This window comes from Gorilla gorilla, chromosome 23 (genome assembly GCF_029281585.2).
Source record: "Gorilla gorilla gorilla isolate KB3781 chromosome 23, NHGRI_mGorGor1-v2.1_pri, whole genome shotgun sequence".
Classification (NCBI taxonomy): domain Eukaryota; kingdom Metazoa; phylum Chordata; class Mammalia; order Primates; family Hominidae; genus Gorilla; species Gorilla gorilla.
In genome coordinates this window covers 9,235,336-9,307,424 of record NC_086018.1, presented here as the reverse complement: position 1 = coordinate 9,307,424, position 72,089 = coordinate 9,235,336, and positions in this window count along the sequence as shown.

The window sequence follows — 72,089 nt, the reverse complement described above, 5'->3', positions numbered from 1 at the left end:
TTCCATTCCATTCCATTCCATTCCATTCCATTCTATTCCTTTCTTTTCCATTCCGTTCCATTTCATTCCATTCCGTTCTACTCAGGTAGATTCAATTCCATTCCATTCCATTGCATTTTGTTCTTCTCGGGTGGATTCCATTCCATTCCATTCCAATCCATTCCATTCCGTTCCATTCCATACCATTCCATTCCATTCCATTCCATTCCTTTCTACTCGGGTAGATTCCATTCCATTCCATTCCATTCCATTCCATTCCTTTCCGTTCCATTCTCTTATGGTGGATTAATTTCCATTCTATTCCATTCCGTTCCATCCCGTTCCGTTGCATTCCGTTCCGTTCCACCCGTGTTCATTCTATTCCGTTCTATTCCACTCCATTCCATTGCATTCCATTCCATTCCATTCCATTCCGTGTCCGTTCCATTCTACTATGTTCTTATAGGGTGGATTCCATTCCATTCCATACCATTCCGTTCCGTTCCATTCCATTCCATTCCATTCGATTCCATTCCATTAAATTCCATTCCATTCCATTCCATTCCAATCCATTCCATACCGTTCTACTCGGGTAGATTCCATTCCATTCCATTCCATTCTATTCCATTCCGTTCCGTTCCGTTCTGCTCCGTTCGGTATCTTTCCATTCCATTCCATTCCATTCCATTCCATTCCATTCCATTCCATTCCGTTCCATTCCATTCCTTTCTGTAATACTCCAGTACATTCCATTCCATTCCATTCCTTTCCATTCCATTCCATTCCATTGCATTCCGTTGTACTCGGGTAGATTCAATTCATTCCATTCCATTCCATTCCATTCCATTTCATTCCATTCCACTCCATTCCATTCCGTTCTACTCGGGTAGATTCCATTCCATTCCATTCCATTCTATTCCATTCCGTTCCGTTCCATTCTGCTCCGTTCGGTATCTTTCCATTCCATTCCATTCCATTCCATTCCATTCCATTCCATTCCATTCCGTTCCATTCCATTCCTTTCTGTAATACTCCAGTACATTCCATTCCATTCCATTCCTTTCCATTCCATTCTATTCCATTCCATTCCGTTGTACTCGGGTAGATTCAATTCATTCCATTCCATTCCATTCCATTCCGTTCCATTCCATTCCATTCCATTCCGTTCTACTCGGGTAGATTCCATTCCATTTCATTCCATTCCATTCCATTCCATTCCATTACATTCCATTGCATTCCATTCCATTCAATTCCATTCCACAAGGGTTGATTTCCTTCCATTCGATTCTGTTCCATTCCATATCACTCCGATTGATTCCATTCCATTCCTTTCCATTCCATTCCATTTGATTCCATTCCATTCCAATCCAATCTGGTTGCTTCCATTCCATTCCATGCCGTTCCATTCCATTCCATTCCATTCCATTCCATTCCATTCCACTACATTCCACTGGGTTTGATTCCATTCCATTCCATTCCATTTCATTCCATTCCAGTTGATTCCATTCCATTCCATTCCACTACATTCCACTGGGTTTGATTCCATTCCATTCCATTCCATTTCATTCCATTTCACTCCATTCCATTCCTTTCCAGTCAGGTTGATTCCACTGCATTCCATTCCATTCCACTCGGGTTGATTCCATTCCTTTCCATTTCATTCCAATTCATTCCATTCCATTCTATTCCATTACAGTTGATTCCATTCCGTTCCATTCCATTCCATTCCATTCCACTGCACTAGAGTTGATTTCATTCCATTCGATTCCATTCCATTCTGTTCAGGTTGAATCCATTCCATTCTTTTCCATTCCACTAGGGTTGATTTCATTCCATTCGAATCCATTCCATTCTATTCAGGTTGAATCCATTCCATTCCATTCCATTCCATTCCACTCGGGTGGATTCCATTCCATTGCATTCCATTCTATTCCACTGGGGTTGAATCTATTACATTACATTCCATTCCATTCATTTCCATTCTTTCATTCCATTCCATTCCATTTCACTCAGGTTGATTCTATTCCTTTCCATTTCATTCCATTTCACTCCATTCCACTCATCTCCACTCAACTCCGCTCCACTCCACTCCACCCTCCACTCGGTTTGATTCCATTCCATTATATTCCACTCCATTCATTTCCATTCCATTCCACTTGGGTTGATTCCATTCCATTCCATTCCATCCCATTCCATTCCATTCCATTCCATTCCGTTCCATTCCGTTCCTTTCCATTCCCTTCCATTCCACTCCTTTCCATTCCATTCGAGTTGATACCATGACATTCCATTCCATTCCATTCCATTCCATTCCATTCCATTCCACTCCATTCCACTCGGGTTGATTCCATTCCATTCCATTCCATTGCATTCCAATCCACTCCATTCCATTACACTCAGGTTGATTCCTTTCGATTCCATTCCATTTCATTACACTACATTCTGTTCCATTCCTTTCCTCTCGGGTTGATTACATTAACTGTATTCATTCAATTCCATTCCACTCCATTCCATTCCATTCCATTCCATTCCATTCCATTCCATTCCATTCCACTCCATTACATTCCATTCCATTCCACTCGGGTTGATTGAATTCCATTCCATGCAATTCCTTTCCATTCCATTCTATTTTATTTGATTCCATTTCTTTCCATTCCTTTCCATTTTCCATTCCATTGCATTCCAGTTGATTCCATTCCAATGCATTCCATTCCATTCCATTCCATTCCAATCCATTCCATTATATTCCGCTCGGTTTGATTCCATTCCATTCCATTCCTTTGTATTCCATTACATTCCATTCCATTCCCTTCCAGTCGGGTTGATTGCATTCCATTCCATTCTTTTCCACTCCATTCTATTCCATTCCATTCCATTCCATTCCATTCCATTCCATTCCATTCCATTCCATTCCATCCCATTCCATTCCATTCCATTCCATTCCGTTCTACTCGGGTTGATTCCATTCTATTCCATTCCATTCCATTCCATTCCATTCCATTCCATTCCATTGCATTCCATTTCGTTCTACTCGGGTAGTTTCAAACCCATTCCATTCCTTTCCATTCCCTTCCATTCCACTCCTTTCCATTCCATTCGAGTTGATACCATGACATTTCATTCCATTCCATTCCATTCCATTCCATTCCATTCCATTCCATTCCATTCCATTCCATTCCATTCTACTTCATTCCACTCGGGTTGATTCCATTCCATTCCATTCCATTGCATTCCAATCCAATCCATTCCATTACTCTCAGGTTGATTCCTTTCGACTCCATTCTATTTCATTACACTACATTCTGTTTCATTCCTTTCCTCTCGGGTTGATTGCATTAACTATATTGATTCCATTCCATTCCATTCCGTTCCATTCCATTCCATTCCATTCCACTCCATTCCATTCCATTCCATTCCATTCCATTCCGTTTCATTCCGTTCCGTTCCATTTCATTCCATTCGGTTCTTCTCGGGTGGATTCCATTCCATTCCATTCCATTCCATTCCGTTTTACTCGGGTAGATTCCATTCCATTCCATTCCATTCCATTCCATTCCATTCCATGCCATTCTTCTCGGGTGGATTCAATTCCATTCTATTCCATTCCGTTTCGACCCGTTCCGTTCCATTCCGTTCTGTTCTACTCGGGTTGATTCAATTCCGTTCTATTCCACTCCATTCCTTTGCAATCCATTCCATTCCATTCCATTCCATTCCATTCCATTCCATTCCATTCCATTCCATTCCACTCCGTTCTACTTGGGTAGTTTCAAATCCATTCCATTCCATTCCATTCCTTTCCATTCGATTCGATTCCATTCCATTCCATTCTATTCCATTCCATTCTATTCCATTCCATTCCATTCCATTACATTGCATTCCATTCCGTTCTACTCGGGTTGTTTCAAATCCATTCCATTCCTTTCCATTCCTTTCCATTCCATTACATTCTCTTCCATTCTGTTCCATTCCATTCCGTTCTTCCCGGGTGGATTCCCTTCCATTCCAATCCTTTCCATTCCATTCCACTCCACTGCATTCCTTTCCATTCCATTCCATGCCATTCCATTCCATTCCATTCCATTCCATTCCATTCTGTTCCGTTCTACTCGGGTAGATTCCATTCCATTCCATTCCATTTCATTCTGTTCCATTGCATTCCATTCCGCTCCATTCCATTCCGTTCCATTCCATTCCATTCCATTCCATTCCATTCCATTCCATTCCATTCCATGCCATTCCATTCCATTCTATTCTATTCCATTGCACTCTTTCCATTCCATTCCATTCCATTCCATTCCATTCCATTCCATTCTCCTCGGGTGGATTCAATTCCATTCTATTCCATTCCGTTCCGACCCGTTCCGTTCCATTCCATTCTGTTCTACTCGGGTTGATTCAATTCCGTTCTATTCCACTCCATTCCTTTGCAATCCATTCCATTCCATTCCATTCCATTCCATTCCATTCCATTCCATTCCACTCCACTCCATTCCATTCCATTCCATTCCATTCCACTCCACTCCGTTCTACTCGTGTAGTTTCAAATCCATTCCATTCCATTCCATTCCTTTCCATTCGATTCGATTCCATTCCATTCCATTCTATTCCATTCCATTCCATTCCATTACATTGCATTCCATTCCGTTCTATTCGGGTTGTTTCAAATCCATTCCATTCCTTTCCATTCCTTTCCATTCCATTCCATTCTCTTCCATTCTGTTCCATTCCATTCCGTTCTTCCCGGGTGGATTCCATTCCATTCCAATCCTTTCCATTCCATTCCACTCCACAGCATTCCTTTCCATTCCATTCCATGATATTCCATTCCATTCCATTCCATTCCATTCCATTCCATACTGTTCCGTTCTCCTCGGGTAGATTCCGTTCCATTCCATTCCATTTCATTCTGTTCCATTCCATTCCATTCCATTCCGTTCCACTCGGGTAGATTCCATTCCATTCCTTTCCACTCCATTCCATTCCATTCAATTCAATTCCATTCCAATCCATTCCATTCCGTTCCATTCCATTCCATTCCATTCCTTTCCATTCTATTCCTTTCTTTTCCATTCCGTTCCATTTCATTCCATTCCATTCTACTCAGGTAGATTCAATTCCATTCCATTCCATTGCATTTTGTTCTTCTCGGGTGGATTCCGTTCCATTCCATTCCAATCCATTCCATTCCGTTCCATTCCACACCATTCCATTCCATTCCATTCCCTTCCTTTCTACTCGGGTAGATTCCATTCCATTCCATTCCATTCCATTCCATTCCATTCCATTCCATTCCATTCCATTCCATTCCATTCCACTCCATTCCATTCCGTTCTACTCGGGTAGATTCCATTCCATTCCATTCCATTCCATTCCATTCCATTCCATTCCACTCCATTCCATTCCGTTCTACTCGGGTAGATTCCATTCCATTCCATTCCATTCTATTCCATTCCGTTCCGTTCCGTTCCGCTCCGTTCGGTATCGTTCCATTCCATTCCATTCCGTTCCATTCCATTCCATTCCATTCCATTCCGTTCCATTCCATTCCTTTCTGTAATACTCCGGTAGATTCCATTCCATTCCATTCCATTCCATTCCATTCCATTCCATTACATTCCATTACATTCCATTCCGTTGTACTCGGGTACATTCAATTCATTCCATTCCATTCCATTCCATTCCATTCCGTTCCATTCCATTCCATTCCATTCCATTCCATTCCATTCCATTCCGTTCTACTCGGGTAGATTCCATTCCATTTCATTCCATTCCATTCCATTCCATTCCATTCCATTACATTATATTGCATTCCATTCCATTCGATTCCATTCCACAAGTGTTGATTTCCTTCCATTCGATTCTGTTCCATTCCATATCACTCCGATTGATTCCATTCCATTCCTTTCCATTCCATTCCATTTGATTCCATTCCATTCCAATCCAATCTGGTTGCTTCCATTCCATTCCATGCCGTTCCATTTCATTCCATTCCTTCTATTTCCATTCCAATTGATTCCATTCCATTCCATTCCATTCCATTCCATTCCACTACATTCCACTGGGTTTGATTCCATTCCATTCCATTCCATTTCATTCCATTTCACTCCATTCCATTCCTTTCCAGTCAGGTTGATTCCATTGCATTCCATTCCATTCCACTCGGGTTGATTCCATTCCTTTCCATTTCATTCCAATTCATTCCATTCCATTCTATTCCATTACAGTTGATTGCATTCCATTCCATTCCATTCCATTCCATTCCATTCCATTCCACTGCACTTGAGTTGATTTCATTCCATTCGATTCCATTCCATTCTGTTCAGGTTGAATCCATTCCATTCCATTCCATTCCACTAGGGTTGATTTCATTTCATTCGATTCCATTCCATTCTATTCAGGTTGAATCCATTCCATTCCATTCCATTCCACTCGGGTTGATTCCATTCCATTGCATTCCATTCTATTCCACTGGGGTTGAATCTATTACATTACATTACATTACATTCATTTCCATTCTTTCATTCCATCCCATTCCATTTCACTCAGGTTGATTCTATTCCTTTCCATTTCATTCTATGTCACTCCATTCCACTCATCTCCGCTCCTCTCCACTCCACCCTCCACTCGGTTTGAATCCATTCCATTATATTCCACTCCATTCATTTCCATTCCATTCCACTTGGGTTCATTCCATTCCATTCCATTCCATTCCATTCCATTCCATTCCATTCCATTCCATTCCATTCCATTCCATTCCGTTCCGTTCCATTCCGTTCCTTTCCATTCCCTTCCATTCCACTCCTTTCAATTCCATTTGAGTTGATACCATGACATTTCATTCCATTCCATTCCATTCCATTCCATTCCACGCCATTCCACTTGGCTTGATTCCATTCCATTCCATTCCATTGCATTCCAATCCAATCCATTCCATTACACTCAGGTTGATTGCTTTCGATTCCATTCCATTTCATTACACTACATTCTGTTCCATTCCTTTCCTCTCGGGTTGATTCCATTAACTGTATTCATTCAATTTCATTCCATTCCATTCCATTCCATTGCATTCCATTCCATTCCATTCCACTCCATTGCATTCCATTCCATTAGACTAGGGTTGATTGCATTCCATTCCATGCAATACCTTTCCATTCCATTCTATTTTATTTGATTCCATTTCTTCCCATTCCATTCCATTTTCCATTGAATTGCATTCCAGTTGATTCCATTCCAATGCATTCCATTCCATTCCATTCCATTCCAATCCATTCCATTATATTCCGCTCGGTTTGATTCCATTCCATTCCATTCCTTTGTATTCCATTACATTCCATTCCATTCCCTTCCAGTCGGGTTGACTGCATTCCATTCCATTCTTTTCCACTCCATTCTATTCCATTCCATTCCATTCCATTCCATTCCATTCCATTCCATTCCATTCCATTCCATTCCATTCCATTCCTTTCTACTCGGGTATTTTCCATTCCATTCCATGCCATTCCATTCCATTCCATTCCATTCCATTCCATTCCATTCCATTCCATTCCATTCCATTCCATTCTGTTCCGTTCTACTCAGGTAGATTCCATTCCATTCGTTTCCACTTCATTCTGTTCCATTGCATTCCATTCCATTCCATTCCATTCCGTTCCACTCGGGTAGATTCCATTCCATTCCATTCCACTCCATTCCATTCCGTTCCATTCCATTTCATTCCATTCCATTCCATTCCGTTTTTCTCGGGTGGATTCCATTCCATTCCTTTCCATTCCATTCCATTCCATTCCATTCCATTGCATTCCATTCCATTCCATTCCACTCCATTGCATTCCATTCCATTCCACTAGGGTTGATTGCATTCCATTCCATGCAATACCTTTCCATTCCATTCTATTTTATTTGATTCCATTTCTTCCCATTCCATTCCATTTTCCATTGAATTGCATTCCAGTTGATTCCATTCCAATGCATTCCATTCCATTCCATTCCATTCCAATCCATTCCATTATATTCCGCTCGGTTTGATTCCATTCCATTCCATTCCTTTGTATTCCATTACATTCCATTCCATTCCCTTCCAGTCGGGTTGACTGCATTCCATTCCATTCTTTTCCACTCCATTCTATTCCGTTCCGTTCCATTCCATTCCATTCCATTCCATTCCATTCCATTCCATTCCATTCCATTCCATTCCATTCCATTCCATTCCATTCCATTCCTTTCTACTCGGGTAGTTTCCATTCCATTCCATGCCATTCCATTCCATTCCATTCCATTCCATTCCATTCCATTCCATTCCATTCCATTCCATTCTGTTCCGTTCTACTCAGGTAGATTCCATTCCATTCCTTTCCATTTCATTCTGTTCCATTCCATTCCATTCCATTCCATTCCATTCCGTTCCACTCGGGTAGATTCCATTCCATTCCATTCCACTCCATTCCGTTTTTCTCGGGTGGATTCCATTCCATTCCTTTCCATTCCATTCCATTCCATTCCATTCCATTCCATTCCATTCCATTCCATTCCATTCCGTTCCACTCGGGTAGATTCCATTCCATTCCATTCCATTCCATTCCATTCCATTCCATTCCATTCAATTCCATTCCAATCCATTTCATTCCGTTCCATTCCATTCCATTCCATTCCGTTCAATTCCATTCCGTTCTTCTCGGGTGGATTCCATTCCATTCCATTCCATTCCATTCCATTCCGTTCCATTCCATTCCGTTCCATTCCATTCCACTCCATTCCATTCCATTTCATTCCGTTCCTTTCTACTCGGGTAGATTCCATTCCATTCCATTCCACTCCATTCCATTCCATTCCATTCCGTTCCTTTCTACTCGGGTAGATTCCATTCCATTCCATTCCATTCCATTCCATTCCATTCCATTTTATTCCATCCATTCCATTCCGTTCAATTCCAATTAATTCTATTCCATTCCATTCCATTCCATTTCATTCCATTCCATTCCATTCCATTCCATTCCATTCCGTTCTTCTAGGGTGGATTCCATTCCATTCCATTAAATTCCATTACGTTCCATTCCATTCCTTTCCATTCCATTCCGTTCCATTCTGTTCTACTTGTGTAGATTCCATTCCGTTCCATTCCATTCCATATCATTCCATTCCATTCCATTCCATACCATTCCATTCCATTCCATTCCATTCCATTCCATTTCATTCTTTCTACATGGGTAGATTCCTTTCCACTCCATTCCATTCCATACCATTCCATTCCATTCCATTCCATTCCATTCCATTCCTTTTCACTCCATTCCATTCCATTCTGTTCTACTCGGGTAGATTCCATTCCATTCCATTCCGTTCCGTTGCATTCCGTTGCGTTCCGTTCCGTTCCGTTCCGTTCCATTCCATTCCATTCCATTCCATTCCATTCCATTCCTTTCTGTTCCGTTCCATTCCCTTCTTCTCAGTTGGATTCCATTCCATTCCATTCCATTCCATTCCATTCCATTCCATTCCATTCCATTCCATTCCATTCCATTCTATTCCTTTCTTTTCCATTCCGTTCCATTTCATTCCATTCCGTTCTACTCAGGTAGATTCAATTACATTCCATTCCATTGCATTTTGTTCTTCTCGAGTGGATTCCATTCCATTCCATTCGAATCCATTCCATTCCGTTCCATTCCATACCATTCCATTCCATTCTATACCATTCCTTTCTACTCGGGTAGATTCCATTCCATTCCATTCCATTCCATTATATTCCATTCCATTCCATTCCATTCCATTCCATTCCATTCCATTCTCTTATGGTGGATTAAGTTCCATTCTATTCCATTCCGTTCCATGCCGTTCCGTTCCATTCCGTTCCGTTCCACTCGTGTTCATGCTATTCCGTTCTATTCCACTCCATTCCATTGCATTCCATTCCATTCCTTTCCATTCCGTGTCCGTTCCATTCTATTCTGTTCTTATAGGGTGGATTCCATTCCATTCAATACCATTCCATTCCAGTCCATTCCATTCCATTCCATTCCATTCCATTCCTTTCCATTACATTACATTACATTACATACCTTTCCAATCCGTTCTACTCGGGTAGATTCCATTCCATTCCATTCCATTCCATTCCATTCCATTCCATTCCATTCCATTCCATTCCATTCCATTCCACTCCATTCCATTCCGTTCTACTCGGGGAGATTCCATTCCATTCCATTCCATTCTATTCCATTCCGTTCCGTTCCGCTCCATTCGGTATCGTTCCATTCCATTCCATTCCATTCCATTCCATTCCATTCCATTCCATTCCATTCCATTCCGTTCCATTCCATTCCTTTCTGTTATACTCCGCTAGATTCCATTCCATTCCATTCCATTCCTTTCCATTCCATTCCATTCCATTCCATTCCATTCCATTCCATTCCGTTCCGTTCCGTTCCATTCCATTCCATTCCATTCCACTCCATTCCTTTCCATTCCATTCCATTCCATTCCATTCCATTCCATTCCATTCCATTCCATTCCATTCCGTTGTACTCGGGTACATTCAATTCATTCCATTCCATTCCATTCCATTCCGTTCCATTCCATTCCATTCCATTCCATTCCGTTCTACTCGGGTAGATTCCATTCCATTTCATTCCATTCCATTCCATTCCATTCCATTCCATTCCATTCCATTCCATTGCATTCCATTCCATTCGATTCCATTCCACAAGTGTTGATTTCCTTCCATTCGATTCTGTTCCATTCCATATCACTCCGATTGATTCCATTCCATTCGTTTCCATTCCATTCCATTTGATTCCATTCCATTCCAATCCAATCTGGTTGCTTCCATTCCATTCCATGCCGTTCCATTTCATTCCATTACATTTCATTCCATTCCAGTTGATTCCATTCCATTCCATTCCATTCCATTCCATTCCACTAAATTCCACTGGGTTTGATTCCATTCCATTCCATTCCATTTCATTCCATTTCACTCCATTCCATTCCTTTCCAGTCAAGTTGATTCCATTGCATTCCATTCCATTCCACTCAGGTTGATTCCATTCCTTTCCATTTCATTCCAATTCATTCCATTCCATTCTATTCCATTACAGTTGATTCCATTCCGTTCCATTCCATTCCATTCCATTCCATTCCACTGCACTAGAGTTGATTTCATTCCATTCGATTCCATTCCATTCTGTTCAGGTTGAATCCATTCCATTCCTTTCCATTCCACTAGGGTTGATTTCATTCCATTCGATTCCATTCCATTCTATTCAGGTTGAATCCAATCCATTCCATTCCATTCCACTCGGGTTGATTCCATTCCGTTGCATTCCATTCTATTCCACTGGGGTTGAATCTATTACATTCCCCTCCATTCCATTCATTTCCATTCTTTCATTCCATTCCATTCCATTTCACTCAGGTTGATTCTATTCCTTGCCATTTCATTCCATTTCATTCCATTCCACTCATCTCCACTCAACTCAGCTCCACTCCACTTCACCCTCCACTCGGTTTGATTCCATTCCATTATATTCCACTCCATTCATTTCCATTCCATTCCACTTGTGTTGATTCCATTCCATTCCATTCCATTCCATTCCATTCCATTCCATTCCATTCCATTCCATTCCGTTCCATTCCGTTCCTTTCCATTCCCTTCCATTGCACTCCTTTCCATTCCTTTCGAGTTGATACCATGACATTTCATTCCATTCCATTCAATTCCATTCCATTCCATTCCATTCCATTCCATTCTACTCCATTCCACTCGGGTTGATTCCATTCCATTCCACTCCATTGCATTCCAATCCACTCCATTCCATTACACTCAGGTTGATTCCTTTCGATTCCATTCCATTTCATTACACTACATTCTGTTCCATTCCTTTCCTCTCGGGTTGATTCCATTAACTGTATTCATTCCATTTCATTCCATTCCATTCCATTCCATTCCACTCCATTCCATTCCATTCCACTCCTTTCCATTGCATTCCATTCCACTCGGGTTGATTGCATTCCATTCCATGCAATTCCTTTCCATTCCATTCTATTTTATTTGATTCCATTTCTTTCCATTCCATTCCATTTTCCATTCCATTGCATTCCAGTTGATTCCATTCCAATGAATTCCATTCCATTCCATTTCATTCCAATCCATTCCGTTATATTACGCTCGGTTTGATTCCATTCCATTCCATTCCTTTGTATTCCATTCCATTCCATTCCATTCCCTTCCAGTCGGGTTGATTGCATTCCATTCCATTCTTTTCCACTCCATTCTATTCCATTCCATTCCATTCCTTTCCATTCCATTCCATTCCATTCCATTCCTTTCTACTCGGGTAGATTCCATTCCATTCCATGCAATTCCATTCCATTCCATTCCGTTCCATTCTTTTCCATTGTACTCGTGTAGATTCCATTCCATTCCTTTCCATTTCATTCTGTTCCATTGCATTCCATTCCATTCCATTCCATTCCGTTCCACTCGGGTAGATTCCATTCCATTCCATTCCACTCCATTCCATTCCATTCCATTCCATTTCATTCCATTCCATTCCATTCCGTTTTTCTCGGGTGGATTCCATTCCATTCCTTTCCATTCCATTCCATTCCATTCCATTCCATTCCATTCCATTCCATTCCATTGCATTCCATTCCGTTCCACTCCGGCAGATTCCATTCCATTCCATTCCATTCCATTCCATTCCATTCCATTCCATTCCACTCCATTCCATTCCATTCCATTCCATTCCATTCCATTACATTACATTCCATTCCGTTTCTTTCCATTCCGTTCTTCCCGTGTGGATTCCATTCCATTCCATTTCATTCCGTCCCATACCATTCCATTCCGTTCCATTCCATTCCATTCCATTCCATTCTTTTCCATTGTACTCGGGAAGATTCCATTCCATTCCTTTCCATTTCATTCTGTTCCATTGCATTCCATTCCATTCCATTCCATTCGGTTCCACTCGGGTAGATTCCATTCCATTCCATTCCACTCCATTCCATTCCATTCCATTCCATCTCATTCCATTCCATTCCATTCCGTTTTTCTCGGGTGGATTCCATTCCATTCCTTTCCATTCCATTCCATTCCATTCCATTCCATTCCATTCCATTCCATTCCATTGCATTCCATTCCGTTCCACGCCGGTAGATTCCATTCCATTCCATTCCATTCCATTCCATTCCATTCCATTCCATTCCATTCCATTCCATTCCACTCCATTCCATTCCATTCCATTCCATTCCGTTCCATTCCGTTCCGTTCCATTTCATTCCACTCGGTTCATCTCGGGTGGATTCCATTCCATTCCATTCCATTCCATTCCATTCCATTCCGTTTTATTCGGGTAGATTCCATTCCATTCCATTCCATTCCATTCCATTCCATTCCATTCCATTCCATTCCATTCCATTCCATTCCATTCCATTCAATTCCATTCCATTCCATTCCGTTCTACACCGGTATATTCCATTCCATTCCATTCCACTCCATTCCATTCCATTCCATTCCGTTCTACTCGGGTAGATTCCATTCCATTCCATTCCATTCCATTCCATTCCATTCCATTCCATTCCATTACATTCCGTTTCTTTCCATTCCGTTCTTCCCGTGTGGATTCCATTCCATTCCATTTCATTCCGTCCCATACCATTCCATTCCGTTCCATTCCTTTCCATTCCATTCCATTCCATTCCATTCCATTCCATTCCATTCCATTACATTACATTCCGTTCTACTCGGGTAGATTCCATTCCATTCCATTCCATTCCATTCCATTCCAGTCCATTCCATTCCATTCTTCTCGTTTGATTCCATTCCATTCCATTCCATTACGTTCAATTCCATTCCATTCCATTCCATTCCTTTCCATTCCGTTCCATTCCATTAAATTCCCTTCCATTCCATTCTACTCAGGTAGATTCCATTCCATTCCATTCCATTCCATTCCATTCCATTCCATTCCATTCCATACCATTCCATTCCATTACATTCCCTTCCATTCCATTCTATTCCATTCTGTTCCGTTCCATTCCATTCCATTCCATTCTCCTTGGGTGAATTCAATTCCATTCTGTTCTATTCCGGTCCATTCCGTTCCATTCCGGTCCATTCCGTTCCATACCATTCCGTTCCGTTCTACTCGGGTTGATTCAATTCCGTTCTATTCCACTACATCTAATTCCACTCCATTCCATTCCATTCCATTCCATTCCGTTCCATTCCATTCAATTCCGTTCCATTCCATTCCATTGTATTCCATTGCATTCCATTCCATTCCATTCCATTCCATTCCATTCCATTCCATTCAATTCCATTCCATTCCATTCCATACAATTCGATTCCCTTCCATTTTTCTCGGGTGGATTCCATTCCATTCCAATCGTTTCCATTCCATTCCATTCCATTCCCTTCTACTCGGGTAGATTCCGTTCCATTCCATTCCATTCAATTCCATTCCATTCCATTCCATTCTCCTTGGATGGATTCAATTCCTTTCTATTGCATTCCGTTCCGTTCCCTTACGTTCCATTCCGTTCCATTCTGCTCGGGTTGATTCAATTCCGTTCTATTGCACTCCATTCCTTTCCAGTACATTTCGTTCTTTTCGGGTTGATTCCATTCCACTCCATTCCATTCCTTTCCATTCCGTTCCATTCCATACCATTCCATTCCATTCCGTTCTACTCGGGTAGATTGAACTCATTCCATTCCATTCCAATCCATTCCATTCCACTACATTCCATTCCGTTCCATTCCATTCCATTCCATTCCATTCCATTCCATTCCATTCCGTTCTACTCGAGTAGATTCCCTTCCATTGCATTCCATTCCATTCCATTCTATTCCATTCCATTCCATTCCATTTAATTCCATTCCATACCATTCCATTCAATTCCATTCCATTCCATTCCGTTCTACACGGTTTGATTCCATTCCATTCCATTCCACTCAATTCCATTCCATTCCATTCCATTCCATTCCGTTCCATTCCGTTCTTCTCGGGTGCATTCCATTCAATTCCGTTCCATTGCATTCCATTCCATTCCATTCCTTTCCATTCCATTCCCTTTTACTCGGGTAGATTCCATTCCCTTCCTTTCCATTCCATTCCATTCCATTCCGTTCCATTACATTCCGTTCTTCTCGGGTGGATTCCACTGCATTCCATTCCATCCCATTCCGTTCCATTCCATTCCATTCCATTCCGTTCTACTCGGGTAGGTTCCTCTCGATACCATTCCATTCCATTCCATTCCATTCCATTCCATTCCATACCTTTCCATTCCATTCCATTCTTCTCGGTTCGATTCGATTCCATTCCATTCCATTCCATGCCATTCCATTCCATTCCATTCCATTCCATTCCATTCCTTTCTACTCGGGTAGATTCCATTCCATTCCATTCCGTTCTCCTGGGGTGGATTCAATACCATTCTATTCCGTTCCGTTGCATCCCTTTCCGTTCCGTTCTACTCGAGTTGATTCAATTCCGTTCTATTTCACTCCATTCCATTCCATTCCATTCCATTCCATTCCATTCCATTCCATTCCGTTCTTCTCGTATGGATTCCATTCCATTCTGTTCCATTCTATTCCATTGCATTCCATTCCTTTCCATTCCATTCTGTTCTACACGGGTACATTCCATTCCATTCCATTCCATTCCATTTCATTCCATTCCATTCTTTTCCGTTCCCTTCCGTTTCATTCCATTCCGTTCTTCTGATGTGGATTCCATTCCATTCCATTCCATTCCGTTCCAATCCATTCCATTCCATTACATTACATTACATTACACTCCACTCTACTAGGGTAGATACCATTGCATTCCTTTCCATTCCATTCCATTCCATTCCATTCCATTCCATTCCATTCCATTCCATTCCGTTCCATTCAATTTTTCTCTTTTGGATTCCACTCTATTCCTTTCTATTCCGTTCCATTCCATTCCATTCCATTCCATTCCGTTACGTTCCATTCCATTCTATTCCATTCCATTCCATTCCATTCCATTCCATTCCATTCCACTCAGGTAGATTCCATTCCATTCCATTGCATTCAATACCGTTCCATTCCATTCCATTCCATTCAATACCATTCCATTCCATTCCATTCCATTCCATTCCATTCCATTCCATTCCATTCCATTCCATTCTATTATATTCCGTTCCGTTCCATTCCATTCCATTCCATTCCATTCTCCTTGGGTGGATTCAATTCCATTCTATTCTATTCCGGTCCATTCCGTTCCATTCAATTCCATTCCGTTCTACTCGGGTTGATTCAGTTCCGTTCTATTGCACTCCATTCCATTCCATTCTATTCCATTCCATTCCATTCCGTTCCGTTCCATTCCATTCCGTTCTTTTCGTGTTGATTCCTTTCCATTCCATTCCATTCCATTCCATTCCGTTCCATTCCATTGCATTCCATTCCATTCCTTTCTACTCGGTGGATTGAAGTCATTCCATTCCATTCCAATCCATTCCACTCCATTCCATTCCATTGCATTCCATTCCATTCCATTCCATTCCATTCCATTCCATTCCGTTCAATTCCATTCCATTCCGTCCTACTCAGGTAGATTCCAGTTCATTCCATTCCATTCCATTCCCTTCCGTTCCATTCCATTCCATTCCGTTCTATTCCATTCCGTTCCATTCCATTCCATTCTTTTCGGGTGGATTCCATTCCATTCCATTCCAATCCAATCCATACCATTCCATTCCGTTCCATTCCATTCCATTCCGTTCTACTCGGGTAGATTCCATTCCATTCCATTCCATTCCATTCCATTCCATTCCATTCCATTCCATTCTCCTTGGGTGGATTCAATTCCATTCTATTCTATCCCGGTCCATTCCATTCCATTCCATTCCGTTCCGTTCTAATCGGGTTGATTCAATTCCGTTCTATCCCACTCCGTCTAATTCAATTCCATTCCATTCCATTCCGTTCTACTCGGGTAGATTCCATTCCATTCCATTCCATTCCATTCCATTCCATTCCATTCCATTCCATTCCATTCCATTCTCCTTGGGTGGATTCAATTCCATTCTATTCTATCCCGGTCCATTCCATTCCATTCCATTCCGTTCCGTTCTAATCGGGTTGATTCAATTCCGTTCTATCCTACTCCGTCTAATTCCATTCCATTCCATTCCATTCCATTCCGTTCCATTCCATTCCGTTCCGTTCCGTTCCATTCCATTCCATTCCTTTCCATTCCATTCCATTCCATTCCATACAATTCCATTCCATTCCATTCTTCTCGGGTGGATTCCATTCCATTCCGATCGATTCCATTCTCTTCAATTCCATTCCGTTCAACTCGGGTAGATTCCGTTCCACTCCATTCCATTCCGTTCCATTCGATTCCGTTCCATTTCTTTCCATTCCGTTCTACTCGAGTAGATTCCATTCCATTCCTTTCCATTCCGTTCCGTTCCATTCCGTTCCATTGCATTCCATTACATTACATTACTTTCCGTTCTACTCGGGTAAATTCCAGTCAATTCCATTCCATTCCATTGCATTCCATTACATTCCATTCTTCTTGTTTGGATTCCATTCCACTCCATTCCATTCCATTCCATTCCGTTCCATTCCATTCCATTCCATTCCATTCCATTCCATTCCATTCCATTCCATTCCGTTCCATTCCATTCCATTCCATTCCTTTGTACTCGGGTAGATTCCATTCCTTACCATTCCGTTCCATACCATTCCATTCTATTCCATTCCGTTGCATTCCATTCCATTCCATTCCGTTCCATTCCATTCCATTCCATTCTCTTGGTGGATTCAATTCCATTCTAGTCCATTCCGGTCCATTCCGTTCCATTCCATTCCATTCCATTCCTTTGTACTCGGGTAGATTCCATTCCATTCCATTCCGTTCCATACCATTCAATTCTATTCCATTCCATTGCATTCCATTCCATTCCATTCCGTTCCATTCCATTCCATTCCATTCTCTTGGTGGATTCAATTCCATTCTAGTCCATTCCGGTCCATTCCGTTCCGTTCCATTCCATTCCATTGCATTCCATTCCATTCCATTCCATTCCATTCCATTCTGTTCGTCTCGGGTGGATTCCTTTCCATTCCATTCCATTCCATTCCATTCCATTGCATTCCGTTCTACACGGGTAGATTCCATTCCATTCCATTCCATTTCATTCCAATCCATTCCATTCCATTCCATTCTCCTTGGGTGGATTCAATTCCATTCTATTCCATTGTGTTCCGTTCCGTTACTTTCCATTCCATTCCGTTCTGCAGGGGTTGATTCAATTCCGTTCTATTCCACTCCATTCCATTCCATTCCATTCCATTCCATTCCATTCCGTTCCGTTCCGTTCCGTTCCGTTCCGTTCCGTTCCATTTCATGCCATTCCATTCCCTTCTACTCTGTTATATTCGATTCCATACCATTCCTTTCCTTTCGGTTCCATGGTGTTACGTTCCGTTCCGTTCCATTCCATTCCATTCTATTCCATTCTATTCCATTCCATTTTATTCCTTTCCTTTCCATTCCATTCCATTTCATTCCATTCCGTTCTACTCGGGTAGATTCCATTCCTTTCCATTCCATTGCATTTCTTTCAATTCCTTTCTATTCCATTCCATTCCATTCTGTTCTATTCCATTCCGTTCTTCTCGGGGGATTCCGTTCCATTCCCATCCATTCCGATCCATTACACTCCATTCAATTCCATTCCATTCCATTCCATTCCATTCCATTCCATTCCATTCCATTCCGTTCTACTCAGGTAGATTCCATTCCATTCCATTCCATTCCTTTCCATTCCATTGCGTTCCATTCCATTCCGTTCCATTCTATTCCGTTCTTCTCGGGTGGATTCCATTCCATTCCATTTCAATCCATTCCATTCCCTTCCATTCCATTCCTTTCCATTCCATTCCATTCCATTCCATTCCATTCCAATCCATTCCATTCCGTTCCATCCCGTTCTTCTCAGGTGGATTCCATTCCATTCTGTTCCATTGCATTCCATTCCATTCCATTCCTTTCCATTCCATTCCCTTCTTCTCGGGTAGATTCCATTCCCTTCCTTTCCATTCCATTCAATTCCATTCCGTTCTATTACATTCCGTTCTTCTCGGGTGGATTCCACTGCATTGCATTCCATCCCATTCCGTTCCATTCCATTCCATTCCATTCCGTTCTACTCGGGTAGATTCCTCTCGATACCATTCCATTCCATTCCATTCCATTCCATTCCATTCCATTCCATACCTTTCCATTCCATTCCGTTCTTCTCGGTTCGATTCGATTCGATTCGATTCGATTCCATTCCATTCCATTCCATTCCATTCCATTCCATTCCATTCCATTCCATTCCTTTCTACTCGAGTAGATTCCATTCCATTCCATTCCATTCTCCTCGGGTGGATTCCATACCATTCTATTCCGTTCCGTTGCATCCCGTTCCGTTCCATTCCGTTCCGTTCTACTCGAGTTGATTCAATTCCATTCTATTCCACTCCATTCCATTCCATTCCATTCCATTCCATTCCATTCCATTCCATTCCATTCCATTCCATTCCGTTCGTCTCGTATGGATTCCATTCCATTCTGTTCCATTCTATTCCATTCCATTCCATTCCTTTCCATTCCATTCCGTTCTATCTGGGTAGATTCCATTCCATTCCATTCCATTCCATTCCGTTCCATTCCATTCCATTCCATTCCATTTCATTCCATTCCATTCTTTTCCGTTCCATTCCGTTTCATTCCATTCCGTTCTTCTCGTGTGGATTCCATTCCATTCCATTCCATTCCATTACATTACATTCCATTACATTACACTCCATTCTACTCGGGTAGATACCATTGCATTCCTTTCCATTCCATTCCATTCCATTCCATTCCATTCCATTCCATTCCATTCCATTCCATTCTTCTCTTTTGGATTCCACTCCATTCCTTTCTATTCCGTTCCATTCCATTCCATTCCATTCCATTCCGTTCCGTTCCACTCCATGCTATTCCATTCCATTCCATTCCATTCCATTCCATTCTAGTCAGGTAGATTCCATTGCATTCCATTGCATTCAATACCGTTCCATTCCATTCCATTCCATTCAATACCATTCCATTCCATTCCATTCTATTCCATTCGATTCGATTCCATTCCATTCTATTATATTCCGTTCCGTTCCATTCCATTCCATTCCATTCCATTCTCCTTGGGTGGATTCAAATCCATTCTATTCTCTTCCGGTCCTTTCCGTTCCATTCCATTCCATTCCGTTCTACTCGGGTTGATTCCGTTCCGCTCTATTCCACTCCATCTAATTCCACTCCATTCCATTCCATTCCATTCCATTCCATTCCATTCCATTCCATTCCATTCCATTCCATACAATTCCATTCCATTCTATTCTTCTCGGTTGGATTTCATTCCATTCCAATTGATTCCATTCCATTCCATTCCATTCGTTTCTACTCGGGTAGATTCCGTTCCGTTGCATTCCATTCCAATCCATTCCATTCCATTCTCCTTGGGTGGATTCAATTCCATTCTATTCCATTCCGTTCCGTTCCGTTACGTTCCATTCCGTTCCGTTCTCCTCGAGTTGATTCCATTCTGTTCTATTGCACTCCATTCCATTCCATTCTATTCCATTCCATTCCATTCCATTCCATTCCGTTCCGTTCCATTCCATTCCATTCTTTTCGTGTTGATTCCATTCCATTCCATTCCATTCCATTCCATTCCATTCCGTTCCATTCCATTGCATTCCATTCCATTCCGTTCTACTCGGGTAGATTGAAGTCATTCCATTCCATTCCAATCCATTCCACTCCATTCCATTCCATTCCTTTCCATTCCATTCCATTCCATTCCGTTCCATTCCATTCCATTCCGTTCTACTCAGGTTGATTCCATTTCATTCCATTCCATTCCATTCCCTTCCGTTCCATTCCGTTCTATTCCATTCCGTTCCATTCCATTCCATTCTTCTCGGGAGGATTCCATTCCATTCCATTCCAATCCACTCCATACCATTCCATTCCGTTCCATTCCATTCCATTCCGTTCTACTCGGGTAGATTCCATTCCATTCCATTCCATTCCATTCCATTCCATTCCATTCCATTCCATTCCATTCCATTCCATTCCATTACATTCCATTCTCCTTGGGTGGATTCAATTCCATTCTATTCTATTCCTGTCCATTCCGTTCCATTCCATTCCGTTCCGTTCTACTCAGGTTGATTCAATTCCGTTCTTTTCCACTCCGTCTAATTCCATTCCATTCCATTCCATTCCATTCCATTCCATTCCATTCCGTTCCATACCATTCCATTCCATTCCATTCCATTCCATTCCATTCCATTCCATACAATTCCATTCCATTCCATTCTTCTCGGGTGGATTCTCTTCCATTCCGATCGATTCCATTCTATTCCATTCCATTCCGTTCAACTCGGGTAGATTCCGTTCCATTCCATTCCATTCCATTCCTTTCCGTTCCATTTCTTTCCATTCCATTCTACTCGAGTAGATTCCATTCCATTCCTTTCCATTCCGTTCCGTTCCATTCCGTTCCATTCCATTCCATTCCATTTCATTCCGTTCTACTGGGGTAGATTAAATTCCATTCCATTCCACTCCATTCCATTCCACTCCATTGCCTTCCATTCCATTCCATTCTTCTCTTGTGGATTCCATTCCATTCCGTTCCATTCCATTCCAATCCATTCCATTCCATTCCATTCCATTCGATTCCGTTCCATTCCATTCCGTTCTGCTCGTGTGGATTCCCTTCTATTCCAATCCATTCCATTCCATTCCATTCCGTTCCATTGCATTCCAATACATTACATTACTTTCCGTTCTACTCGGGTAAATTCCAGTACATTCCATTCCATTCCATTGCATTCCATTCCATTCCATTCTTCTTGTTTGGATTCCATTCCACTCCATTCCATTCCATTCCATTCCGTTCCATTCCATTCCATTCCATTCCATTCCATTCCATTCCATTCCATTCCATTCCGTTCCATTCCATTCCATTCCATTCCTTTGTACTCGGGTAGATTCCATTCCATTCCATTCCGTTCCATACCATTCCATTCTATTCCATTCCGTTGCATTCCATTCCATTCCATTCCGTTCCATTCCATTCCATTCCATTCTCTTGGTGGATTCAATTCCATTCTAGTCCATTCCGGTCCATTCCGTTCCATTCCATTCCATTCCATTCCTTTGTACTCGGGTAGATTCCATTCCATTCCATTCCGTTCCATACCATTCAATTCTATTCCATTCCATTGCATTCCATTCCATTCCATTCCGTTCCATTCCATTCCATTCCATTCTCTTGGTGGATTCAATTCCATTCTAGTCCATTCCGGTCCATTCCGTTCCGTTCCATTCCATTCCATTGCATTCCATTCCATTCCATTCCATTCCATTCCATTCTGTTCGTCTCGGGTGGATTCCTTTCCATTCCTTTCCATTCCATTCCATTCCATTGCATTCCGTTCTACACGGGTAGATTCCATTCCATTCCATTCCATTTCATTCCAATCCATTCCATTCCATTCCATTCTCCTTGGGTGGATTCAATTCCATTCTATTCCATTGTGTTCCGTTCCGTTACTTTCCATTCCATTCCGTTCTGCAGGGGTTGATTCAATTCCGTTCTATTCCACTCCATTCCATTCCATTCCATTCCATTCCATTCCATTCCATTCCGTTCCGTTCCGTTCCGTTCCGTTCCGTTCCGTTCCATTTCATGCCATTCCATTCCCTTCTACTCTGTTATATTCGATTCCATACCATTCCTTTCCTTTCGGTTCCATGGTGTTACGTTCCGTTCCGTTCCATTCCATTCCATTCTATTCCATTCTATTCCATTCCATTTTATTCCTTTCCTTTCCATTCCATTCCATTTCATTCCATTCCGTTCTACTCGGGTAGATTCCATTCCTTTCCATTCCATTGCATTTCTTTCCATTCCTTTCCATTCCATTCCATTCCATTCTGTTCTATTCCATTCCGTTCTTCTCGGGGGATTCCGTTCCATTCCCATCCATTCCGATCCATTACACTCCATTCAATTCCATTCCATTCCATTCCATTCCATTCCATTCCATTCCATTCCATTCCGTTCTAATCAGGTAGATTCCATTCCATTCCATTCCATTCCTTTCCATTCCTTTGCGTTCCATTCCATTCCGTTCCATTCTATTCCGTTCTTCTCGGGTGGATTCCATTCCATTCCATTTCAATCCATTCCATTCCCTTCCATTCCATTCCTTTCCATTCCATTCCATTCCATTCCATTCCAATCCATTCCATTCCGTTCCATCCCGTTCTTCTCAGGTGGATTCCATTCCATTCTGTTCCATTGCATTCCATTCCATTCCATTCCTTTCCATTCCATTCCCTTCTTCTCGGGTAGATTCCATTCCCTTCCTTTCCATTCCATTCAATTCCATTCCGTTCTATTACATTCCGTTCTTCTCGGGTGGATTCCACTGCATTGCATTCCATCCCATTCCGTTCCATTCCATTCCATTCCATTCCGTTCTACTCGGGTAGATTCCTCTCGATACCATTCCATTCCATTACATTCCATTCCATTCCATTCCATTCCATACCTTTCCATTCCATTCCGTTCTTCTCGGTTCGATTCGATTCGATTCGATTCGATTCCATTCCATTCCATTCCATTCCATTCCATTCCATTCCATTCCATTCCATTCTCCTCGGGTGGATTCCATACCATTCTATTCCGTTCCGTTGCATCCCGTTCCGTTCCATTCCGTTCCGTTCTACTCGAGTTGATTCAATTCCATTCTATTCCACTCAATTCCATTCCATTCCATTCCATTCCATTCCATTCCATTCCATTCCATTCCGTTCGTCTCGTATGGATTCCATTCCATTCTGTTCCATTCTATTCCATTCCATTCCATTCCTTTCCATTCCATTCCGTTCTATCTGGGTAGATTCCATTCCATTCCATTCCATTCCATTCCGTTCCATTCCATTCCATTCCATTCCATTTCATTCCATTCCATTCTTTTCCGTTCCATTCCGTTTCATTCCATTCCGTTCTTCTCGTGTGGATTCCATTCCATTCCATTCCATTCCATTCCATTCCATTACATTCCATTACATTACACTCCATTCTACTCGGGTAGATACCATTGCATTCCTTTCCATTCCATTCCATTCCATTCCATTCCATTCCATTCCATTCCATTCCATTCCATTCCATTCCATTCTTCTCTTTTGGATTCCACTCCATTCCTTTCTATTCCGTTCCATTCCATTCCATTCCATTCCATTCCGTTCCGTTCCACTCCATGCTATTCCATTCCATTTCATTCCATTCCATTCCATTCTAGTCAGGTAGATTCCATTGCATTCCATTGCATTCAATACCGTTCCATTCCATTCCATTCCATTCAATACCATTCCATTCCATTCCATTCTATTCCATTCGATTCGATTCCATTCCATTCTATTATATTCCGTTCCGTTCCATTCCATTCCATTCCATTCCATTCTCCTTGGGTGGATTCAAATCCATTCTATTCTCTTCCGGTCCTTTCCGTTCCATTCCATTCCATTCCGTTCTACTCGGGTTGATTCCGTTCCGCTCTATTCCACTCCATCTAATTCCACTCCATTCCATTCCATTCCATTCCATTCCATTCCATTCCATTCCGTTCCATTCCATTCCATTCCCTTCTACTCTGTTAGATTCGATTCCATACCATTCCTTTCCTTTCGGTTCCGTGGCGTTACGTTCCGTTCCGTTCCGTTCCATTCCATTCTATTCCATTCTATTCCATTCCATTTTATTCCTTTCCTTTCCATTCCATTCCATTTCATTCCATTCCTTTCTACTAGGGTAAATTCCATTCCTTTCCATTCCACTGCATTTCTTTCCATTCCTTTCCATTCCATTCCATTCCATTCTGTTCAATTCCATTCCGTTCTTCTCGGGGGATTCCGTTCCATTCCCATCCATTCCGATCCATTCCACTCCATTCCATTCCATTCCATTCCATTCCATTCCATTCCTTTCCATTCCATTCCATTCCATTCCATTCCATTCCGTTCTACTCAGGTAGATTCCATTCCATTCCATTCCATTCCTTTCCATTCCATTGCGTTCCATTCCATTCCGTTCCATTCCATTCCATTCTTCTCGGGTGGATTCCATTCCATTCCATTCCAATCCATTGCATTCCCTTCCATTCCATTCCTTTCCATTCCATGCCATTCCATTCCATACCATTCCGTTCTTCTTGGGTGGATTCCATTCCATTCCATTCCAATCCATTGCATTCCCTTCCATTCCATTCCTTTCCATTCCATTCCATTCCATTCCATTCCATTCCATTCCATTCCATTCCATTCCATTCCATTCCATCAACTCGGGTTGATTCCAATCCATTCCATTCCTTTCTATTCCACTCCATTGCATTCCATTATGCTCGGGTTGATTCCATTCGACTCCATTCCATTACATTACACTGCTTTCCGTCCCTTTAATTTCCTCTCGGGTTGATTCCCTTCCATTCTACTCATTCCATTCCATTCCATTCCATTCCATTGCATTCCATTTCTTTCCATTCTACTCATTCCATTCCATTCCATTCCATTCCATTGCATTCCATTTCTTTCCATTACTTTCCATTCCATTCCGTTCCATTCCACTGCATTACATTCCAATGTGGTTGATTCCATTCCATTCCATTCCATTCCATTCCATTCCATTCCATTCCATTCCTTTCCATTCCATTCCACTCGGTATAATTCCATTCCATTCCATGCAATTCCATTCCATTCCATTCCATTTTATTTGATTCCATTTCTTTCCATTCCCTTCCACTTTCCCATTCCATTCCATTCCTTTCCAGTTGATTCCATTCCATTGCATCGCATTCCATTCCATTCCATTCCATTCCACTCCATTCCATTATATTCTCTTGGGTTGATTCCATTCCATTCCATTTCTTTCCATTCCTTTCCATTCCATACCGTTCCATTCCATTCCACTCCATTCCATTATATTCACTTCGGTTGATTCCATTCCATACCATTCCTTTCCATTCCATTCCATTCCATTCCATACCGTTCCACTCCATTCCATTCCATTCCACTCGGGTTGATTCAAATCCATTCCATTCTTTTCCCCTCCTTTCTATTCTATTCCATTCCATTCCATTCCACTCTACTCCATTCCATTCCGTTGTCTTCCATTCCATTCCACACTGGTTGATTCCATTGCATTCCATTCCATTCCATTCAATTTTATTCCATTCCGTTCCATTCTGGTTGATTCCATTCCATTTTATTCCATTCCATTCCATTCCATTCCGTTCCATTCCATTCCATTCCATTCCATTCCATTCCATTCCATTGCATTCCATTCCATTCCATTGCATTCCATTCTACTCGGGTTGTATCCATTCTTTTCCATTCCATTCCACTCCATTCCATTCCATTCCATTCTATTCCATTCCATTCCATTCCATTCCTTTCCATTCCATTCCATTCTCCTTGGGTGGATTCAATTCCATTCTATTCTATTCTGGTCCATTCCGTTCCATTCCGTTCCGTTCCGTTCTACTAGGGTTGATTCAATTCCGTTCTATTCCACTCCGTCTAATTCCATTCCATTCCATTCCATTCCATTCCATTCCATTCTATTCCATTCCGTTCCATTCCATTCCATACAATTCCATTCCATTCCATTCTTCTCGGGTGGATTCCATTCCATTCCGATCGATTCCATTCTATTCCGTTCCATTCTGTTCAACTCGGGTACATTCCGTTCCATTCCATTCCATTCCATTCCATTCCATTCCGTTCCATTTCTTTCCATTCCATTCCATTCCATTTCATTTCATTCCGTTCTACTGAGGTAGATTAAATTCCATTCCATTCCACTCCATTCCATTCCACTCCATTGCCTTCCATTCCATTCCATTCCTCTCTTGTGGATTCCATTCCATTCCGTTCCATTCCATTCCAATCCATTCAATTCCATTCCATTCCATTCGATTCTGTTCCATTCCATTCCGTTCTTCTCGGGTGGATTCCCTTCTATTCCAATCCATTCCATTCCATTCCATTCCGTTCCATTGCATTCCATTACATTACATTACTTTCCGTTCTACTCGGGTAAATTCCAGTACATTCCATTCCATTCCATTGCATTCCATTCCATTCCATTCTTCTTGTTTGGATTCCATTCCACTCCATTCCATTCCATTCCATTCCGTTCCGTTCCAATTCATTCCATTCCATTCCATTCCATTCCATTCCATTCCGTTCCATTCCATTCCATTCCATTACTTTGTACTCGGGTAGATTCCATTCCATTCCATTCCGTTCCATACCATTCCATTCTATTCCATTCCATTGCATTCCATTCCATTCCATTCCGTTCCATACCATTCCATTCTATTCCATTCCATTGCATTCCATTCCATTCCATTCCGTTCCATTCCATTCCATTCCATTCTCTTGGTGGATTCAATTCCATTCAAGTCCATTCCGGTCCATTCCGTTCCGGTCCATTCCGTTCCATTGCATTCCATTCCATTCCATTCCATTCCATTCTGTTCTTCTCGGGTGGATTCCTTTCCATTCCTTTTCATTCCATTCCATTCCATTCCATTACATTCCATTGCATTCCGTGCTACACGGGTAGATTCCATTCCATTCCATTCCATTCCAATCCATTCCATTCCATTCCATTCCATTCTATTCCATTCTCCTTGGGTGGATTCAATTCCATTCTATTCCATTGCGTTCCGTTCCGTTACTTTCCATTCCATTCCGTTCTGCAGGGGTTGATTCAATTCCGTTCTATTCCACTTCTTTCCATTCCATTCCATTCCATTCTATTCCATTCCATTCCATTCCATTCCATTCCATTCCATTCCATTCCATTCCATTCCATTCCATTCCATTCCCTTCTACTCTGTTAGATTCGATTCCATACCATTCCTTTCCTTTCGGTTCCGTGGCGTTATGTTCCGTTCCGTTCCGTTCCATTCCATTCTATTCCATTCTATTCCATTCCATTTTATTCCTTTCCTTTCCATTCCATTCCATTTCATTCCATTCCGTTCTACTCGGGTAGATTCCATTCCTTTCCATTCCATTGCATTTCTTTCCATTCCTTTCCATTCCATTCCATTCCATTCTGTTCAATTCCATTCCGTTCTTCTCGGGGGATTCCGTTCCATTCCCATCCATTCCGATCCATTCCACTCCATTCCATTCCATTCCATTCCATTCCTTTCCATTCCATTGCGTTCCATTCCATTCCGTTCCATTCCATTCCGTTCTTCTCGGGTGGATTCCATTCCATTCCATTCCAATCCATTCCATTCCCTTCCATTCCATTCCTTTCCATTCCATTCCATTCCATTGCATTCCATTCCATTCCATTCCATTCCATTGCATTCCATTCCATTCCATTCCTTTCCATTCCACTCGGGTTGATTCCAATCCATTCCATTCCATTCCATTCCACTCCATTCCATTCCATTATGCTAGTGTTGATTCCATTCCATTGCATTCCATTACATTACACTACTTTTCGTTCCTTTCATTTCCTCTCGTGTTGATTCCCTTCCATTCTACTCATTTAATTCCATTCCATTCCATTCCATTGCATTCCATTTGTTTCCATTCTGCTCATTCCATTCCATTCCATTCCATTCCATTGCATTCCATTTCTTTCCATTACTTTCCATTCCATTCCGTTCCATTCCACTGCATTACATTCCAATGAGGTTGATTCCATTCCATTCCATTCAATTCCATTCCTTTCCATTCCATTCAACTCGGTATAATTCCATTCCATTCCATGCAATTCCATTCCATTCCATTCCATTTTATTTGATTCCATTTCTTTCCATTCCATTCCACTTTCCCATTCCATTCCATTCCTTTCCTGTTGATTCCATTCCATTGCATCGCATTCCATTCCATTCCATTCCACTCCCCTCCATTCCATTATATTCTCTTGGATTGATTCCATTCCATTCCATTCCTTTGCATTCCATTCCATTCCATACCGTTCCATTCCATTCCACTCGGGTTGATTCAAATCCATTCCATTCTTTTCCACTCCATTCTATTCTATTCCATTCCACTCCATTGCCCTCTACTCCATTCCATTCCGTTGTCTTCCATTCAATTCCACACGGGTTGATTCCGTTCCATTCTATTCCATTCCATTCCATTCCATTCCATTCCATTCCATTCCATTCCATTCCATTCCATTCCATTCCATTCCATTGCATTCCATTCCATTCCATTGCATTCCATTCTACTCGGGTTGTATCCATTCTGTTCCATTCCATTCCATTGCATTCCATTCCATTCCATTCCATTCCATTGCATTCCATTCCATTCCATTCCATTCCATTCCATTCCATTCCATTGCTTTCCATTCCATTCTAGTCCATTCCATTCCATTCCATTCCATTGCTTTCCATTCCATTCTAGTCCATTCCATTCCATTCCGTTCCATTCCATTCCATTCCATTCCATTCCATTCCATTCCATTCCTTTCAAATGCATTCAAATTTATTCCATTCCATTCCATTCCATTCCTTTCTAATGCATTCTAATTTATTCAATTCCTTTCAAATGCATTCGAATTTATTCCATTCCATTCCATTCCATTCCATTCCATTCCATTCCATTCCATTCCACTCGTCTTGACTCCATTCTAATCCATTCAATTCATTCCATTCCACTCGGGTTGATTCCATTCCATTCCATTCCATTCCATTCCATTCCATTCCATTCCATTCCATTCCATTCCATTCCATTCCATTGAATTCCATTCCATTCCATTCCATTCCATTCCATTCCATTCCATTCCGTTCTTCACAGGTGGATTCCATTCCATTTCATTCCATTCCATTCCATTGCATTCCATTCCATTCCATTCCATTCCATTCCATTCCACTCGGTTGGATTCAATTCCATTCTATTCCATTCCATTCCGTTCCGTTTCGTTCCATTCTGTTCCGTTCTACTCGGGTTGATTAAATTCCGTTCTATTCCACTCCATTTCATTTCATTCCGTTCCATTCCGTTCCGTTCGGTTCCATTACATTCCGTTCTTCTTGGGTTAATTCCATTCCATTCCGTTCCATTCCATTCCATTCCATTCCATTCCGTTCTACTCGGGTAGATTCAATTCATTTCATTCCATTCCATTCCATTATATTCCATTCCATTCCATTCCATTCCATTCTGTTCCATTCCATTCCGTTCTTCTCGAGTGGATTCCATTCCATTCCTTTCCATTCCATTCCATTCCATTCCAATCGATTCCATTCCATTTCATTGCATTCAGTTCCATTCCGTTCTTCTTTGGAGGATTCCATTCCATTGCATTCCATTCCATTCCGTTCCATTCCGTTCCATTCCATTCCATTCCATTCCATTCCATTCCATTCCATTCCGTTCTACTCGGGTAGATTCCATTCCAGTCCCCTGCGTTCCGTTCTGTTCCATAGCTTTCCGTTCCGTTCCATTCCTTTCCATTCCATTCCATTCCATTGCATTCCATTACATTCCATTCCATTCCTTTCTTCTCTGGTGGATTCCATTCCATTCTATTCCATTCCATTCCTTTCCATTCCATTCCATTCCATTCTACTCCATTCCTTTCCATTCCATTCCATTTCATTCCATTCCATTCTACTCGGGAAGATTCAATTCCATTCCATTCTTCCATTCATTTCCATTCCATTCCACTCGGGTTCATTCCATTCCATTCCATTCCATTCCATTCCGTTCCATTGCATTCCATTCCATTCCATTCCATTCCATTCCATTCCATTCCATTCCATCCCATTCCATTCCATTCTCCATGGGTGGGTTCTATTCCATTCTTTTCCATTCCGTTCCGTCCCATTCCGTTCCATTCTGTTCCGCTCTACTCGGGTAGATTGAATTCCGTTCTATTCCACTCCATTCCATTGCATTCCACTCCTTTCCATTCCAATCCATTCCGTTCCGTTCCGTTCCATTCCGTTCTTACAGGGTGGATTCTACTCCATTTCCTACCATTCCATTCCGTTCTTTTCCATTCTATTCCATTCCATTCCATTCCATTCCGTTCTACTCGGGTAGATTCAGTTCATTCCAATCCATTCCATTTCACTAAATTTCATTCCACTCTCGTCGGTTGGATTGGATTCCATTCTATTCCATTCAATTCCGTTCCGTTCTGTTCCATTTCATTCCGTTCTACTCGGGTTCATTCAATTCTATACTATTCCACTCCACTCCATTCCATTCCATTCAATTCCATTTCGTTGCACTCCTTTCCGTTCTTCTCGTGTGGATTCCACTCCTTTCCATTCCATTCTATTCCGTTCCGTTCCATTCCGTTCCATTCCATTCCATTCCATTCCGTTTTTCTCGGGTAGATTCCATTCCATTCCATTCCATTCCATTCCATTCCATTCCATTCCATTCCATTCCATTCCATTCCGTTCTTCTCAGTTGGATTCCATTCCATTCCGTTCCGTTGCATTCCATTCCATTCCATTCCTTTCTAATCCATTCCGTTCTACTCGTGTAGATTCCATTCCTTTCCATTCCATTCCATTCCATTCCATTCCATTCCGTACTACTCAGGTAGATTTCATTGCATTCCATTCCATTCCATTCCATTCCATTCCATTCCGTTCTACTCGGGTAGATTCCATTCCATTCCATTCCATTCCGTTCCATTCCATTCCATTCCATTGCATTCCATTCCATTCCGTTCCATTCCATTCCGTTCTTCACAGGTGGATTCCATTCCATTCCATTCCATTCCATTCCATTCCATTCCATTCCATTCCATTCCATTCCATTGCACTCCTTTCCGTTCCTCTCGGGTGGATTCCATTCCTATCCATTCCATTCCATTAGGTTCCGTTCCATTCCGTTCCTTTCAATTCCATTCCATTCCGTTCTTCTCGGGTGGATTCCATTCCATTCCATTTCATTTCATTCCATTCCATTCCATTCCGTTCCGTTCTTCTCAGTTGGATTCCATTCCATTCCGTTCCGTTGCATTCCATTCCATTCCATTCCTTTCTAATCCATTCCGTTCTACTCGTGTAGATTCCATTCCTTTCCATTCCATTCCATTCCATTCCATTCCATTCCGTACTACTCAGGTAGATTTCATTGCATTCCATTCCATTCCATTCCATTCCATTCCATTCCATTCCATTCCGTTCTACTCGGGTAGATTCCATTCCATTCCATTCCATTCCGTTCCATTCCATTCCATTCCATTGCATTCCATTCCATTCCGTTCCATTCCATTCCGTTCTTCACAGGTGGATTCCATTCCATTCCATTCCATTCCATTCCATTCCATTCCATTCCATTCCATTCCATTCTGTTCTACTCGGGTAGATTCCATTCCATTCCATTCCATTCCGTTCCATTCCATTCCATTCCATTGCATTCCATTCCATTCCGTTCCATTCCATTCCGTTCTTCTCAGGTGGATTCCATTCCATTCCATTCCATACCATTCCTTTCCATTCCATTCCATTCCATTCCGTTCTACTCTGGTAGATTCAATTCCATTCCATTCATTCCTTTCCATTCCATTCGTTTCCATTCCATTCCATTCCATTCCATTCCATTCCTTTCCATTCTTTTCCATTCCATTCCTTTCTTCTCGGGAAGATTCCTTTCCATTCCGTTCCATTCCACTCCATTCCATTCCATTCCATTCCATTCCAATCCATTCCATTCCATTCAATTAAATACCATTCCATTCCGTTCTACTCGGGTAGATTCCATTCCATTCCATTCCATTCCATTCCATTCCATTCCATTCCATTCCATTCTCCTCGGGTGGATTCAATTCCTTCCTATTTAGATCCGTTCCGACCCGTTCCATTCCATTCCATTCCGTTCTACTCGGGTTGATTCAATTCCGTTCTATTCCACTCCATTCCATTCCGTTCCATTCCATTATATTCCGTTGTTATAGGGTGGATTCCATTGCATTCCATGCCATTCCATTCCGTTCCTTTCCATTCCTTTCCATTCCATTCCATTCCACTCCATTCCATTCCGTTCTACTCAGGCAGATTCAATTTCATTCCATTCCATTCCATTCCCTTCCGTTCTGTTCCGTTCCGTTCCATTCCATTCCATTCCATTCCATTCCATTCCATTCCATTCTCCTCGGGTGGATTCCATTCCATTCCATTCCATTCCATTCCATTCCATTCCATTCCATTCTCCTCGGTTTATTCAAATCCATTCTATTCCATTTCGTTCCGACCTGTTCCGTTCCATTCCGTTCTGTTCTACTCGGGTTGATTCAATTCCGTTCTATTCCACTCCATTCCGTTGCATTCCATTCCATTCCATTCCACTTTGTTCCGTTCCATTCCATTCCGTTGTTATAGTGTGGATTACATTCCATTCCATGCCATTCCATTCCGTTTCTTTCCTTTCCATTCCATTCCATTCCATTCCACTCCATTCAATTCCTTTCTACTCAGGTAGATTCAATTTCATTCCATTCCATTCCGTTCTGTTCTTTTCCGTTCCGTTCCATTCCATTCCATTCCATTCCACTCCATTCCATTCCCTTCTACTCAGGTAGATTCCATTCCATTCCATTCCATTCCATTCCATTCCATTCCGTTCTACTTGGGTAGATTCCATTCCATTCCATTCCATTCCATTCCGTTCCATTCCATTCCATTCCTTTGCATTCCATTCCATTCCGTTCCATTCCATTCCGTTCTTCTCGGGTGGATTCCATTCCATTCCATTCCATTCCATTCCATTCCATTCCATTCCATTCCATTCCATTCCATTCCGTTCCATTCCATTCCATTCCATTCCGTTCTACTCGGGTAGATTCCATTCCATTTCATTCCATTCCGTTCCATTCCATTCCATTCCATTGCATTCCATTCCATTCCGTTCCATTCCATTCCATTCCATTCCATTCCATTCCATTCCAATCCTTTCCTTTCTTCTTGGGTGGATTCCATTGCATTCCATTCCATCCCATTCCATTCCACTCCATTCCATTCCATTCCATTCCGTTCCTTTCTACTCGGGTAGATTCCATTCCATTCCATTCCATTCCATTCCTTTCTATTCTATTCCACTCCATTCCATTCCGTTCTACTCGGGTAGATTCCATTCCATTCCATTCCATTCTATTCCATTCCGTTCCATTCCGTTCCGCTCCGTTCGGTATCGTTCCATTCCATTCCATTCCATTCCATTCTATTCCATTCCATTCCATTCCATTCCATTCCATTCCATTCCATTCCATTCCGTTCTACTCGGGTAGATTCCATTCCATTCCATTCCATTCCATTCCATTCCATTCCATTCCATTCCATTCCACTCCATTCCATTCCGTTCTACTCGGGTAGATTCCATTCCATTCCATTCCATTCTATTCCATTCCATTCCGTTCCGTTCCGCTCCGTTCGGTATCGTTCCATTCCATTCCATTCCATTCAATTCCATTCCATTCCATTCCGTTCCGTTCCATTCCATTCCACTCCATTCCATTCCATTCCATTCCGTTCCTTTCTACTCGGTTAGATTCCATTCCATTCCATTCCACTCCATTCCATTCCATTCCATTCCGTTCCTTTCTACTCGGGTAGATTCCATTCCATTCCATTCCATTCCATCCCGTTCCATTCCATTCCATTCCATTCCATTCCATCCATTCCATTCCATTCCATTCCAATTAAATCCATTCCATTCCATTCCATTCCATTCCATTCCATTTCATTCCATTCCATTCCGTTCTTCTAGGGTGGATTCCATTCCATTCCATTTAATTCCATTCGGTTCCATTCCATTCCTTTCTATTCCATTCCATTCCATTCCGTTCTACTTGTGTAGATTCCATTCCGTTCCATTCCTTTCCATATCATTCCATTCCATTCCATTCCATACCATTCCATTCCATTCCATTCCATTCCATTCCATTCCATTCCATTCCATTCTTTCTACATGGGTAGATTCCTTTCCACTCCATTCCATTCCATACCATTCCATTCCATTGCATTCCATTCCATTCCATTCCATTCCTTTGCATTCCATTCCATTCCATTCTGTTCTACTCGGGGAGATTCCATTCCATTCCATTCCGTTCCGTTCCATTCCGTTGCATTCCGTTCCATTCTGTTCCGTTACATTCCATTCCATTCCATTCCATTCCATTCCATTCCATTCCATTCCATTCCTTTCCGTTCCATTCCATTCCCTTCTTCTCGGATGTATTCCATTCCATTCCATTCCATTCCATTCCATTCCATTCCATTCCATTCCATTCCATTCCATACCATTCCATTCCATTCCATTCCATTCCATTCCATTCGTTTGCATTCCATTCCATTCCATTCTGTTCTACTCGGTTAGATTCAATTCCATTCCATTCCGTTCCATTCCGTTCCGTTGCGTTCCGTTCGGTTCCATTCCGTTCCATTCCATTCCATTCCATTCCTTTCCGTTCCTTTCCATTCCCTTCTTCTCGGTTGGATTCCTTTCCATTCCATTCCTTTCCATTCCATTCCATTCTATTCCTTTCTTTTCCATTCCGTTCCATTTCATTCCATTCCGTTCTACTCAGGTAGATTCAATTCCATTCCATTCCATTACATTTTGTTCTTCTCGGGTGGATTCCATTGCATTCCATTCCAATCCATTCCATTCCGTTCCATTCCATACCATTCCATTCCAATCCATTCCATTCCTTTCTACTCGGGTAGATTCCATTCCATTCCATTCCATTCCATTCCATTCCATTCCTTTCCGTTCCATTCTCTTATGGTGGATTAAATTCCATTCTATTCCATTCCGTTCCATCCCGTTCCGTTCCATTCCGCTCCGTTCCACTCGTGTTCATTCTATTCCATCCTATTCCACTCCATTCCATTGTATTCCATTCCATTTCAATCCATTCCGTGTCCGTTCCATTCTATTCTGTTCTTATAGGGTGGATTCCATTCCATTCCATACCATTCCATTCCATTCCATTCCATTCCATTGCATTCCATTCCATTCCATTCCATTCCATTCTATTCTATTCCATTCCATTCCATTCCATTCCACTCCATTCCATTCCGTTCTACTCGGGTAGATTCCATTCCATTCCATTCAATTCCATTCCATTCCATTCCATTCCATTCCACTCCATTCCATTCCGTTCTACTCGGGTAGATTCCATTCCATTCCATTCCATTCTATTCCATTCCGTTCCGTTCCGTTTCGCTCCGTTCGGTATCATTCCATTCCATTCCATTCCATTCAATTCCATTCCATTCCGTTCCATTCCGTTCCATTCCATTCCTTTCTGTAATACTCCGGTAGATATTCCATTCCATTCCATTCCATTCGATTCCATTCCATTCCATTCCATTCCATTCCATTCCATTCCATTCCATTCCATTCCATTCCATTCCATTCCATTCCATTGTACTCGGGTAGATTCAATTCATTCCATTCCAATCCATTCCATTCCGTTCTGTTCCATTCCATTCCATTCCATTCCATTCCATTCTATTCCATTCCATTCCATTCCGTTCTACTCGGGTAGATTCCATTCCATTTCATTCCATTCCATTCCATTCCATTCCATTCCATTCCATTACATTACATTCCATTGCATTCCATTCCATTCGATTCCATTCCACAAGGGTTGATTTCCTTCTATTCGATTCTGTTCCATTCCATATCACTCCGATTGATTCCATTCCATTCCTTTCCATTCCATTCCATTTGATTCCATTCCATTCCTATCCAATCTGGTTGCTTCCATTCCATGCCATGCCGTTCCATTTCATTCCATTCCATTTCATTCCATTCCAGTTGATTCCATTCCATTCCATTCCATTCCATTCCACTACATTCCGCTGGGTTTGATTCCATTCCATTCCATTCCATTTCATTCCATTTCACTCCATTCCATTCCTTTCCAGTCAGGTTGATTCCATTGCATTCCATTCCATTCTGTTCCGTTCTACTCGGGTAGATTCCATTCCATTTCATTCTGTTCCATTGCATTCCATTCCATTCCATTCCATTCCATTCCGTTCCACTCGGGTAGATTCCATTCCATTCCATTCCACTCCATTCCATTCCATTCCATTCCATTTCATTCCATTCCATTCCATTCCGATTTTCTCTGGTGGATTCCATTCCATTCCATTCCATTCCATTCCATTCCATTCCATTCCATTCCATTCCATTCCATTCCGTTCCACTCGGGTAGATTAAATTCCATTCCATTCCATTCCATTCAATTCCATTCCAATCCATTCCATTCCGTTCATTTCTACTCGGGTAGTTTCCATTCCATTCCATTCCACTACATTCCATTCCATTCCATTCCGTTCCTTTCTTCTCGGGTAGATTCCGTTCCATTCCATTCCGTTCCATTCCGTTCCATTCCATTCCATTCCATTCCATCCATTCCATTCCGTTCCATTCCAATTAATTCCATTCCATTCCATTCCATTCCATTCCATTCCATTCCATTCCGTTCTTCTAGGGTGGATTCCATTCTATTCCATTAAATTCCATTCCGTTCCATTCCATTCCATTCCATTCCATTCCATTTCATTCCATTCCATTCCATTCCGTTTTTCTCGGGTGGATTCCATTCCATTCCATTCCATTCCATTCCATTCCATTCCATTCCATTACATTACATTACATTCAATTCCATTCCGTTCTTCTCGGGTGGATTCCATTCCATTCCATTCCATTCCATTCCATTCCATTCCCTTCGATTCCATTCCTTTCCATTACATTCCATTCGACTAGGTTTGAATCCGTTCCATTCCATTCATTTCCAGTACTTTCCATTCCATTCCATACCATTTGATTCCATTCCTTTCCTATCCACTCCATTCCACTCGTATTGCTTCCTTTCCATGCCATTGCCTTCCATTCCTTTCCATTTCATTCCATTCCAGTTGATTCCATTCCATTTAATTCCATTCCATTCCATTTCATTCCACTCGTGTTGATTGCATTCCTTTCCTTTCCATTCCTTTCCATTCTTCCATGCCATTTCATTCCATTCCACTCGGATGGATTCTTTTCCGTTCCATTCCATTCGATTCGATTCCATTCCATTCCATCACCTTCCATTCCATTCCATTCCATTCTTCCATTCCTTTCCATTCCATTCCACTCGGGTTTATTCCATTCCATTCCATTCCATTCCATTCCGTTCCTTTCCATTCCATTCCATTCCATTCCATTCCATTCCATTCCATTCCATTCCATTCCATTCCATTCCATTCTCCATGGGTGGATTCAATTCCATTCTATTCCATTCCGTAACGTCCCGTTCTGTTCCATTCTGTTCCGCTGTTCTCGGGTAGATTAAATTCCGTTCTATTCCACTCCATTCCATTGCATTCCACTCCTTTCCATTCCATTCCATTCCGTTCCGTTCCATTCCATTCCGTTCTTATAGGGTGGATTCCACTCCATTTCATACCATTCCATTCCGTTCTTTTCCATTCGATTCCATTCCATTCCATTCCATTCCGTTCTACTCGGGTAGATTCAGTTCATTCCAATCCATTCCATTCCATTCCATTTCATTCCACTCTCGTTGGGTGGATTGAATTCCGTTCTATTCCACTCAATTCCCTTCCGTTCCATTCCATTCCATTCCGTTCTACTCCGGTTGATTCAATTCCGTACTATTCCACTCCACTCCATTCCATTCCATTCCATTCCATTCCATTCCGTTGCACTCCTTTCCGTTCTTCTCGGGTGGATTCCATTCGTTTCCATTCCATTCCATTCTGTTCTGTTCCATTCCGTTCCATTCCATTCCATTCCATTCCATTCCGTTCTTCTCGGGTAGAATCCATTCCATCCCATTCCATTCCGTTCTTCTCGGGTGGATTCCATTCCATTCCGTTCCGCTGCATTCCATTCCATTCCTTTCCTTCCTATTCCATTCCGTTCTACTCGGGTAGATTCCATTCCATTTCATTCCATTCCATTCCTTTCCATTCCATTCCATTCCATTCCGTTCTACTCTGGTAGATTCAATTCCATTCCATTCATTCCTTTCCATTCCATTCGTTTCCATTCCATTCCATTCCATTCCATTCCATTCCTTTCCATTCTTTTCCATTCCATTCCTTTCTTCTCGGGAAGATTCCTTTCCATTCCGTTCCATTCCACTCCATTCCATTCCATTCCATTCCATTCCAATCCATTCCATTCCATTCAATTAAATACCATTCCATTCCGTTCTACTCGGGTAGATTCCATTCCATTCCATTCCATTCCATTCCATTCCATTCCATTCCATTCCATTCTCCTCGGGTGGATTCAATTCCTTCCTATTTAGATCCGTTCCGACCCGTTCCATTCCATTCCATTCCGTTCTACTCGGGTTGATTCAATTCCGTTCTATTCCACTCCATTCCATTCCGTTCCATTCCATTATATTCCGTTGTTATAGGGTGGATTCCATTGCATTCCATGCCATTCCATTCCGTTCCTTTCCATTCCTTTCCATTCCATTCCATTCCACTCCATTCCATTCCGTTCTACTCAGGCAGATTCAATTTCATTCCATTCCATTCCATTCCCTTCCGTTCTGTTCCGTTCCGTTCCATTCCATTCCATTCCATTCCATTCCATTCCATTCCATTCCATTCTCCTCGGGTGGATTCCATTGCATTCCATTCCATTCCATTCCATTCCATTCCATTCCATTCTCATCGGTTTATTCAATTCCATTCTATTCCATTTCGTTCCGACCTGTTCCGTTCCATTCCGTTCTGTTCTACTCGGGTTGATTCAATTCCGTTCTATTCCACTCCATTCCGTTGCATTCCATTCCATTCCATTCCACTTTGTTCCGTTCCATTCCATTCCGTTGTTATAGTGTGGATTACATTCCATTCCATGCCATTCCATTCCGTTTCTTTCCTTTCCATTCCATTCCATTCCATTCCACTCCATTCAATTCCTTTCTACTCAGGTAGATTCAATTTCATTCCATTCCATTCCGTTCTGTTCTTTTCCGTTCCGTTCCATTCCATTCCATTCCATTCCACTCCATTCCATTCCCTTCTACTCAGGTAGATTCCATTCCATTCCATTCCATTCCATTCCATTCCATTCCGTTCTACTTGGGTAGATTCCATTCCATTCCATTCCATTCCATTCCGTTCCATTCCATTCCATTCCTTTGCATTCCATTCCATTCCGTTCCATTCCATTCCGTTCTTCTCGGGTGGATTCCATTCCATTCCATTCCATTCCATTCCATTCCATTCCATTCCATTCCATTCCATTCCGTTCCATTCCATTCCATTCCATTCCGTTCTACTCGGGTAGATTCCATTCCATTTCATTCCATTCCGTTCCATTCCATTCCATTCCATTGCATTCCATTCCATTCCGTTCCATTCCATTCCATTCCATTCCATTCCATTCCATTCCATTCCTTTCCTTTCTTCTTGGGTGGATTCCATTGCATTCCATTCCATCCCATTCCATTCCACTCCATTCCATTCCATTCCATTCCGTTCCTTTCTACTCGGGTAGATTCCATTCCATTCCATTCCATTCCATTCCTTTCAATTCTATTCCACTCCATTCCATTCCGTTCTACTCGGGTAGATTCCATTCCATTCCATTCCATTCTATTCCATTCCGTTCCATTCCGTTCCGCTCCGTTCGGTATCGTTCCATTCCATTCCATTCCATTCCATTCTATTCCATTCCATTCCATTCCATTCCATTCCATTCCATTCCATTCCATTCCGTTCTACTCGGGTAGATTCCATTCCATTCCATTCCATTCCATTCCATTCCATTCCATTCCACTCCATTCCATTCCGTTCTACTCGGGTAGATTCCATTCCATTCCATTCCATTCTATTCCATTCCATTCCGTTCCGTTCCGCTCCGTTCGGTATCGTTCCATTCCATTCCATTCCATTCAATTCCATTCCATTCCATTCCGTTCCGTTCCATTCCATTCCACTCCATTCCATTCCATTCCATTCCGTTCCTTTCTACTCGGTTAGATTCCATTCCATTCCATTCCACTCCATTCCATTCCATTCCATTCCGTTCCTTTCTACTCGGGTAGATTCCATTCCATTCCATTCCATTCCATCCCGTTCCATTCCATTCCATTCCATTCCATTCCATCCATTCCATTCCATTCCATTCCAATTAAATCCATTCCATTCCATTCCATTCCATTCCATTCCATTTCATTCCATTCCATTCCGTTCTTCTAGGGTGGATTCCATTCCATTCCATTTAATTCCATTCGGTTCCATTCCATTCCTTTCTATTCCATTCCATTCCATTCCGTTCTACTTGTGTAGATTCCATTCCGTTCCATTCCTTTCCATATCATTCCATTCCATTCCATTCCATACCATTCCATTCCATTCCATTCCATTCCATTCCATTCCATTCCATTCTTTCTACATGGGTAGATTCCTTTCCACTCCATTCCATTCCATACCATTCCATTCCATTGCATTCCATTCCATTCCATTCCATTCCTTTGCATTCCATTCCATTCCATTCTGTTCTACTCGGGGAGATTCCATTCCATTCCATTCCGTTCCGTTCCATTCCGTTGCATTCCGTTCCATTCTGTTCCGTTACATTCCATTCCATTCCATTCCATTCCATTCCATTCCATTCCATTCCATTCCATTCCTTTCCGTTCCATTCCATTCCCTTCTTCTCGGATGTATTCCATTCCATTCCATTCCATTCCATTCCATTCCATTCCATTCCATTCCATTCCATACCATTCCATTCCATTCCATTCCATTCCATTCCATTCGTTTGCATTCCATTCCATTCCATTCTGTTCTACTCGGTTAGATTCAATTCCATTCCATTCCGTTCCATTCCGTTCCGTTGCGTTCCGTTCGGTTCCATTCCGTTCCATTCCATTCCATTCCATTCCTTTCCGTTCCTTTCCATTCCCTTCTTCTCGGTTGGATTCCTTTCCATTCCATTCCTTTCCATTCCATTCCATTCTATTCCTTTCTTTTCCATTCCGTTCCATTTCATTCCATTCCGTTCTACTCAGGTAGATTCAATTCCATTCCATTCCATTACATTTTGTTCTTCTCGGGTGGATTCCATTACATTCCATTCCAATCCATTCCATTCCGTTCCATTCCATACCATTCCATTCCAATCCATTCCATTCCTTTCTACTCGGGTAGATTCCATTCCATTCCATTCCATTCCATTCCATTCCTTTCCGTTCCATTCTCTTATGGTGGATTAAATTCCATTCTATTCCATTCCGTTCCATCCCGTTCCGTTCCATTCCGCTCCGTTCCACTCGTGTTCATTCTATTCCATCCTATTCCACTCCATTCCATTGTATTCCATTCCATTTCAATCCATTCCGTGTCCGTTCCATTCTATTCTGTTCTTATAGGGTGGATTCCATTCCATTCCATACCATTCCATTCCATTCCATTCCATTCCATTGCATTCCATTCCATTCCATTCCATTCCATTCTATTCTATTCCATTCCATTCCATTCCATTCCACTCCATTCCATTCCGTTCTACTCGGGTAGATTCCATTCCATTCCATTCAATTCCATTCCATTCCATTCCATTCCATTCCACTCCATTCCATTCCGTTCTACTCGGGTAGATTCCATTCCATTCCATTCCATTCTATTCCATTCCGTTCCATTCCGTTTCGCTCCGTTCGGTATCATTCCATTCCATTCCATTCCATTCAATTCCATTCCATTCCGTTCCATTCCGTTCCATTCCATTCCTTTCTGTAATACTCCGGTAGATATTCCATTCCATTACATTCCATTCGATTCCATTCCATTCCATTCCATTCCATTCCATTCCATTCCATTCCATTCCATTCCATTCCATTCCATTCCATTGTACTCGGGTAGATTCAATTCATTCCATTCCAATCCATTCCATTCCGTTCTGTTCCATTCCATTCCATTCCATTCCATTCCATTCTATTCCATTCCATTCCATTCCGTTCTACTCGGGTAGATTCCATTCCATTTCATTCCATTCCATTCCATTCCATTCCATTCCATTCCATTACATTACATTACATTCCATTGCATTCCATTCCATTCGATTCCATTCCACAAGGGTTGATTTCCTTCTATTCGATTCTGTTCCATTCCATATCACTCCGATTGATTCCATTCCATTCCTTTCCATTCCATTCCATTTGATTCCATTCCATTCCTATCCAATCTGGTTGCTTCCATTCCATGCCATGCCCGTTCCATTTCATTCCATTCCATTTCATTCCATTCCAGTTGATTCCATTCCATTCCATTCCATTCCATTCCACTACATTCCGCTGGGTTTGATTCCATTCCATTCCATTCCATTTCATTCCATTTCACTCCATTCCATTCCTTTCCAGTCATGTTGATTCCATTACATTCCGTTCCATTCTGTTCCGTTCTACTCGGGTAGATTCCATTCCATTTCATTCTGTTCCATTGCATTCCATTCCATTCCATTCCATTCCATTCCGTTCCACTCGGGTAGATTCCATTCCATTCCATTCCATTCCATTCCATTCCATTCCATTCCACTCCATTCCATTCCGTTCTACTCGGGTAGATTCCATTCCATTCCATTCCATTCTATTCCATTCCATTCCGTTCCGTTCCGCTCCGTTCGGTATCGTTCCATTCCATTCCATTCCATTCAATTCCATTCCATTCCATTCCGTTCCGTTCCATTCCATTCCACTCCATTCCATTCCATTCCATTCCGTTCCTTTCTACTCGGTTAGATTCCATTCCATTCCATTCCACTCCATTCCATTCCATTCCATTCCGTTCCTTTCTACTCGGGTAGATTCCATTCCATTCCATTCCATTCCATCCCGTTCCATTCCATTCCATTCCATTCCATTCCATCCATTCCATTCCATTCCATTCCAATTAAATCCATTCCATTCCATTCCATTCCATTCCATTCCATTCCATTTCATTCCATTCCATTCCGTTCTTCTAGGGTGGATTCCATTCCATTCCATTTAATTCCATTCGGTTCCATTCCATTCCTTTCTATTCCATTCCATTCCATTCCGTTCTACTTGTGTAGATTCCATTCCGTTCCATTCCTTTCCATATCATTCCATTCCATTCCATTCCATACCATTCCATTCCATTCCATTCCATTCCATTCCATTCCATTCCATTCCATTCTTTCTACATGGGTAGATTCCTTTCCACTCCATTCCATTCCATACCATTCCATTCCATTGCATTCCATTCCATTCCATTCCATTCCTTTGCATTCCATTCCATTCCATTCTGTTCTACTCGGGGAGATTCCATTCCATTCCATTCCGTTCCGTTCCATTCCGTTGCATTCCGTTCCATTCTGTTCCGTTACATTCCATTCCATTCCATTCCATTCCATTCCATTCCATTCCATTCCATTCCATTCCTTTCCGTTCCATTCCATTCCCTTCTTCTCGGATGTATTCCATTCCATTCCATTCCATTCCATTCCATTCCATTCCATTCCATTCCATTCCATTCCATTCCATTCCATACCATTCCATTCCATTCCATTCCATTCCATTCCATTCGTTTGCATTCCATTCCATTCCATTCTGTTCTACTCGGTTAGATTCAATTCCATTCCATTCCGTTCCATTCCGTTCCGTTGCGTTCCGTTCGGTTCCATTCCGTTCCATTCCATTCCATTCCATTCCTTTCCGTTCCTTTCCATTCCCTTCTTCTCGGTTGGATTCCTTTCCATTCCATTCCTTTCCATTCCATTCCATTCTATTCCTTTCTTTTCCATTCCGTTCCATTTCATTCCATTCCGTTCTACTCAGGTAGATTCAATTCCATTCCATTCCATTACATTTTGTTCTTCTCGGGTGGATTCCATTACATTCCATTCCAATCCATTCCATTCCGTTCCATTCCATACCATTCCATTCCAATCCATTCCATTCCTTTCTACTCGGGTAGATTCCATTCCATTCCATTCCATTCCATTCCATTCCTTTCCGTTCCATTCTCTTATGGTGGATTAAATTCCATTCTATTCCATTCCGTTCCATCCCGTTCCGTTCCATTCCGCTCCGTTCCACTCGTGTTCATTCTATTCCATCCTATTCCACTCCATTCCATTGTATTCCATTCCATTTCAATCCATTCCGTGTCCGTTCCATTCTATTCTGTTCTTATAGGGTGGATTCCATTCCATTCCATACCATTCCATTCCATTCCATTCCATTCCATTGCATTCCATTCCATTCCATTCCATTCCATTCTATTCTATTCCATTCCATTCCATTCCATTCCACTCCATTCCATTCCGTTCTACTCGGGTAGATTCCATTCCATTCCATTCAATTCCATTCCATTCCATTCCATTCCATTCCACTCCATTCCATTCCGTTCTACTCGGGTAGATTCCATTCCATTCCATTCCATTCTATTCCATTCCGTTCCGTTCCGTTTCGCTCCGTTCGGTATCATTCCATTCCATTCCATTCCATTCAATTCCATTCCAATCCGTTCCATTCCGTTCCATTCCATTCCTTTCTGTAATACTCCGGTAGATATTCCATTCCATTCCATTCCATTCGATTCCATTCCATTCCATTCCATTCCATTCCATTCCATTCCATTCCATTCCATTCCATTCCATTCCATTGTACTCGGGTAGATTCAATTCATTCCATTCCAATCCATTCCATTCCGTTCTGTTCCATTCCATTCCATTCCATTCCATTCCATTCTATTCCATTCCATTCCATTCCGTTCTACTCGGGTAGATTCCATTCCATTTCATTCCATTCCATTCCATTCCATTCCATTCCATTCCATTACATTACATTCCATTGCATTCCATTCCATTCGATTCCATTCCACAAGGGTTGATTTCCTTCTATTCGATTCTGTTCCATTCCATATCACTCCGATTGATTCCATTCCATTCCTTTCCATTCCATTCCATTTGATTCCATTCCATTCCTATCCAATCTGGTTGCTTCCATTCCATGCCATGCCGTTCCATTTCATTCCATTCCATTTCATTCCATTCCAGTTGATTCCATTCCATTCCATTCCATTCCATTCCACTACATTCCGCTGGGTTTGATTCCATTCCATTCCATTCCATTTCATTCCATTTCACTCCATTCCATTCCTTTCCAGTCAGGTTGATTCCATTGCATTCCATTCCATTCTGTTCCGTTCTACTCGGGTAGATTCCATTCCATTTCATTCTGTTCCATTGCATTCCATTCCATTCCATTCCATTCCATTCCGTTCCACTCGGGTAGATTCCATTCCATTCCATTCCACTCCATTCCATTCCATTCCATTCCATTTCATTCCATTCCATTCCATTCCGATTTTCTCTGGTGGATTCCATTCCATTCCTTTCCATTCCATTCCATTCCATTCCATTCCATTCCATTCCATTCCATTCCATTCCGTTCCACTCGGGTAGATTAAATTCCATTCCATTCCATTCCATTCAATTCCATTCCAATCCATTCCATTCCGTTCATTTCTACTCGGGTAGTTTCCATTCCATTCCATTCCACTACATTCCATTCCATTCCATTCCGTTCCTTTCTTCTCGGGTAGATTCCGTTCCATTCCATTCCGTTCCATTCCATTCCATTCTATTCCATTCCATTCCATTCCATTCCACTCCATTCCATTCCGTTCTACTCGGGTAGATTCCATTCCATTCCATTCCATTCCATTCCATTCCATTCCATTCCATTCCATTCCATTCCACTCCATTCCATTCCGTTCTACTCGGGTAGATTCCATTCCATTCCATTCCATTCTATTCCATTCCGTTCCGTTCCGTTCCGCTCCATTCGGTTTCGTTCCATTCCATTCCATTCAATTCCATTCCATTCCATTCCATTCCGTTCCATTCCATTCCTTTCTGTAATACTCCGGTAGATATTCCATTCCATTCCATTCCATTCCATTCCATTCCATTCCATTCCATTCTATTCCGTTGTACTCGGGTAGATTCAATTCATTCCATTCCAATCCATTCCATTCCGTTCTGTTCCATTCCATTCCATTCCATTCCATTCCATTCCATTCCATTCCGTTCTACTCGGGTAGATTCCATTCTATTTCATTCCATTCCATTCCATTCCATTCCATTCCATTCCATTCCATTACATTACATTCCGTTGCATTCCATTCCATTCGATTCCATTCCACAAGGGTTGATTTCCTTCCATTCAATTCTGTTCCATTCCATATCACTCCGATTGATTCCATTCCATTCCTTTCCATTCCATTCCATTTGATTCCATTCCATTCCTATCCAATCTGGTTGCTTCCATTCCATTCCATGCCGTTCCATTTCATTCCATTCCATTTCATTCCATTCCAGTTGATTCCATTCCATTCCATTCCATTCCATTCCACTACATTCCGCTGGGTTTGATTCCATTCCATTCCATTCCATTTCATTCCATTTCACTCCATTCCATTCCTTTCCAGTCATGTTGATTCCATTACATTCCGTTCCATTCTGTTCCGTTCTACTCGGGTAGATTCCTTTCCATTCCATTCCATTTCATTCTGTTCCATTGCATTCCATTCCATTCCATTCCATTCCATTCCGTTCCACTCGGGTAGATTCCATTACATTCCATTCCACTCCATTCCATTCCATTCCATTCCATTTTATTCCATTCCATTCCATTCTGATTTTCTCGGGTGGATTCCATTCCATTCCTTTCCATTCCATTCCATTCCATTCCATTCCATTCCATTCCATTCCATTCCATTCCATTCCACTCGGGTAGATTCCATTCCATTCCATTCCATTCCATTCAATTCCATTCCAATCCATTCCATTCCGTTCCATTCCATTCCATTCCATTCCGTTCAATTCCATTCCGTTCTTCTCGGGTGGATTCCATTCCATTCCATTCCATTCCGTTCCGTTCCATTCCGTTCCGTTCCATTCCATTCCACTCCATTACATTCCATTCCATTCCATTCCTTTCTACTCGGGTAGATTCCATTCCATTCCATTGCACTCCATTCCATTCCATTCCATTCCGTTCCTTTCTACTCGGGTAGATTCCATTCCATTCCATTCCATTCCATTCCGTTCCATTCCATTCCATTCCATTCCATCCATTCCATTCCGTTCCATTCCAATTAAATCCATTCCATTCCATTCCATTCCATTCCATTCCATTTCATTCCATTCCATTCCGTTCTTCTAGGGTGGATTCCATTCCATTCCATTTAATTCCATTCGGTTCCATTCCATTCCTTTCTATTCCATTCCATTCCATTCCGTTCTACTTGTGTAGATTCCATTCCGTTCCATTCCATTCCATATCATTCCATTCCATTCCATTCCATACCATTCCACTCCATTCCATTCCATTCCTTTCCATTCTTTCTACATGGGTAGATTCCTTTCCACTCCATTCCATTCCTTACCATTCCATTCCATTCCATTCCATTCCATTCCATTCCATTCCATTCCATTCCTTTGCATTCCATTCCATTCCATTCTGTTCTACTCGGGTAGATTCCATGCCATTCCATTCCGTTCCGTTCCGTTCCATTGCATTCCGTTCCGTTCTGTTCCGTTCCATTCCATTCCATTCCATTCCATTCCATTCCATTCCATTCCTTTCCATTCCATTCCATTCCATTCCATTCCATTCCATTCCATTCCATTCCATTCCTTTCCGTTCCATTCCATTCCATTCGTTTGCATTCCATTCCATTCCATTCTGTTCTACTCGGTTTGATTCCATTCCATTCCATTCCGTTCCATTCCGTTCCGTTGCGTTCCGTTCGGTTCCATTCCGTTCCATTCCATTCCATTCCATTCCTTTCCGTTCCTTTCCATTCCCTTCTTCTCGGTTGGATTCCTTTCCATTCCATTCCTTTCCATTCCATTCCATTCTATTCCTTTCTTTTCCATTCCGTTCCATTTCATTCCATTCCGTTCTACTCAGGTAGATTCAATTCCATTCCATTCCATTACATTTTGTTCTTCACGGGTGGATTCCATTCCATTCCATTCCAATCCATTCCATTCCGTTCCATTCCATACCATTCCATTCCATTCCATTCCATTCCTTTCTACTCGGGTAGATTCCATTCCATTCCATTCCATTCCATTCCATTCCTTTCCGTTCCATTCTCTTATGGTGGATTAAATTCCATTCTATTCCGTTCTGTTCCATCCCGTTCCGTTCCATTCCGTTCCGTTCCACTCGTGTTCATTCTATTCCATCGTATTCCACTCCATTCCATTGTACTCCATTCCATTTCAATCCATTACGTGTCCGTTCCATTCTATTCTGTTCTTATAGGGTGGATTCCATTCCATTCCATACCATTCCATTCCATTCCATTCCATTGCATTCCATTCCATTCCATTCCATTCCATTCTATTCCATTCCATTCCATTCCATTCCATTCCACTCCATTCCATTCCGTTCTACTCGGGTAGATTCCATTCCATTCCATTCCATTCCATTCCATTCCATTCCATTCCATTCCATTCCACTCCATTCCATTCCGTTCTACTCGGGTAGATTCCATTCCATTCCATTCCATTCTATTCCATTCCGTTCCGTTCCGTTCCGCTCCGTTCGGTATCGTTCCATTCCATTCCATTCCATTCAATTCCATTCCATTCCATTCTATTCCGTTCCATTCCATTCCTTTCTGTAATACTCCGGTAGATATTCCATTCCATTCCATTCCATTCCATTCCATTCCATTCCATTCCATTCCATTCCATTCCATTCCATTCCATTACATTCCATTGCATTCCATTCCATTCGATTCCATTCCACAAGGGTTGATTTCCTTCTATTCGATTCTGTTCCATTCCATATCACTCCGAGTGATTCCATTCCATTCCTTTCCATTCCATTCCATTTGATTCCATTCCATTCCTATCCAGTCTGGTTGCTTCCATTCCATGCCATGCCGTTCCATTTCATTCCATTCCATTTCATTCCATTCCAGTTGATTCCATTCCATTCCATTCCATTCCATTCCACTACATTCCGCTGGGTTTGATTCCATTCCATTCCATTCCATTTCATTCCATTTCACTCCATTCCATTCCTTTCCAGTCAGGTTGATTCCATTGCATTCCATTCCATTCTGTTCCGTTCTACTCGGGTAGATTCCATTCCATTTCATTCTGTTCCATTGCATTCCATTCCATTCCATTCCATTCCATTCCGTTCCACTCGGGTAGATTCCATTCCATTCCATTCCACTCCATTCCATTCCATTCCATTCCATTCCATTTCATTCCATTCCATTCCATTCCGATTTTCTCTGGTGGATTCCATTCCATTCCTTTCCATTCCATTCCATTCCATTCCATTCCATTCCATTCCATTCCATTCCATTCCGTTCCACTCGGGTCGATTAAATTCCAATCCATTCCATTCCATTCCATTCCATTCAATTCCATTCCAATCCATTCCATTCCGTTCCTTTCTACTCGGGTAGATTCCATTCCATTCCATTCCACTACATTCCATTCCATTCCATTCCGTTCCTTTCTTCTCGGGAAGATTCCATTCCATTCCATTCCGTTCCGTTCCGTTCCATTCCATTCCATTCCATTCCATCCATTCCATTCCGTTCCATTCCAATTAATTCCATTCCATTCCATTCCATTCCATTCCATTCCATTCCATTCCATTCCGTTCTTCTAGGGTGGATTCCATTCTATTCCATTAAATTCCATTCCGTTCCATTCCATTCCATTCCATTCCATTCCATTCCATTCCATTTCATTCCATTCCATTCCATTCCGTTTTTCTCGGGTGGATTCCATTCCATTCCATTCCATTCCATTCCATTCCATTCCATTCCGTTCCATTCCATTCCGTTCCATTCCATTCCGTTCCATTCCATTCCACTCCATTCCATTCCATTCCGTTCCGTTCCTTTCTACTCGGGTATATTCTATTCCATTCCATTCCATTCAATTCCATTCCATTCCATTCCATTCCATTCCATTCCATTCCATTCCATTCCATTCCATTCCGTTCCTTTCTACTCGGGTAGATTCCATTCCATTCCATTCAATTCTTTCCATTCCATTCCGTTCCATTCCATTCCATTCCGTTCCATTCCATCCATTCCATTCCGTTCCATTCCAATAAATTCCATTCCATTCCATTCCATTCCATTCCATTCCATTCCATTCCATTCCGTTCTTCTAGGGTGGATTCCATTCCATTACATTAAATTCCATTCCGTTCCATTCCATTCCTTTCCATTCCTTTCCATTCCATTCCATACTATTCCATTCCATTCCATTCCATTCCATTCCATTCCATTCCATTCTTTCTACATGGGTAGATTCCTTTCCACTCCATTCCAATCCATACCATTCCATTCCATTCCATTCCATTCCATTCCATTCCATTCCATTCCATTCCATTCGTTTGCATTCCATTCCATTCCATTCTGTTCTACTCGGGTAGATTCGATTCCATTCCATTCCATTCCATTCCATTCCTTTCCGTTCCATTCTCTTATGGTGGATTAAATTCCATTCTATTCCATTCCTTTCCATCCCGTTCCATTCCATTCCGTTCCGTTCCACTCGTGTTCATTCTATTCCATCCTATTCCACTCCATTCCATTGTATTCCATTCCATTTCAATCCATTCCGTGTCCGTTCCATTCTATTCTGTTCTTATAGGGTGGATTCCATACCATTCCATACCATTCCATTCCATTCCATTCCATTCCATTCCATTGCATTCCATTCCATTCCATTCCATTCCATTCTATTCTATTCCATTCCATTCCATTCCATTCCACTCCATTCCATTCCGTTCTACTCGGGTAGATTCCATTCCATTCCATTCCATTCCATTCCACTCCATTCCATTCCGTTCTACTCGGGTAGATTGCATTCCATTCCATTCCATTCTATTCCATTCCGTTCCATTCCGTTCCGCTCCGTTCGGTATCGTTCCATTCCATTCCATTCCATTCCATTCTATTCCATTCTATTCCATTCCATTCCACTCCATTCCATTCCGTTCTACTCGGGTAGATTCCATTCCATTCCATTCCATTCCATTCCATTCCATTCCATTCCATTCCATTCCATTCCATTCCATTCCATTCCACTCCATTCCATTCCGTTCTACTCGGGTAGATTCCATTCCATTCCATTCCATTCTATTCCATTCCGTTCCGTTCCGTTCCGCTCCGTTCGGTTTCGTTCCATTCCATTCCATTCAATTCCATTCCATTCCATTCCATTCCGTTCCATTCCATTCCTTTCTGTAATACTCCGGTAGATATTCCATTCCATTCCATTCCATTCCATTCCATTCCATTCCATTCCATTCCATTCCATTCCATTCCATTCCATTCCGTTCCTTTCTACTCGGGTAGATTCCATTCCATTCCATTCAATTCTTTCCATTCCATTCCGTTCCATTCCATTCCATTCCGTTCCATTCCATCCATTCCATTCCGTTCCATTCCAATAAATTCCATTCCATTCCATTCCATTCCATTCCATTCCATTCCATTCCATTCCGTTCTTCTAGGGTGGATTCCATTCCATTACATTAAATTCCATTCCGTTCCATTCCATTCCTTTCCATTCCTTTCCATTCCATTCCATACTATTCCATTCCATTCCATTCCATTCCATTCCATTCCATTCCATTCTTTCTACATGGGTAGATTCCTTTCCACTCCATTCCAATCCATACCATTCCATTCCATTCCATTCCATTCCATTCCATTCCATTCCATTCCATTCCATTCGTTTGCATTCCATTCCATTCCATTCTGTTCTACTCGGGTAGATTCGATTCCATTCCATTCCATTCCATTCCATTCCTTTCCGTTCCATTCTCTTATGGTGGATTAAATTCCATTCTATTCCATTCCTTTCCATCCCGTTCCATTCCATTCCGTTCCGTTCCACTCGTGTTCATTCTATTCCATCCTATTCCACTCCATTCCATTGTATTCCATTCCATTTCAATCCATTCCGTGTCCGTTCCATTCTATTCTGTTCTTATAGGGTGGATTCCATACCATTCCATACCATTCCATTCCATTCCATTCCATTCCATTCCATTGCATTCCATTCCATTCCATTCCATTCCATTCTATTCTATTCCATTCCATTCCATTCCATTCCACTCCATTCCATTCCGTTCTACTCGGGTAGATTCCATTCCATTCCATTCCATTCCATTCCACTCCATTCCATTCCGTTCTACTCGGGTAGATTGCATTCCATTCCATTCCATTCTATTCCATTCCGTTCCATTCCGTTCCGCTCCGTTCGGTATCGTTCCATTCCATTCCATTCCATTCCATTCTATTCCATTCTATTCCATTCCATTCCACTCCATTCCATTCCGTTCTACTCGGGTAGATTCCATTCCATTCCATTCCATTCCATTCCATTCCATTCCATTCCATTCCATTCCATTCCATTCCATTCCATTCCACTCCATTCCATTCCGTTCTACTCGGGTAGATTCCATTCCATTCCATTCCATTCTATTCCATTCCGTTCCGTTCCGTTCCGCTCCGTTCGGTTTCGTTCCATTCCATTCCATTCAATTCCATTCCATTCCATTCCATTCCGTTCCATTCCATTCCTTTCTGTAATACTCCGGTAGATATTCCATTCCATTCCATTCCATTCCATTCCATTCCATTCCATTCCATTCCATTCCATTCTATTCCGTTGTACTCGGGTAGATTCAATTCATTCCATTCCAATCCATTCCATTCCGTTCTGTTCCATTCCATTCCATTCCATTCCATTCCATTCCATTCCATTCCATTCCGTTCTACTCGGGTAGATTCCATTCTATTTCATTCCATTCCATTCCATTCCATTCCATTACATTACATTCCGTTGCATTCCATTCCATTCGATTCCATTCCACAAGGGTTGATTTCCTTCCATTCAATTCTGTTCCATTCCATATCACTCCGATTGATTCCATTCCATTCCTTTCCATTCCATTCCATTTGATTCCATTCCATTCCTATCCAATCTGGTTGCTTCCATTCCATTCCATGCCGTTCCATTTCATTCCATTCCATTTCATTCCATTCCAGTTGATTCCATTCCATTCCATTCCATTCCATTCCACTACATTCCGCTGGGTTTGATTCCATTCCATTCCATTCCATTTCATTCCATTTCACTCCATTCCATTCCTTTCCAGTCATGTTGATTCCATTACATTCCGTTCCATTCTGTTCCGTTCTACTCGGGTAGATTCCTTTCCATTCCATTCCATTTCATTCTGTTCCATTGCATTCCATTCCATTCCATTCCATTCCATTCCGTTCCACTCGGGTAGATTCCATTACATTCCATTCCACTCCATTCCATTCCATTCCATTCCATTTTATTCCATTCCATTCCATTCTGATTTTCTCGGGTGGATTCCATTCCATTCCTTTCCATTCCATTCCATTCCATTCCATTCCATTCCATTCCATTCCATTCCATTCCATTCCATTCCACTCGGGTAGATTCCATTCCATTCCATTCCATTCCATTCAATTCCATTCCAATCCATTCCATTCCGTTCCATTCCATTCCATTCCATTCCGTTCAATTCCATTCCGTTCTTCTCGGGTGGATTCCATTCCATTCCATTCCATTCCGTTCCGTTCCATTCCGTTCCGTTCCATTCCATTCCACTCCATTACATTCCATTCCATTCCGTTCCTTTCTACTCGGGTAGATTCCATTCCATTCCATTGCACTCCATTCCATTCCATTCCATTCCGTTCCTTTCTACTCGGGTAGATTCCATTCCATTCCATTCCATTCCATTACGTTCCATTCCATTCCATTCCATTCCATTCCATTCCATCCATTCCATTCCGTTCCATTCCAATTAAATCCATTCCATTCCATTCCATTCCATTCCATTCCATTTCATTCCATTCCATTCCGTTCTTCTAGGGTGGATTCCATTCCATTCCATTTAATTCCATTCGGTTCCATTCCATTCCTTTCTATTCCATTCCATTCCATTCCGTTCTACTTGTGTAGATTCCATTCTGTTCCATTCCATTCCATATCATTCCATTCCATTCCATTCCATACCATTCCATTCCATTCCATTCCATTCCTTTCCATTCTTTCTACATGGGTAGATTCCTTTCCACTCCATTCCATTCCTTACCATTCCATTCCATTCCATTCCATTCCATTCCATTCCATTCCTTTGCATTCCATTCCTTTCCATTCTGTTCTACTCGGGTAGATTCCATTCCATTCCATTCCGTTCCGTTCCGTTCCGTTGCATTCCGTTCCGTTCTGTTCCGTTACATTCCATTCCATTCCATTCCATTCCATTCCATTCCATTCCTTTCCATTCCATTCCATTCCATTCCATTCCATTCCATTCCATTCCATTCCTTTCCGTTCCATTCCATTCCATTCGTTTGCATTCCATTCCATTCCATTCTGTTCTACTCGGTTTGATTCCATTCCATTCCATTCCGTTCCATTCCGTTCCGTTGCGTTCCGTTCGGTTCCATTCCGTTCCATTCCATTCCATTCCATTCCTTTCCGTTCCTTTCCATTCCCTTCTTCTCGGTTGGATTCCTTTCCATTCCATTCCTTTCCATTCCATTCCATTCTATTCCTTTCTTTTCCATTCCGTTCCATTTCATTCCATTCCGTTCTACTCAGGTAGATTCAATTCCATTCCATTCCATTACATTTTGTTCTTCACGGGTGGATTCCATTCCATTCCATTCCAATCCATTCCATTCCGTTCCATTCCATACCATTCCATTCCATTCCATTCCATTCCTTTCTACTCGGGTAGATTCCATTCCATTCCATTCCATTCCATTCCATTCCTTTCCGTTCCATTCTCTTATGGTGGATTAAATTCCATTCTATTCCGTTCCGTTCCATCCCGTTCCGTTCCATTCCGTTCCGTTCCACTCGTGTTCATTCTATTCCATCGTATTCCACTCCATTCCATTGTACTCCATTCCATTTCAATCCATTACGTGTCCGTTCCATTCTATTCTGTTCTTATAGGGTGGATTCCATTCCATTCCATACCATTCCATTCCATTCCATTCCATTGCATTCCATTCCATTCCATTCCATTCCATTCTATTCCGTTCCATTCCATTCCATTCCATTCCACTCCATTCCATTCCGTTCTACTCGGGTAGATTCCATTCCATTCCATTCCATTCCATTCCATTCCATTCCATTCCATTCCATTCCATTCCACTCCATTCCATTCCGTTCTACTCGGGTAGATTCCATTCCATTCCATTCCATTCTATTCCATTCCGTTCCGTTCCGTTCCGCTCCGTTCGGTATCGTTCCATTCCATTCCATTCCATTCAATTCCATTCCATTCCATTCTATTCCGTTCCATTCCATTCCTTTCTGTAATACTCCGGTAGATATTCCATTCCATTCCATTCCATTCCATTCCATTCCATTCCATTCCATTCCATTCCATTCCATTCCATTACATTCCATTGCATTCCATTCCATTCGATTCCATTCCACAAGGGTTGATTTCCTTCTATTCGATTCTGTTCCATTCCATATCACTCCGAGTGATTCCATTCCATTCCTTTCCATTCCATTCCATTTGATTCCATTCCATTCCTATCCAGTCTGGTTGCTTCCATTCCATGCCATGCCGTTCCATTTCATTCCATTCCATTTCATTCCATTCCAGTTGATTCCATTCCATTCCATTCCATTCCATTCCACTACATTCCGCTGGGTTTGATTCCATTCCATTCCATTCCATTTCATTCCATTTCACTCCATTCCATTCCTTTCCAGTCAGGTTGATTCCATTGCATTCCATTCCATTCTGTTCCGTTCTACTCGGGTAGATTCCATTCCATTTCATTCTGTTCCATTGCATTCCATTCCATTCCATTCCATTCCATTCCGTTCCACTCGGGTAGATTCCATTCCATTCCATTCCACTCCATTCCATTCCATTCCATTCCATTCCATTTCATTCCATTCCATTCCATTCCGATTTTCTCTGGTGGATTCCATTCCATTCCTTTCCATTCCATTCCATTCCATTCCATTCCATTCCATTCCATTCCGTTCCACTCGGGTCGATTAAATTCCAATCCATTCCATTCCATTCCATTCCATTCAATTCCATTCCAATCCATTCCATTCCGTTCCTTTCTACTCGGGTAGATTCCATTCCATTCCATTCCACTACATTCCATTCCATTCCATTCCGTTCCTTTCTTCTCGGGAAGATTCCATTCCATTCCATTCCGTTCCGTTCCGTTCCATTCCATTCCATTCCATTCCATCCATTCCATTCCGTTCCATTCCAATTAATTCCATTCCATTCCATTCCATTCCATTCCATTCCATTCCATTCCATTCCATTCCGTTCTTCTAGGGTGGATTCCATTCTATTCCATTAAATTCCATTCCGTTCCATTCCATTCCATTCCATTCCATTCCATTCCATTCCATTCCATTCCATTTCATTCCATTCCATTCCATTCCGTTTTTCTCGGGTGGATTCCATTCCATTCCATTCCATTCCATTCCATTCCATTCCATTCCGTTCCATTCCATTCCGTTCCATTCCATTCCGTTCCATTCCATTCCACTCCATTCCATTCCATTCCGTTCCGTTCCTTTCTACTCGGGTAGATTCCATTCCATTCCATTCCATTCCATTCCATTCCTTTCCGTACCATTCTCTTATGGTGGATTAAATTCCATTGTATTCCATTCCGTTCCATCCCGTTCCGTTCCATTCCGTTCCGTTCCACTCGTGTTCATTCTATTCCATCCTATTCCACTCCATTCCATTGTATTCCATTCCATTTCAATCCATTCCGTGTCCGTTCCATTCTATGCTGTTCTTATAGGGTGGATTCCATTCCATTCCATACCATTCCATTCCATTCCATTCCATTCCATTCCATTGCATTCCATTCCATTCCATTCCATTCCATTCTATTCTATTCCATTCCATTCCATTCCATTCCATTCCACTCCATTCCATTCCGTTCTACTCGGGTAGATTCCATTCCATTCCATTCCATTCCATTCCATTCCATTCCATTCCATTCCATTCCATTCCATTCCATTCCACTCCATTCCATTCCGTTCTACTCGGGTAGATTCCATTCCATTCCATTCCATTCTGTTCCATTCCATTCCATTCCGTTCCGCTCCGTTCGGTATCGTTCCATTCCATTCCATTCCATTCCATTCTATTCCATTCCATTCCATTCCATTCCACTCCATTCCATTCCGTTCTACTCGGGTAGATTCCATTCCATTCCATTCCATTCCATTCCATTCCATTCCATTCCATTCCATTCCATTCCACTCCATTCCATTCCGTTCTACTCGTGTAGATTCCATTCCATTCCATTCCATTCTATTCCATTCCGTTCCATTCGGTTCCGCTCCGTTCGGTATCGTTCCATTCCATTCCATTCCATTCAATTCCATTCCATTCCATTCCATTCCGTTCCATTCCATTCCTTTCTGTAATACTCCGGTAGATATTCCATTCCATTCCATTCCATTCCATTCCATTCCATTCCATTGCATTCCATTCCATTCCGTTGTACTCGGGTAGATTCAATTCATTCCATTCCAATCCATTCCATTCCGTTCTGTTCCATTCCATCCCATTCCATTCCATTCCATTCCATTCCATTCCATTCCGTTCTACTCGGGTAGATTCCATTCCATTTCATTCCATTCCATTCCATTCCATTCCATTCCATTCCATTCCGTTGTACTCGGGTAGATTCACTTCATTCCATTCCAATCCATTCCATTCCGTTCTGTTCCATTCCATTCCATTCCATTCCATTCCATTCCATTCCATTCCATTCCGTTCTACTCGGGTAGATTCCATTCCATTTCATTCCATTCCATTCCATTCCATTCCATTCCATTCCATTCCATTACATTCCATTGCATTCCATTCCATTCGATTCCATTCCACAAGGGTTGATTTCCTTCCATTCGATTCTGTTCCATTCCATTTCACTCCGATTGATTCCATTCCATTCCTTTCCATTCCATTCCATTTGATTCCATTCAATTCCTATCCAATCTGGTTGCTTCCATTCCATTCCATGCCGTTCCATTTCATTCCCTTCCATTTCATTCCATTCCAGTTGATTCCATTCCATTCCATTCCATTCCATTCCACTACATTCCGCTGGGTTTGATTCCATTCCATTCCATTCCATTTCATTCCATTTCACTACATTCCATTCCTTTCCAATCATGTTGATTCCATTACATTCCGTTCCATTCCGTTCCGTTCCACTCGGGTTGATTCCATTCCATTCCATTCCACTCCATTCCATTCCATTCCATTCCATTCCATTCCATTTCATTCCATTCCATTCCATTCCGATTTTCTCGGGTGGATTCCATTCCGTTCCTTTCCATTCCATTCCATTCCATTCCATTCCATTCCATTCCATTCCATTCCGTTCCACTCGGGTAGATTCCATTCCATTCCATTCCATTCCATTCCATTCCATTCAATTCCATTCCAATCCATTCCATTCCGTTCCATTCCATTCCATTCCATTCCGTTCAATTCCATTCCGTTCTTCTCGGGTGGATTCCATTCCATTCCATTCCATTCCGTTCCGTTCCATTCCATTCCGTTCCATTCCATTCCACTCCATTCCATTCCATTCCATTCCGTTCCTTTCTACTCGGGTAGATTCCATTCCATTCCATTCCATTCCATTCCGTTCCATTCCATTCCATTCCATTCCATTCCATTCCATCCATTCCATTCCGTTCCATTCCAATTAAATCCATTCCATTCCATTCCATTCCATTCCATTCCATTCCATTCCATTCCATTCCATTCCATTCAATTTCATTCTATTCCATTCCGTTCTTCTAGGGTGGATTCCATTCAATTCCATTCCATTCCATTCCATTCCATTCTATTCCATTCCGTTCTTCTAGGGTGGATTCCATTCCATTCCATTTAATTCCATTCGGTTCCATTCCATTCCTTTCTATTCCATTCCATTCCATTCCGTTCTACTTCTTTAGATTCCATTCCGTTCCATTCGATTCCATATCATTCATTCTACATGGGTAGATTCCTTTCCACTCCATTCCATTCCATACCATTCCATTCCATTCCATTCCATTCCTTTGCATTCCATTCCATTCCATTCTGTTCTACTCGGGTAGATTCCATTCCACTCCATTCCATTCCATTCCATTCCTTTCCATTCCATTCCATTCCATTCCATTCCATTCCATTCCATTCGTTTGCATTCCATTCCATTCCATTCTGTTCTACTCGGTTAGATTCCATTCCATTCCATTCCGTTCCATTCCGTTCAGTTGCGTTCCGTTCGGTTCCATTCCGTTCTGTTCCACTCGTGTTCATTCTATTCCATCCTATTCCACTCCATTCCATTGTATTCCATTCCATTTCAATCCATTCCGTGTCCGTTCCATTCTATTCTGTTCTTATAGGGTGGATTCCATTCCATTCCATACCATTCCATTCCATTCCATACCATTCCATTCCATTCCATTCCATTCCATTCCATTGCATTCCATTCCTTTCCATTCCATTCCATTCTATTCTATTCCATTCCATTCCATTCCATTCCATTCCACTCCATTCCATTCCGTTCTACTCGGGTAGATTCCATTCCATTCCATTCCATTCCATTCCATTCCATTCCATTCCATTCCATTCCATTCCATTCCATTCCATTCCACTCCATTCCATTCCGTTCTACTCGGGTAGATTCCATTCCATTCCATTCCATTCTATTCCATTCCATTCCATTCCGTTCCGCTCCGTTCGGTATCGTTCCATTCCATTCCATTCCATTCCATTCTATTCCATTCCATTCCATTCCATTCCACTCCATTCCATTCCGTTCTACTCGGGTAGATTCCATTCCATTCCATTCCATTCCATTCCATTCCATTCCATTCCATTCCACTCCATTCCATTCCGTTCTACTCGTGTAGATTCCATTCCATTCCATTCCATTCTATTCCATTCCGTTCCGTTCGGTTCCGCTCCGTTCGGTATCGTTCCATTCCATTCCATTCCATTCAATTCCATTCCATTCCATTCCATTCCGTTCCATTCCATTCCTTTCTGTAATACTCCGGTAGATATTCCATTCCATTCCATTCCATTGCATTCCATTCCATTCCGTTGTACTCGGGTAGATTCAATTCATTCCATTCCAATCCATTCCATTCCGTTCTGTTCCATTCCATCCCATTCCATTCCATTCCATTCCATTCCATTCCATTCCGTTCTACTCGGGTAGATTCCATTCCATTTCATTCCATTCCATTCCATTCCATTCCATTCCATTCCATTCCGTTGTACTCGGGTAGATTCACTTCATTCCATTCCAATCCATTCCATTCCGTTCTGTTCCATTCCATTCCATTCCATTCCATTCCATTCCATTCCATTCCATTCCGTTCTACTCGGGTAGATTCCATTCCATTTCATTCCATTCCATTCCATTCCATTCCATTCCATTCCATTCCATTACATTCCATTGCATTCCATTCCATTCGATTCCATTCCACAAGGGTTGATTTCCTTCCATTCGATTCTGTTCCATTCCATTTCACTCCGATTGATTCCATTCCATTCCTTTCCATTCCATTCCATTTGATTCCATTCAATTCCTATCCAATCTGGTTGCTTCCATTCCATTCCATGCCGTTCCATTTCATTCCCTTCCATTTCATTCCATTCCAGTTGATTCCATTCCATTCCATTCCATTCCATTCCACTACATTCCGCTGGGTTTGATTCCATTCCATTCCATTCCATTTCATTCCATTTCACTACATTCCATTCCTTTCCAATCATGTTGATTCCATTACATTCCGTTCCATTCCGTTCCGTTCCACTCGGGTTGATTCCATTCCATTCCATTCCACTCCATTCCATTCCATTCCATTCCATTCCATTCCATTTCATTCCATTCCATTCCATTCCGATTTTCTCGGGTGGATTCCATTCCGTTCCTTTCCATTCCATTCCATTCCATTCCATTCCATTCCATTCCATTCCATTCCGTTCCACTCGGGTAGATTCCATTCCATTCCATTCCATTCCATTCCATTCCATTCAATTCCATTCCAATCCATTCCATTCCGTTCCATTCCATTCCATTCCATTCCGTTCAATTCCATTCCGTTCTTCTCGGGTGGATTCCATTCCATTCCATTCCATTCCGTTCCGTTCCATTCCATTCCGTTCCATTCCATTCCACTCCATTCCATTCCATTCCATTCCGTTCCTTTCTACTCGGGTAGATTCCATTCCATTCCATTCCATTCCATTCCGTTCCATTCCATTCCATTCCATTCCATTCCATTCCATCCATTCCATTCCGTTCCATTCCAATTAAATCCATTCCATTCCATTCCATTCCATTCCATTCCATTCCATTCCATTCCATTCCATTCCATTCAATTTCATTCTATTCCATTCCGTTCTTCTAGGGTGGATTCCATTCAATTCCATTCCATTCCATTCCATTCCATTCTATTCCATTCCGTTCTTCTAGGGTGGATTCCATTCCATTCCATTTAATTCCATTCGGTTCCATTCCATTCCTTTCTATTCCATTCCATTCCATTCCGTTCTACTTCTTTAGATTCCATTCCGTTCCATTCGATTCCATATCATTCATTCTACATGGGTAGATTCCTTTCCACTCCATTCCATTCCATACCATTCCATTCCATTCCATTCCATTCCTTTGCATTCCATTCCATTCCATTCTGTTCTACTCGGGTAGATTCCATTCCACTCCATTCCATTCCATTCCATTCCTTTCCATTCCATTCCATTCCATTCCATTCCATTCCATTCCATTCGTTTGCATTCCATTCCATTCCATTCTGTTCTACTCGGTTAGATTCCATTCCATTCCATTCCGTTCCATTCCGTTCAGTTGCGTTCCGTTCGGTTCCATTCCGTTCTGTTCCACTCGTGTTCATTCTATTCCATCCTATTCCACTCCATTCCATTGTATTCCATTCCATTTCAATCCATTCCGTGTCCGTTCCATTCTATTCTGTTCTTATAGGGTGGATTCCATTCCATTCCATACCATTCCATTCCATTCCATTCCATTCCATTCCATTGCATTCCATTCCATTCCATTCCATTCCAATCTATTCTATTCCATTCCATTCCATTCCATTCCACTCCATTCCATTCCGTTCTACTCGGGTAGATTCCATTCCATTCCATTCCATTCCATTCCATTCCATTCCATTCCATTCCACTCCATTCCATTCCGTTCTACTCGGGTAGATTCCATTCCATTCCATTCCATTCTATTCCATTCCGTTCCGTTCCGTTCCGATCCGTTCGGTATCGTTCCATTCCATTCCATTCCATTCCATTCCATTCCATTCCATTCCATTCCGTTCCATTCCATTCCTTTCTGTAATACTCCGGTTGATATTCCATTCCATTCCATTCCATTCCATTCCATTCCATTCCATTCCATTCCATTCCATTCCATTCCATTCCATTCCATTCCATTCCATTCCATTCCATTCCATTCCGTTGTACTCGGGTAGATTCAATTCATTCCATTCCAATCCATTCCATTCCGTTCTGTTCCATTCCATTCCATTCCATTCCATTCCATTCCATTCCATTCCATTCCATTCCATTCCATTCCATTCCGTTCTACTCGGGTAGATTCCATTCCATTCCATTCCATTCCATTCCATTCCATTCCATTCCATTCCATTACATTACATTCCATTGCATTCCATTCCATTCGATTCCATTCCACAGGGGTTGATTTCCTTCCATTCGATTCTGTTCCATTCCATATCACTCCGATTGATTCCATTCTATTCCTTTCCATTCCATTCCATTTGATTCCATTCCATTCCTATCCAATCTGGTTGCTTCCATTCCATGCCATGCCGTTCCATTTCATTCCATTCCATTTCATTCCATTCCAGTTGATTCCATTCCATTCCATTCCATTCCATTCCACTACATTCCGCTGGGTTTGATTCCATTCCATTCCATTCCTTTTCATTCCATTTCACTCCATTCCATTCCTTTCCAGTCAGGTTGATTCCATTGCATTCCATTCCATTCTGTTCCGTTCTACTCGGGTAGATTCCATTCCATTTCATTCTGTTCCATTGCATTCCATTCCATTCCATTCCATTCCATTCCGTTCCACTCGGGTAGATTCCATTCCATTCCATTCCACTCCATTCCATTCCATTCCATTCCATTTCATTCCATTCCATTCCATTCCGATTTTCTCTGGTGGATTCCATTCCATTCCTTTCCATTCCATTCCATTCCATTCCATTCCATTCCATTCCGTTCCACTCGGGTAGATTAAATTCCATTCCATTCCATTCCATTCCATTCCATTCAATTCCATTCCAATCCATTCCATTCCGTTCCTTTCTACTCGGGTAGATTCCATTCCATTCCATTCCACAACATTCCATTCCATTCCATTCCGTTCCTTTCTTCTCGGGTAGATTCCATTCCATTCCATTCCATTCCATTCCGTTCCATTCTATTCCATTCCATTCCATCCATTCCATTCCGTTCCATTCCAATTAATTCCAATCCATTCCATTCCATTCCATTCCATTCCATTCCATTCCATTCCATTCCATTCCATTCCGTTCTTCTAGGGTGGATTCCATTCTATTCCATTAAATTCCATTCCGTTCCATTCCATTCCATTCCATTCCATTCCATTCCATTCCATTTCATTTCATTCCATTCCATTCCGTTTTTCTCGGGTGGATTCCATTCCATTTCATTCCATTCCATTCCATTCCATTCCATTCCATTCCATTCCATTACATTACATTCAATTCCATTCCGTTCTTCTCGGGTGGATTCCATTCCATTCCATTCCATTCCATTCCATTCCATTCCATTCCGTTCCATTCCATTCCGTTCCATTCCATTCCACTCCATTCCATTCCATTCCGTTCCGTTCCTTTCTACTCGGGTATAGGCCATTCCATTCCATTCCATTCCATTCCATTCCATTCCATTCCATTCCGTTCCTTTCTACTCGGGTAGATTCCATTCCATTCCATTCAATTCCTTTCCATTCCATTCCGTTCCATTGCATTCCATTCCGTTCCATTCCATCCATTCCATTCCGTTCCATTCCAATAAATTCCATTCCATTCCATTCCATGCCATTCCATTCCATTCCGTTCTTCTAGGGTGGATTCCATTCCATTCCATTAAATTCCATTCCGTTCCATTCCATTCCTTTCCATTCCTTTCCATTCCATTCCATACTATTCCATTCCATTCCATTCCATTCCATTCCATTCCATTCCATTCCATTCCATTCCATTCTTTCTACATGGGTAGATTCCTTTCCACTCCATTCCAATCCATACCATTCCATTCCATTCCATTCCATTCCATTCCATTCCATTCAATTCCATTCCATTCCATTCCATTCCATTCGTTTGCATTCCATTCCATTCCATTCTGTTCTACTCTGTTAGATTCCATTCCATTCCATTCCATTCCGTTGCGTTCCGTTCGGTTCCATTCCGTTCCATTCCATTCCATTCCATTCCTTTCCGTTCCTTTCCATTCCCATCTTCTCGGTTGGATTCCTTTCCATTCCATTCCATTCCATTCCATTCCATTCCATTCTATTCCTTTCTTTTCCATTCCGTTCCATTTCATTCCATTCCGTTCTACTCAGGTAGATTCAATTCCATTCCATTCCATTACATTTTGTTCTTCTCGGGTGGATTCCATTACATTCCATTCCAATCCATTCCATTCCGTTCCATTCCATACCATTCCATTCCATTCCATTCCATTCCTTTCTACTCGGGTAGATTCCATTCCATTCCACTCCATTCAATTCCATTCCTTTCCGTTCCATTCTCTTATGGTGGATTAAATTCCATTCTATTCCATTCCGTTCCATCCCGTTCCGTTCCATTCCGTTCCGTTCCACTCGTGTTCATTCTATTCCATCCTATTCCACTCCATTCCATTGTATTCCATTCCATTTCAATCCATTCCGTGTCCGTTCCATTCTATTCTGTTCTTATAGGGTGGATTCCATTCCATTCCATACCATTCCATTCCATTCCATTCCATTCCATTCCATTCCATTCCATTCCATTCCATTCCATTGCATTCCATTCCATTCCATTCCATTCCATTCTATTCCATTCCATTCCATTCCATTCCACTCCATTCCATTCCGTTCTACTCGGGTAGATTCCATTCCATTCCATTCCATTCCATTCCATTCCACTCCATTCCATTCCGTTCTACTCGGGTAGATTCCATTCCATTCCATTCCATTCCATTCCATTCCGTTCCGTTCCGTTCCGCTCCGTTCGGTATCGTTCCATTCCATTCCATTCCATTCCATTCCATTCCATTCCATTCCATTCCATTCCGTTCCATTCCATTCCTTTCTGTAATACTCCGGTAGATATTCCATTCCATTCCATTCCATTCCATTCCATTCCATTCCATTCCATTGTACTCGGGTAGATTCAATTCATTCCATTCCAATCCATTCCATTCCGTTCTGTTCCATTCCATTCCATTCCATTCCATTCCATTCCATTCCATTCCGTTCTACTCGGGTAGATTCCATTCCATTTCATTCCATTCCATTCCATTCCATTCCATTCCATTTCATTACATTCCATTGCCTTCCACTCCATTCGATTCCATTCCACAAGGGTTGATTTCCTTCCATTCGATTCTGTTCCATTCCATATCACTCCGATTGATTCCATTCCATTCCTTTCCATTCCATTCCATTTGATTCCATTCCATTCCTATCCAATCTGGTTGCTTCCATTCCATTCCATGTCGTTCCATTTCATTCCATTCCATTTCATTCCATTCCAGTTGATTCCATTCCATTCCATTCCATTCCATTCCACTACATTCCGCTGGGTTTGATTCCATTCCATTCCATTCCATTTCATTCCATTTCACTCCATTCCATTCCTTTCCAGTCATGTTGATTCCATTACATTCCGTTCCATTCTGTTCCGTTCTACTCGGGTAGATTCCTTTCCATTCCATTCCATTGCATTCTGTTCCATTGCATTCCATTCCATTTCATTCCATTCCATTCCGTTCCACTCGGGTAGATTCCATTCCATTCCATTCCACTCCATTCCATTCCATTCCATTCCATTTTATTCCATTCCATTCCATTCCGATTTTCTCGGGTGGATTCCATTCCATTCCTTTCCATTCCATTCCATTCCATTCCATTCCATTCCATTCCATTCCATTCCATTCCTTTCCGTTCCATTCCATTCCCTTCTTCTCGGTTGGATTCCATTCCATTCCATTCCATTCCATTCCATTCCATTCCATTCCATTCCATTCCATTCCATTCCATTCGTTTGCATTCCATTCCATTCCATTCTGTTCTACTCGGTTAGATTCCATTCCATTCCATTCCGTTCCATTCCGTTCCGTTGCGTTCCGTTCGGTTCCATTCCGTTCCATTCCATTCCATTCCCATTCCTTTCAGTTCCTTTCCATTACCTTCTTCTCGGTTGGATTCCTTTCCATTCCATTCCATTCCATTCCATTCCATTCCATTCTATTCCTTTCTTTTCCATTCCGTTCCATTTCATTCCATTCCGTTCTACTCAGGTAGATTCAATTCCATTCCATTCCATTACATTTTGTTCTTCTCTGGTGGATTCCATTCCATTCCATTCCAATCCATTCCATTTCGTTCCATTCCATACCATTCCATTCCATTCCATTCCATTCCTTTCTACTCGGGTAGATTCCATTCCATTCCATTCCATTCCATTCCATTCCATTCTTTTCCGTTCCATTCTCTTATGGTGGATTAAATTCCATTCTATTCCATTCCGTTCCATCCCGTTCCGTTCCATTCCGTTCCGTTCCACTCGTGTTCATTCTATTCCATCCTATTCCACTCCATTCCATTGTATTCCATTCCATTTCAATCCATTCCGTGTCCGTTCCATTCTATTCTGTTCTTATAGGGTGGATTCCATTCCATTCCATACCATTCCATTCCATTCCATTCCATTGCATTCCATTCCATTCCATTCCATTCCATTCTATTCTATTCCATTCCATTCCATTCCATTCCACTCCATTCCAATCCGTTCTACTCGGGTAGATTCCATTCCATTCCATTCCATTCCATTCCTATCCATTCCATTCCATTCCATTCCACTCCATTCCATTCCGTTCTACTCGGGTAGATTCCATTCCATTCCATTCCATTCTATTCCATTCCGTTCCATTCCGTTCCGCTCCGTTCGGTATCGTTCCATTCCATTCCATTCCATTCCATTCTATTCCATTCCATTCCATTCCATTCCACTCCATTCCATTCCGTTCTACTCGGGTAGATTCCATTCCATTCCATTCCATTCCATTCCATTCCATTCCATTCCATTCCATTCCATTCCACTCCATTCCATTCCGTTCTACTCGTGTAGATTCCATTCCATTCCATTCCATTCTATTCCATTCCGTTCCGTTCGGTTCCGCTCCGTTCGGTATCGTTCCATTCCATTCCATTCCATTCAATTCCATTCCATTCCATTCCATTCCGTTCCATTCCATTCCTTTCTGTAATACTCTGGTAGATATTCCATTCCATTCCATTCCATTCCATTTCATTCCGTTGTACTCGGGTACATTCAATTCATTCCATTCCAATCCATTCCATTCCGTTCTGTTCCATTCCATTCCATTCCATTCCATTCCATTCCATTCCATTCCATTCCGTTCTACTCGGGTAGATTCCATTCCATTTCATTCCATTCCATTCCATTCCATTCCATTCCATTCCATTCCGTTGTACTCGGGTAGATTCAATTCATTCCATTCCAATCCATTCCATTCCGTTCTGTTCCATTCCATTCCACTCCATTCCATTCCATTCCATTCCACTCCATTCCATTCCGTTCTACTCGGGTAGATTCCATTCCATTTCATTCCATTCCATTCCATTCCATTCCATTGCATTCCATTCCATTCCATTCCATTTCATTACATTCCATTGCATTCCATTCCATTCGATTCCATTCCACAAAGGTTGATTTCCTTCCATTCGATTCTGTTCCATTCCATTTCACTCCGATTGATTCCATTCCATTCCTTTCCATTCCATTCCATTTGATTCCATTCCATTCCTATCCAATCTGGTTGCTTCCATTCCATTCCATGCAGTTCCATTTCATTCCATTCCATTTCATTCCATTCCAGTTGATTCCATTCCATTCCATTCCATTCCATTCCACTACATTCCGCTGGGTTTGATTCCATTCCATTCCATTCCATTTCATTCCATTTCACTCCATTCCATTCCTTTCCAGTCATGTTGATTCCATTACATTCTGTTCCATTCCGTTCCGTTCCACTCGGGTAGATTCCATTCCATTCCATTCCACTCCATTCCATTCCATTCCATTCCATTTCATTCCATTCCATTCCATTCCGATTTTCTCGGGTGGATTCCATTCCATTCCTTTCCATTCCATTCCATTCCATTCCATTCCATTCCATTCCATTCCATTCCATTGCACTCGGGTAGATTCCATTCCATTCCATTCCATTCCATTCCATTCCATTCAATTCCGTTCCAATCCATTCCATTCCGTTCCATTCCATTCCATTCCATTCCGTTCAATTCCATTCCGTTCTTCTCGGGTGGATTCCATTCCATTCCATTCCATTCCATTCCGTTCCATTCCATTCCGTTCCATTCCATTCCACTCCATTCCATTCCATTCCATTCCGTTCCTTTCTACTCGGGTAGATTCCATTCCATTCCATTCCATTCCATTCCGTTCCATTCCATTCCATTCCATTCCATTCCATTCCATTCCATCCATTCCATTCCGTTCCATTCCAATTAAATCCATTCCATTCCATTCCATTCCATTCCATTCCATTCCATTCCATTCCATTTCATTCTATTCCATTCCGTTCTTCTAGGGTGGATTCCATTCCATTCCATTTAATTCCATTCGGTTCCATTCCATTCCTTTCTATTCCATTCCATTCCATTCCGTTCTACTTCTTTAGATTCCATTCCGTTCCTTTCGATTCCATATCATTCATTCTACATGGGTAGATTCCTTTCCACTCCATTCCATTCCATACCATTCCATTCCATTCCATTCCATTCCTTTGCATTCCATTCCATTCCATTCTGTTCTACTCGGGTAGATTCCATTCCATTCCATTCCGTTCCATTCCGTTCCGTTGCATTCCGTTCCGTTCTGTTCCGTTACATTCCATTCCATTCCATTCCATTCCATTCCATTCCTTTCCGTTCCATTCCATTCCCTTCTTCTCGGTTGTATTCCATTCCATTCCATTCCATTCCATTCCATTCCATTCCATTCCATTCCATTCCATTCCATTCCATTCCATTCCATTCCATTCCTTTCCATTCCATTCCATTCCATTCCATTCCATTCCATTCCATTCCATTCCATTCCATTCCATTCCATTCGTTTGCATTCCATTCCATTCCATTCTGTTCTACTCGGTTAGATTCCATTCCATTCCATTCCGTTCCATTCCGTTCCGTTGCGTTCCGTTCGGTTCCATTCCGTTCCATTCCATTCCATTCCATTCCTTTCCGTTCCTTTCCATTCCCTTCTTCTCGGTTGGATTCCTTTCCATTCCATTCCTTTCCATTCCATTCCATTCTATTCCTTTCTTTTCCGTTCCGTTCCATTTCATTCCATTCCGTTCTACTAAGGTAGATTCAATTCCATTCCATTCCATTACATTTTGTTCTTCTCGGGTGGATTCCATTACATTCCATTCCAACCATTCCATTCCGTTCCATTCCATACCATTCCATTCCGTTCCATTCCATTCCTTTCTACTCGGGTAGATTCCATTCCATTCCATTCCATTCCATTCCATTCCTTTCCGTTCCATTCTCTTATGGTGGATTAAATTCCATTCTATTCCATTCCGTTCCATCCCGTTCTGTTCCATTCCGTTCTGTTCCACTCGTGTTCATTCTATTCCATCCTATTCCACTCCATTCCATTGTATTCCATTCCATTTCAATCCATTCCGTGTCCGTTCCATTCTATTCTGTTCTTATAGGGTGGATTCCATTCCATTCCATACCATTCCATTCCATTCCATTCCATTCCATTCCATTGCATTCCATTCCATTCCATTCCATTCCATTCCATTCCATTGCATTCCATTCCATTCCATTCCATTCCATTCTATTATATTCCATTCCATTCCATTCCATTCCACTCCATTCCATTCCGTTCTACTCGGGTAGATTCCATTCCATTCCATTCCATTCCATTCCATTCCATTCCATTCCATTCCATTCCATTCCATTCCACTCCATTCCATTCCGTTCTACTCGGGTAGATTCCATTCCATTCCATTCCATTCTATTCCATTCCGTTCCGTTCCGTTCCGATCAGTTCGGTATCGTTCCATTCCATTCCATTCCATTCAATTCCATTCCATTCCATTCCATTCCGTTCCATTCCATTCCTTTCTGTAATACTCCGGTAGATATTCCATTCCATTCCATTCCATTCCATTCCATTCCATTCCATTCCATTCCATTCCATTCCATTCCATTCCGTTGTACTCGGGTAGATTCAATTCATTCCATTCCAATCCATTCCATTCCGTTCTGTTCCATTCCATTCCATTCCATTCCATTCCATTCCATTCCATTCCATTCCATTCCGTTCTACTCGGGTAGATTCAATTCATTCCATTCCAATCCATTCCATTCCGTTCTGTTCCATTCCATTCCATTCCATTCCATTCCATTCCATTCCATTCCATTCCATTCCGTTCTACTCGGGTAGATTCCATTCCATTTCATTCCATTCCATTCCATTCCATTCCATTCCATTCCATTCCATTCCATTCCA